The 72,089-nt window shown below is 32.3% G+C and overlaps 2 protein-coding genes across 2 annotated transcripts; one reads left to right on the plus strand and one right to left on the minus strand.

Annotated features, from left to right (window-relative positions):
* Positions 1 to 41,267: 41,267 nt before the first annotated feature.
* On the minus strand, positions 41,268 to 43,816 carry LOC134249502 (uncharacterized). Its single transcript, XM_062731848.1, has 4 exons — positions 43,747 to 43,816; positions 42,778 to 42,839; positions 42,032 to 42,163; positions 41,268 to 41,854 (listed from the first exon to the last, which is right to left on the minus strand). The coding sequence occupies exons 1-4, from the start codon at positions 43,758 to 43,760 to the stop codon at positions 41,268 to 41,270; spliced, it is 795 nt and encodes a 264-aa protein (XP_062587832.1). The 5' UTR covers positions 43,761 to 43,816.
* Positions 43,817 to 45,100: 1,284 nt separating this feature from the next.
* Positions 45,101 to 54,536, plus strand: LOC134249504 (uncharacterized). Its single transcript, XM_062731849.1, has 8 exons — positions 45,101 to 45,139; positions 46,482 to 46,541; positions 46,830 to 46,861; positions 47,125 to 47,332; positions 47,458 to 47,586; positions 47,857 to 47,953; positions 49,884 to 49,990; positions 53,399 to 54,536. The coding sequence occupies exons 2-8, from the start codon at positions 46,529 to 46,531 to the stop codon at positions 53,488 to 53,490; spliced, it is 678 nt and encodes a 225-aa protein (XP_062587833.1). The 5' UTR covers positions 45,101 to 45,139; positions 46,482 to 46,528; the 3' UTR covers positions 53,491 to 54,536.
* The last annotated feature ends 17,553 nt before the right edge of the window (positions 54,537 to 72,089 follow it).

Below are 72,089 nucleotides of genomic sequence, written 5' to 3' on the forward strand. Positions count from 1 at the left end.
GCCTTAAACTCTACATTTAGACATATTGACGACGTATTGTCAATTAACAATGCTTATTTCCATTCTTTTGTCGATACGATATATCCTGCTGAGCTTGAGATAAAAGATACCACAGAGTCTGACACATGTTTCATATTTGGATATTTTACTTGAAAAAGACGTCAACGGTAATCTAACAACCAAGCTATATGATAAACGTGTTGACTTTGACTTTACAATCGTCAACTTCCCTTACTTATGCAGGAATATACCTTCATCACCTGCATACTGAGTTTATATATCTCAGTTGATTCGACAAGCAAGAACATGCTCTACGTATGAACAATTTCTAAAATGAGTAAATTATTCACAAAAAAGTTGATGAAAGAAAAATATCAGCAGTCTCGTTAAAAGTCATCACTTCGTAAGTTCTATGGTCGATTCAATGACCTTGTCAGCAGACACAATTTATCATCGAGTCAAATGCTGACTGACTTTTCCATACCAATTGTTAGTCCATTATTTATACACTGAATTGACGACGGATTATTTCCGTTATTTCCCGATCATGACAAAGAGCACACGGCGGGTGTGACCGTTCGACAGCGGATGCTCACTCCGCCATTGCACCTGATCTCACCTCTAATGTTTTGGAGGTCCGTGTTTGCTCTGCTCCTATTTTGTATTGTTTTATGGACTTTTGATTTTGACTACTGTTCGTTATTTTCAATGTTTCATTGATTGATTGTATATTATTTAACGTCCTTCTCGAGAACTTTTCATATAGAGACGCCACCACTTGCTTATGGAAAGTTGCAAATTTTGCCTTTTTTTCGCCACTTTGAGCAAGAAGGGATCTTTTTCTTGCCATCAACTACTGCTACACGGGGCCTCGGTTTATACGGTCTCATCCGAAGGGCCCACAGAGGGATTTAAACCTGTGACGCAAGGAGCAACTCCTTACTTTGTGACTCTAGAGCAGACGCTCTAACCCTTGCGCCAAGCAGGCGATTTGAACTATATTGAATGTATCCTTAGTGAACTCTTTCCCCCTTTCCCAAATGCATCACTTTCTAAATAAATCAGATAAATTATCAACAGTTCAAAACTAACGTCTCTGTATAATTATACTATAGTACTAAAAGGTTTTGCTTACCTGTATCTATCTTGAAAAAGACTTCAATGTAAAATCTCTATATGATATATATATTTTTCAACACAATAACTTGTTAACTAAGTTGTTATAACAAAAATACTTTAATATAGCTTTCATATTTTTGATATAATATATAGCACAAAATTTAAACAGAGGAAGTCATTGTTTAGGCAATATAAGAATTTTCAAGATTTTCCTTCTGTGTAATTGCACATTATAATTCCAGGTCAGAATACTGTAACTATTACGATGTATTCAATAGGTTACTGTCCGGAGTACAACGTAGGAGGTCAGTTAATTCAAAATGACCATGATTCACCATATAGATATCCATGTGATGACAAAAGTCCATGTTGGGTGTATATAAATTCCACGGACGTGTATAAGTGTAAGTTGTTTTTCTTACAAAGTGCATTGTAGCAACCTCTATATTAATGATAAAACGCCGCCTAATGATACAAATATCATAAGCGTTGCAATTGCAACACTTAGTGCCATAAATTATTGTATTAATAGCTGACATTATCAACCGCTTATGCTAAATCGCAGCTTAATGACAGAATTATTAAGCGTCACAAATGCAGAGCAACACTGACGCTTAATGAAACAAGCAAATATCGACATAGCCAACGACTAATGATACAGACTAGTGTATCATTAACCGTTGCAGTTGCAACCTTTAATGATATTAAATTTTAAAATGGCTTGTAATATCTAAGAGAAATACACATCCACCTTTTCTGAACAGAGAGATATTACTTCAAAACATTTATATATGCCCTTGTGCTATATAAATGGCAATTATTGAAGTTTTACAGTGTTTCCTAGCTAGTCAAGGGAACTTCCCGGTTGTTTACGAGACAGACAGTCAAACAGCTGGAAGAAAGAGATACAAAAAAATAGTTAAAAAATTGATATTCATCCTTTGAAAAGAACCATTTTTTAAACTGAAAATAGAGAAGCAAACAAGCAAATCCTTTTAATTTGATGCAATGATTTGGATAGTCAACATAAAATACATAGAATATATTTAAATATTCCAAACTTTGTATTTTAGATTTGTTACAGCTTAACACATGTCACTGTTAACGTTTTAGATGTACGTATCGAGAAATAAATTTATAATTTTCACTATTGTATTTTTAATCTGCTTCGTTTCTCTAAATTGCGAAAAAGAGAGTAATACAATGCAATACATTGAATAATATATTATTTTGAGAAGAAGATTCATTTATCTTATATTTTTTATCAGTGTTACTTAAATGCATTACTGTTGCATTAATATTTTCGAATAGATTTTGAAAACAAGTATATAGTTATCAAATTATAAAAGAAAATGTCGACTGAAGTTGATGAAGCTGATTTTTTTAAAAATTCTAACTGACGAAATGACGCATACTTCATTTTGTAGTATATCTGCCTGTCTGTCTGTCCGTCTGTCTGTCTGTAAACAATTTTTCAAAATGCTAGTCCTCCTGCAGTTTTGGACTGATTTCAATATAACTTAGCAGATAGACTACACAACGATTCTTAATTTGTATATCGGTTTTTGATTTCTGTGAACGGTGTTGCCTTAGTAACTAAGAATAGAAATTTCTGTTAAATACTTTTAAAATGCTACTTATCCTACAGTTTTGGTCTGATTTCAAAATAACTTAACTAACAAGTAGACTACACTAAGATATCAGTCTTTGATTTCGATGAACGGTGTTGCCGTTTTTACTAAAATAGAAATTCTGTGAAATACATTATAAATGCTACTCCTCCGACGGTTTTTGTGTGATTCCAATATTACTTGGCACACAGGTAGACTACACTACGATACATAATTTTTTGTATCGGTTTTTGATTTCAATGAACGGTGTTGCCGTGGTTACTAAAATAGAAATTTATGTGAAATACTTTTAAAAGGCTACTCCTCCTACAGCTTTAGTCTGATTTGAATATAACTTGGCACACAAGTAGACTATACTAAGTTACATAATTCTTTGTATCGGTTTTTGTTTGATTTCAATGGATGATGTTGCCGAAGTTACTATAAATAGAAAACTCTGTGAAATACTTTCATGCTAATTCTCCTACAGTTTTAGTCTGATTGTAATATAATTTGGCATGCAAGTAGACTATACTGGGATACACTAGTACATGTATCAGTTTCGTGTTTTTGATTTTGCTGATTGATGTTGCCATGGTAACTTAAATTGAAAAATGTGTAAAAATTTTATTGAAAGCTACTCCTGTAGTTGTAGTTTTATTGCAATCTTGCCACAAAAATACTCGTATTAATTTTTTGTACATTATTCTTTAGAGAAATGGTCCTGTTCTTAAAAAAAATTTAGGAACCTTTTTCTGAATCTTAACCTTGAAATATAATGAAATATAAAGAATAGGAATCAAAACATAATTACATCAAAGTTTCAAAGTCTTTACTATTGTTAATCAAAGTTCCAAAGTTTTCACTGTAGTAAATCAAAGTTCCAAATTTTCACTATTAATAGGAAATCAAAGTTCTAAAAAATTCACTAAAGTACATTGTAAATCATCGTTTCAACCACGGTCCGGAGTCCTAATATAGCTCTCTCATACCAGTGGCTGCTTGATCATAAAAAAGTGTTGTAATCTTTAATATTAACGACTTTCTATTGTGACGTCATATTCAGTCAATGACAAATTTTGTTTCTATCGCAATTGAAATCTTGAAAAATTTAATAACTGTTTGTTTATTGAATAGTATTAATTTAAAGGTTATCTTTGTATTATGAATTATTTATTTAGATCTATTTAAATTTTAATCTTAGTCAGATGTAAACTTAGTCTTAAATATCGAAAGAAAAAAATATACTACAAAATGAAATATGCGTCATTTAGAATTTAAAAAAAAATCAACTTCTTCAACCTTAGTCAACATATATATTGTAATTTGATATATACTAGAATTTAAAATTGATAAAGTATTCATGCAACATACATTTAAGTAACACTGCTCACAAATAAAACATAAATGAACCTTTCTCTCAACACAATATATGTTACTCTATGTATTACTCGTATTCTTTGTTATATAACCTTAAACATAAGTTTTCAGTATTGATGTCTCTCTTTTTGGGAATTTGGAGAAACGAAGCAATTTATTAAAAATACAATAGTGAAAATCTCGATACGTATATCTGAAACGTTAACAGTGATATGTGTTAAGCTGTATCAAATCTAAAATACAAAGTTTCGATATAGATATTCAAATATAATATATATATTTTAGGTTGACTATTAAAATCATTATATCACCAATTTTCTATTCAAACCTTGTGAAAAAGATTGAAGATCTTTATTCCTCACAGTATATAATAATGGGCAGGGATTTTAACTTGATACTGAATAAAGAGTTGGACTCTATGAATTATAAAAACTTAAATAACCCAAATGCAAGAGAAGAATTGTTAAATTTAAAAGATACTTTGAATCTGGTAGATGTTTTTCGAGATAATAACCCCATTCTTAGACAATTCACATGGAGAAGGAAAAATCCAATTAAACAGGCGCGACTTCATTTCTTCCTTATGTCTGAATCTTTATTGCCCATGATACCAAACATAAAACATGAAAATAGTTATCGCTCTGACCATTCTCCAGTTGTCGCATATTGCAAACTAAATGAGTTCAAAAAAGAAAAAGGTTTCTGGAAATTAAACAATTCTCTCTTAACGGATAAAAACTATGTGGATTTAATTAAGCAAAAGATAACATAGGTTAAAAGCCAGTATGCATGTCCGGTTTATAATATGGAAAACTTAGGTACTGTGAATGATAGAAATTTACAATTTACAATATGTGATAAATTATTTTTGGATACTCTTCTAATGGAAATTAGGGGAAAAACAATATCATACTCTTCTTTTAAGAACAAGAAAATAAAAGAGCGTGAAGCTCAGTTAGAAAAAGAGATATTAGACCTGGAGCAGAACATAACAGAAAATACTGTAAATGATCTATCAAATAAACAAAAAAAAATTGAAAAAAATAGAATAAATTTATAAAATGAAAAGCCAGTGCATTAGATCTCGAGTTAAATGGATTGAGGAAGGCGAAAAACCGACAAAGTATTTTGCAAGTTTAGAGTCTAGAAATTATATCAGTAAACAAATTCCTAAAATTATTAAAGAAGATGGGTGTACGATATCCAATCAAGAAGACATTTTAAATGAAACAAAGATATTTTATGAAAATTTATACAAAAAAAAGAGAAAATGTAAAAACAAACGATAGTATTTACAATAAACTAAAGGATAATGATATACCAAGACTAAGTGAGAGGGAATCAGAAAGTTTAGAGGGGCCAATTACTAAAGATGAAGTTTTATATTTTTTCAAAAACATGAAAAATGATAAAAGTCCAGGACCAGATGGGTTTACTTGTGAGTTTTTTAAGTTCTTTTTGAAAGATATTGGTATATTTGTGACAAGGGCAATAAATAATGCGAATGAATCAATGCAATTTTCAGATGTAAATAGATTAGGAATCATTACTTGTATACCAAAAGCAGGGAAACCAAAAGAATTTTAAAAAAATTGGCGCCCCATTAGCCTTTTAAATGTTATTTATAAATTAGCATCTGGGTGTATAGCTGAACGAATAAAAAAGTTTTAAATAAACTAATACATACAGATCAAACTGGATTTTTAAAAGGAAGATATATTGGAGAAAATATTAGGATGATTTATGACATAATGGATTATACTGATTGCAATCAAATTCCAGGACTTTTAATGCTTATAGACTGAAAAGGCTTTTGATACTATCTCATGGAATTTTATTTATGAAACACTTGATTTTTTCAATTTTGGAACCTCAATTAAAAGCTGGATAAAGACTTTTTACAGCAATATTAAAACCTGTGTAATACAAAATGGGTTTATGTCTAATTATATATATCCAGAAAGGGGATGTAGACAGGGGGATCCTATATCCTATATCCCCATATCTCTTCCTATTGTGTGCTGAAATTTTGGGCATTGTAGTTCGCAAAAATAAAGATATAAAAGGTATAACAATAGATGGAAAAGAGTATAAGATTTCACAATATGCAGACGACACATCACTCATCTCTGATGGATCGCCTGAATCTATGGATGGAATTCTCAGAGAATTAGACTACTTTGCAAACTTATCAGGGCTCAAAATAAATATTCAAAAAACGAAAATGATATGCATTGGTAGTAAAAAATTTTCAAAAGATGTATATCATCATTCTAGGTGGAAGTTAGACTGGAAAAGCACAACGTTTGATCTTTTAGGGATTCAGTTTTCTGTAGATTTAAAAGACATGATTAATCTTAATTATACATCAAAGTTAAGTGAAATTAAAAAGGTATTGAATTAGTGGAAACTAAGAAAATTAACCCCTATTGGTAGATTAACTGTAATTAAGACATTGGTTATCCCTAAATTAAATCACTTGGTACTTACTTTACCTAATCCACCATTAGAAATTATAAAAGCATTTGAGGATGAAATTTATTGTTTTCTTTGGGGAAGTAAAGTCCATAAAATAAAAAGAAATACTTTAATTCAAGACTACATGGATGGTGGCCTTAGAATGGTTTGACTATTCAGAGTTTATAATAGCATTAAAATCAAGTTGGATAAGAAGATTAATCCACTCTGATTCTAAGTGGGTAACATTATTTCAATCACAAAAACATACAGATATTAAAAATCTTTGGTTAATGGGTGCAGACTTTACTGCTAAATTATGTAAGAAAATAGCAAACACATTTTGGGTAGAAGTCCTTAAAAGTTGGTTGAAAATATGCTATGCAGAACAACAGAAAAATAAAAATATATTCCAAGAACACAATATACCCAGTTCTGTGAAGATGTTTTATATTAATGTGAAAGGCTGTAAAGACATGTATGATATTCTTATTAACAGAAAGAAAGAAATAAGTACTTCAATTTTAAAATGGAATGAAAATGGATATTTATTCACCATGCCCGAAGGGAGTAAAATTTTTGAACTTCCATTTAAAATCACACAAGAATCTAAACTGCAGTGGCTACAATTTCAAATTTTACATAGAATAGTTCCAACAAATTTGTATCTTTTTAAACTTAAGATAAAGGAGTCTCCAGTTTGCAGTTTCTGCAAGACTGACATTGAGTCAATTGAACATCTTTTTGTTGAATGTAATTTGGTAAAAGAGCTTTGGAGTGATATTGAAGAGTGGTTTTTGTGTAAGTTTAATATATCTGTAATTTTTGACAGAACAACAATATTATTTGGCAAACATAAGAATAAGGATTTCCATAAAGTGCAAAACTTGATGACACTGATAACTAAGAATTATATATTTTCGACTAAATATAAAAATCCTTCCGTTTTAAGTATAATGACTTTAAAAACAATTATTGTGGAAAGATTCTTGATGGAGAAATTTTTACTTTTGAAACAATGTAAATATACAGAATATGAGAATAACTGGCAGAGCATCTGTGATATGTTATAATGCATTTATACATGTCTACATATTTATTTATATATATATGATCTTTTTTCAAGAAACAAATATTATTACCCCCCCCCCTTCTGTAAAGAAAATAAACAACACTTTGCCCCTATGTATTTTTTTCTCCGTTTTTGTTTTTCCCCTCTCTCTTTCTTTTTCTCCTCCCTTTTCTTTCCTATATTAAAACAACTTTCACATGTGTTTAACTAAATGTGAATATGTGTATGTGAATGTCTTTATGTAAATTTGAAACCTGCATATACTATCTATAATAAGTACTTGAACGAAGATATATATGTAAATATACTTTTGTATATACTTGTTTGATATAAATGTGAAAGTTAAAAAAAATCATTATATCAAATTAAAAGGAATTTGCTTCTTTGCTTCCGTATTTTCAGTAAAAATGATTCTTTTAAAGGATTTGAATATCATTTTATTTATCCCTTTGTCTGCATCTTTTCAGTAAAGAGACTTACTGTCTGTCTCGTAATCATCCGGGGCTTAAAGAAGTTCCCTTGACTAGATAGAAAACACAGTAAAACTTCAAAAATTCCCATTTATATAGCACAAAGACATATATAAATATTTTGGCAAGTGATATCTCAATGTTCAGGAAAGGTGGATGTTTTTTTTCTCTTAGACATTACAAGCGATTTCTAAATTTTATATCATTAAAGGTTGGAACTGCAACGCTTAAACGCTTATGCCTAGGTCACATTTCCCGGCCGGTAGCCGTAGACCGGTGGTAATCGTTGGTAATTCGTGGTGTTAACGATGCCCTAACATCGGTTCACATCGGCTTAGTGGTCCTTACAGAATCAGTCACAATATCCAGCGATGGGTATTCGATGGGCAACCAATGCCTTTTATGAGAAAAATGGCGTGGTTGCCGGCCGGACTTACAAAGGTTTAGCGAAGCATTGCTAATCATAAAACGATGTTCCAGGATAATCGCCCGATGTATATTACATCGCTCATACATTGATGAACATCGTTCGTACATCGGTCGACTACGGGCCAATGTTTGGTCGAACATCGACCGATGATCGGTCGTTATCTGTTGAGCACCACTCAACCCCCCGATGACCTCAGATTCAACGGATATTGGACGATGCTCGGCCATACATCGGCTGATCCGTGAAAGATGGGTTCAAGATGGGTTGCCGATGAGGAGCGATGTGAGGCATCGTTGGAGACATCGCTGAATTTTATCTACGAATTATTTCCTACCGATGACCCCACCGATTCGCAAAAAAGACTCAGTCACCGTCCGATCACTAGTGGTGCCCGGCCGGCAACCACGCCATTTTCATCAAAAAACGCATCGGTTTCTCATCGTATACCCCATCGTTGGATAATGTGACTGATACTTTAATGATACACTAGTGTGTATCATTAGTCGTCGGCTTTATCGATATTTGCTTGTTTCAGTAAGCGTCAGTGTTGCTCTGCATTTGTGACGCTTAATGACATGATTCTGTCATTAAGCTGCGATTTAGCATTAGCGGTTGATGATGTCAGCTATTAATGCAATAATTTATGGCATAAGGCGTTGCAATTGCAACGCTAAATGATATTTGTATCATTTAGCGGCGTTTTATCATTAGAGGTTGCTACAGTGCATTGCAAAGTTTTGATGTGTATATGATGCTATTAATAACAAAGCTACGATAACTAGTATAATTGTTTTTTCAACATCGTATATACATTTTCATTTCTCAATTTATGATTTAATTCATTTTTATGAGGTTCTCTTGTTTTTATTCACAATAACTGATTTGTTGGTTCTTCTAAAGACGGTTCAGTTCATAATTATGGAAGATTTCTTTATTTGTGTATGTCCTTTTTAAATTTCAATGTCTGTCTTAATTTACTGCTCTTTTATTGAACTTCTAGGGACCTCCATGCGTGCAACAAAATTCAAAAATAGATTTATCCAACGAGCTGAAAGTTTAGCAAAGAAAAAATACTATTAACAAATAAGATGGTTATACAATGCTATCAATGTTTTGGTTTAAGATTCAACATTTGGCGAATTTTATTCTTATGATTTGATAATGGTTGTAACGTGTCATTTGATTGGATAAAAATTTAATCTTAATTGTATTATCTGGTTTGCCTACGCCACAATGACTTACATCAAAAACGTATCAATCCGCTTGAAGTTACGTTAAAAATATGAACAATTTGAAGGTGCTTAAAGGGAGAAATTGTCTCGTTTTATATACTTAATGATTGAAAATTAAAGTAGAAGAAATGAATCAAATCTAACTTCAACCCAAATTATACTGCTATAACCTGGGTTTGAGCAGTTTACGCTTTTTTAAAAAACTGCTTGGCGGCAACTTCCGTTTATGAGAGAAAAACTGCATACATGTAATTACAGTATTATACTATCCCATAAATATTTTTTCTAGATAAAGTATTTAAAATGATTTTTGGATATATTATTTAGGCTGCAAATGACTAGAGAAACGTTAAATAATAGCTTTGTATCAAAGTATTGAAAACCGGGCATTAATTGCTCGAGTATATTGTCTGATACGAAATTAGCACATTTTTTCTTTTGGTCATTGATTTTTAACAGGTAGAGATTGTATAATTAAGATTTAAAACAATACCTTATAAAAAGTAATTAAAATTAACATTCCAGATCCGAAAATTTGTTTATGATTTTAAAATTTAATAAATAATATTTCCAAGAAATTCGCGCATATCTTCTAATCTAAGCAAACTTTTTCATAATTCAGAAATTCAGTCTTGGAATAGTTAAAATAAATTAATGCACGTGTTTATTTTGTAGCCATTCTTGTAGTTTAAAAAAACAGTACTTAATTGCCAACTACACATAGAAACACTGATACCCGTAACCACTAACATAACATCGACGAAAACGATATGAAACATGAAACTCTTTAACAATTTCAATATTTCGAAAAGCCCGTGCTATTGAAAATACTTCGCTTACAATATGCATTCAGCAGCGTATGTGAACAATTTTTTTTAATTATATACCTAATGTGTATCACTCAATTTTACGGTTGATTTTACGCAATCACGTAACGTCGTGATCCGACTTTCCAAATCACCACACTGTGGTTTTTCCGAATCCATATCACCACTCTTTGAAACTGATGAGGTAGTACGCAGAACGTGACGTTATTTTTCTTGCGCGTGAAAAAGTCCCTTGTTATTACGCTTTATTATTTTATGGATAAATATTATACAATTTATCTCTAAAGTTTAACTTTGCTAAATTTAGCTAGTTAAAAATGGGTATATAATAAATTTTATCATTATAACAGTTATTTGATCCGAAGAGCCGTCTTCTTTGACGCTGTTTGATTTTTTGTTTACTGTGCTATTTATAGTAAGACAGTCAATCATGATGTCTGTAGCTAGGACTTTGCTTTCAGCAAAGCCAGGCTAAAATTTACTTCCGGACGCGTGTTTTTCCGTCCTCATATTGGAAAGTTATCAAAGCGAGATCTCGGAAACGATAAGCGATCAAAGCACCAAAATTCATATAAATAATAGATCTTTATGAGTCAGCGAAATATTTAGTGTTAAACGCGTCGCTCGTCACTTCCGGTTGTCACTGGAAGTGGCCATATAAACCGAAAATTCCAACTTTTCCTTTTCGAATCTTTTTTCCATCTCACTCTGTCGCATTTTATTTGCAGTTTTGAAATATGTCAGTCTCACCGGAAACGAAAAAGGCAACTTCCGGTTAAAAGAGAAAACTATATAATTTGAGTAATTTGTGTATTTTACTTTCCAAAATATATCTTTTATAGGTAAAGTAAAAACTGCAAATATATAGAGCTATGTCAACTATCTTTGTAAAATTCACTTGCGGTCGTGTATTGTATTGTCCTCAAAATGAGCAAGACCTCAAATACGGTAAGAGTTCATGGCACCAAACTTACATGAGTAATAGATCCTAAGGAGTATGGGAAAGACATAAGGTTAAACTAGTCAGTCGTCCTTTCCAGTCGTCACAAAAAGAAATCATGTTAGAAATCGAAAATTCAACTTTCCTTTCTTGATTTTTTTCTTGCATCATTATATTTGCAAATATTTACATGTATTAGTAGTTTCGAAATATGTCCAATCGAAAACAAAAACATCAACTTTCGGTTATGAGAAAAAAATTACATAATTTGAGCATTTAACTTTCCCATAAATGTCGCTTACAGATAAGGTATTTGAAATGAATTTTCCAGATCTTAATAAGACAGCAAATGTCTAAAGTAACGTCGAGAAGCTTGGTAAAATACAATCCGGTCGTTTGTTTTCTTGTCCTTTGAATGAGAATTCAGTTGTTCTTTTTTTATTTATTTATTTCTCAGTAACTATAATTAGAAAATAGTATATGTATGTCCATATACCATAGAGAAAAAGCTAATTTTTAAACATTAATAGAGAAGAACGGAAGACCTTTTTTTGTTGCCGTACATTATTATTTTTTCTTGTGACGCATACTTTACATGAAATGTCATGCAGAATTGCATACAACGGTTTGCAATTTATTGATACAACAAAAGAGTGTAGAATATCATTTTAAAATGTTCATGAAAGATTATTTCTAACGTTTAGATCCTGACTGTTTGAAAATAAATAGTCATCCAGATACTCATATTCCCTCAAAGCCAGGCGCTCCAATTCATTCGAAAGAAGAACCACTTCCACGTTCACCTCCGAGAGAAGACCAACCCCCACCTCCAAGAGAAGACCAACCCCCACCTCCGAGAGAAGACCAACCCCCACCTCCAAGAGAAGACCAACCCCCACCTCCAGGAGAAGACCAACCCCCACCTCCGAGAGAATATCCACCTTCACCTCCAACTGGGTAAGTTGAAGAAATGCCATATCTATACTACAATGTTAAAATTCAAGACTCATATTGTTGGCTTTTAATTTCACTTCTAGTGCCAAGCGCTTGGCGGAGGAACAGTACGTCTTAAGTTTTACGCAGCAACTGGAACGAGAATCGAATTCGTTACCAAAAGATTACGATGGAAATGCCCTTCTACTGGCTTTAGGCTACCGCGACCAGTTTCTTCTGATTGTTAATCAACAAAATTACTTTGTATAAAAGCTCTCTGCTTCCCTCAAAAGTACTCTGAAGCAATAAAAAGGATATCTTGAGTTCCATATAAACACTTTTCACGTAGTCTGCGGCGACCAGGTCTTCTAACTAATTTTTTGAATTTAGATGGGGCTATTTATGCTATTTTGTTTGTCGCCTTTTCAAATATATATTTATTTCTACGAAAAAGAAGCAAACTTTTCTTTAAAACATCTACAAACAGATGAAAATACATGCTGATGCCTTTAACTCAACATTTAGATATATCTATGACGTTGTTAGTTACAAATTTTAGTTACTTCCATGTATAAGTCAATTCATTATATCCAAGTGAACATACAATAAAAGACACGACGGAAATGTTTCATATTTGGATGTTATACTTTCTATAAACAATAAGAACCAACTCACAACGAAAATGTATGACAAAAAAATTGAATTTATCATCAACTTTCCTTGTGTCTGTTTTATTTTTAAACGTTGCAAAATATTAACATATTGAGTTGAAATTATTGTTCCTTTTCTTCATAAATTGTAGTGATGGAAGCAGTAGATTACCCATCATCCTAATACTTGTCATTATTGGGACAGCCCTCTTTTCCATTATTCCAGCTTTTGTTTGCTACGAAAAATACACCAATCAAACTTCATTGATAGAAGGTAAGCATTTTATTTATTGCATGAATCTTAACAAAAAATTTTTCATTGTTAAATAATGTTTATTACACATAGTTAGCTACAATTGCAAGTGAATCGGTTTTAAATATGTTCTCTTAGTTATTTCATAAATTGATGTCAGTTATTTTCACACTTTGTATATCTTTATCCTTATCCCTAACAGCTTGTCAAATGTGTATCTTAATTACCCTTCATGTTTGTGTTATATTAACTGCGTGCTGATTGCCATATTAATTTATGTAATTGATATATTGACTCCTAATCCTAGGATCCAAAATATGAGCTCCTTATTGTTAGGAGCGGATCTATAGTATAAATACCGCGCTGAAATTGCGGTATTCAATTCATTAAGCGTCATCATTCAGTACGATCCATTCTTGGATTTGATAACTTCGCTTATGTTAGTATATTCTTAGGCATTATTTGGATTTTATAACTTGGATTTATTTTGTGTTTGATATTTGTGATTGTATATTGTGAGATGTGTGAATAAACTGTAGATGAACGTGAGTCTCATTTCAAGATATGAGGAGGGTTTAACGCTACCGAAATAGAGAAATTTAATACTGAGGACAAAATGTGAATACGGCCGCTCGGTCGGCGCTACACAAGCTTTACTTGATTACTTTGGTGCTTTACAGGAAAACTAAATTGTGTTTTTGATTAATATAAGATTTCCGATCAATATCTCCTATTATTTGTTGGTATATTAATCCATCTATATAGTGAGTTCAGAGTTTTAAAAGAGATTTTTTCAAATATTGTTCGAGTGATGCCCGTACTGTGGCATCACTGGTGGCAGCGCTGGGATTCATTCCATTCTATAATATGTGATTTCAAACTTCTTAAATTGTGATTTGTGTGTCCGATATGGAAAATCGTGGAAATATGAGTTCACCACTGAAACTGGCTAACATTTATGATTACGACGAATGTGAGAATTTAGTCTTAGTGCGTGTGGAAAAGTTGTATTTGCGCCAGGAATGTCTAAATTGTTACATGTTCCTCAAAAGTGAAAATTGCCACAAACTATTAAAAGATGGGAGAATTGTGACCCATTTCTATAATTGTCCAGCGTGTTGATGTAGGATTAAAACGCAAACTGCGGGAAAATAACTATTCCTAAAATCTGGATTATTTTGTGTTATACGTATTATTTGTGCACTGTGCTCTTTTAATTTAAAATGTTCCTAGAACGGACTGATTATTCCCCGGTAGATATGGAAATAACGCCAGGAATACCTAACCCTATCAGACCGGAATCTCCAAGAACGGGCTTATAGAAAAATCAAATAGTCCATGGTCATCTCCGTTAGTTCTGGTACAGAAGAAGGATAAAAGTTAAATTGAGATTATGTGTAGATTACAGGAAATTAAATGCCCGTACTGTGAAGGACGTATATACCCGATTCCGAGAGTATCGGATGACTTAGATTCTTTAGCCGGATCTAAGTGGTTTACACCATTAGACCTGACTATGGCGTACCACCAAATTCCAATGAATGAAAATGATAAGGAGAAAACAGCATTTGCAACACTCGAGGAGGACTTTATCACTATAGAGTGATGCCTTTTGGACTTTAATTTGCAACGCACTTGCAACTTTCCAGAGAGTAATAGAAAAGCTTTAGCTGGTTTGCAGTGGCACGTGACAGTGTTATATCTGGCTGATATTATACGAAATTGTGACGAACATATGGAAAATCTGAAATTAGTGATTAGTCGTTTGAGTGAGGCAAATTTCAAACTCAAAGCAAAGAAATGTAACTTTTTCTGTAAAGAGGTTTCTTTTCTTGGACACATTGTATCAGTATTTGGGATAAAAACAGACCCAGCAAAAACCAAAGCAGTGGATGACTGGAAGCGGCCTGAAAATAAATCAAAATTTTTCTGGGATTAGTGTCATATTACAGGAAATTCATAAAAGACTTTGCCAAGATTGCAAAATATCTACATGCGTTGACTAGTAAACATAGGATTGGACTTCAGAGTGTGATCTAGCATTTCAATGACTAAAGGAAAGGTTGGTGACAGCCCCATTATTAGGATACTTGTATCCTGATGTTAATGATGGCTCGTTTATTTTAGACACGGATGCGAGCAATGATTTCATTGGAGCTGTATTGTCACAGATATAGAATGGAAAAGAAACAGTTATCGCTTATGCTAGCAGAACCCTGAGTAGTGCTGAAAGGAATTACTGTGTAACCCGTAAAGAGATTTTAGCTCTTGTGTATTTTGTGAAACATTTTAAGCGGTATTTACTGGGAAGCAAATTTCTACTTAGAAAAGATCATGGATCATTGGTCTGGTTACATAAATGCAAAGAACCTGACGGTCAAATAGCAAGCTGGATTCAACAGCTTGGGCCCTACAATATCCGGATAGAACATAGACCCGGGAAACACAACGGAAATGCAGATGCTCTCTCGAAAAAATAACAGTGAGCCTGTACTGTACAGCAGGAAATTAACTCGCGGAGTTAATATTCGCTATATTCACGGAAAAAGAAATTCCGCGAAATCAACATACAGTGAATAATTCTTGAAAAGATTTATAAGGACAAACTGAAATTTTATTATCATCTGTGATTAAATGTAGACTGTCTTTATGGTTATGCGAGTGTATGGATCAATTACAAACACGTAGTTGTTGGAGTTTTAATGTTTATTAATAGTTAAATTAATTTCTATAGCTAACGATTACGGTAATTTTGCCATCTAGTAGACGTGCAATGTAATTATTTAATAAAACAAGCTTGTATAATTTCACCCGTGCGTATCACTAATGTGTGAATTATATTATATATCATCAGTGAACATGTTTTAATGTTATCATAAAGATCACAATCTCACATAATAAATCGTTCGTGGATGAGCAAATTGAAGAAATAGATGGAATGAAAAAAATTAAGAAAACTGAAAGTTAAAGATATACCAAATGTAAATTCTGTGTGAAAAGTATACACATCTACTTAATTAACTTTCCGACCAATAATCTTGTATTCAAAGTGTACAAACAGTACATTTCAGATAGATGTAGAACTTGTGAAATAAACTAAAAAATGGTACTTGCACTGTTGTTTAATATCAAATATCTCAGGGTTTTTTTTTTATGAATATGTATTGAGATCTTACGAGATAGTTCAAACTTAGCACTGCATATCAACACAAAATACAGAATAAGAGCAATAGCATGTACTTTCTACATGTAAAATGATAACATGCAAGAGGACTGAAATTTTCATAGGGAGAATCCATCATCATGTTATATTCTGTCAATCGGACTGGTGTGTTCTCTTGAATGAGCATAACTTTTTTATTTCTCAATGAAATTTTGCCAGTTTGGTATTATTTTGCTTGCAATAGCATGTACTTTCTAAATGTAAAATGATAAATTGTAAGAGAACTGAAATTTTCATAGGGAGAATCTATCATCATATCATATTACTCTGTCAATTGGACTGGTGTGTTCTCTTGAATGAGCATAACTTTTTTATTTCTCAATGAAATTCTGCCTCTTTGGTATTATTTTGCTTGCAATAGCATGTACTTTCTAACTGTAAAATGATGAATTGTAAGAGGACTGAAATTTTCATAGGGAGAATCCATCATCATGTTATACTCTGTCAATCGGACTGGTGTGTTCTCTTGAATGAGCATAACTTTTTTATTTCTCAATGAAATTTTGCCAATTTGGTATTATTTTGCTTGCAATAGCATGTACTTTCTAAATGTAAAATGATAAATTGTAAGAGGACTGAATATTTGATAGGGAGAATCCATCATCATGCCAAATTTCTCTGATAATCGTACTGCTGTGTTCACTTGAATGGCCATAACTTTTTTATTTCTCAATGAAATTTTGCCAGTTTGGTATTATTTTGCTTGCAATAGCATGTACTTTCTAAATGTAAAATGATAAATTGTAAGAGGACTGAAATTTTCATAGGGAGAATCTATCATCATGTCATATTACTCCGATAATTGTACTTAAGTCTGGTATGTTCTCTTGAATGAGCATAACTTTTTTATTTCTCAATGAAATTTTGCCAGTTTGGTATTATTTTGCTTGCAATAGCATGTACTTTCTAAATGTAAAATGATAAATTCTAAGAGGACTGAATTTTTGATAAGGAGAATCCATCATCATGCCAAATTTCTCTGATAATCGTACTGCTGTGTTCTCTTGAATGGCCATAACTTTTTTATTTCTCAATGAAATTTTGCCAGTTTGGTATTATTTTGCTCGCAATAGCATGTACTTTCTAAATGTAAAATGATAAATTGTAAGAGGACTGAAATTTTCATTGGGAGAATCTATCATCATGTCATATTACTCCGATAATTGTACTTAAGTCTGGTGTGTTCTCTTGAATGAGCATAAATTTTTTATTTCTCAATGAAATTTTGCCAATTTGGTATTATTTTGCTTGCAATAGCATGTATTTTCTAAATGTAAAATGATAAATTGTAAAAGGACTGAAATTTTCATAGGGAGAATCCATCATCATGTTATACTCTGTCAATCGAACTGGTGTGTTCTCTTGAATGAGCATAACTTTTTTATTTCTCAATGAAATTTTGCCAGTTTGGTATTATTTTGCTTGCAGTAGCATGTACTTTCTAACTGTAAAATGATGAATTGTAAGAGGACTGAAATTTTCTTACGGAGAATCCATCATCATATTATACTCTGTCAATCGGACTGGTGTGTTCTCTTGAATGAGCATAACTTTTTTATTTCTCAATGAAATTTTGCCAATTTGGTATTATTTTGCTTGCAATAGCATGTACTTTCTAAATGTAAAATGATAAATTGTAAGAGGACTGAATTTTTGATAGGGAGAATCCATCATCATGCCAAATTTCTCTAAAAATCGTACTGCTGTGTTCTCTTGAATGGCCATAACTTTTTTTTTTCTCAATGAAATTTTGCCAATTTGGTATTATTTTGCTTGCAATAGCATGTACTTTCTAAATGTAAAATGATAAATGGAAAGAGTTAGGACTGAAATTTTCAAAGGGAAAAATTAAAGAGATAAAAACAATTTCCATTCTCCTGTAGGATAATATATTCTATAAATCCTTATGATAGAGAACTTTTAATCCTATTTGTGACAATTATGGAACTTCTTGTCCCATTTCACAAATTATGGGATAAAAAATCCCATGTAAGGTTAAAAATGGGAATTTTGATTCTATAGGAGAAAAAATCCCACAGAACTCATTTTTCTCCCACAGAATAATGGTGGGATATTGGTTAGGAGAGAAAATCCCACCATAATCCCATGGGATTTCTTGATTGCAGGTGTAATATCTTTTAAACTGGAAGATTTTCAGGTGAAAAGGTTAGTCCATGTTGTGCGATTAAAAAAATCCAACCGGAATATGGTTTCCATGTATCTTTGGAAAAGTGGTTGGCGAAAGTCCGGACAAATGTCGTGTCCGGAGTTAAATGTCGCACTGTTAATTAATAAATTCAATTTTATGATAAAAAAAATTCATTATTTTGACTTCAAATCGGGATCAGTCTGGTGTTTCGTTATTATTCAATCGGGCTCAAAATTGACACAATAAATTGACTTGCTTTTCCTGTCTGATATGCGCAATATACATGAACAGACTTTCTTAAGATAGAGACTAGAAATAACAGTTCACACAATATATACCTAAAGAAAAATGCTCGCAAGAACTGTTTAAAAAAATGTATGTTTTTTTTTTTCCTTTCCGCGAATTCAAACGACCGCGATTTGCTGAAAATTGAACAAATGGCGATCTTTTCCGACCGCGATTTTAACCTGCTATACAGTATATTGCAAGCAGTGTAAGTTAGACGTAATCAATGATGATGAATTTAAATGAGAAATGTTTCAAAGCAATGAAGAGTTACGAAAATTGTGTGTTACTTCATGTGATTCCAAGGAAAATATTGGTTGTGATATTGTGAAACTTATCTATCCCGATAGTGAGAATACAGTGTGTTGTATATCGACAGACGAAAGTGGTAATCAGCAAAAAGATAAGCAAAAGAGAAGCGCTATAAGACCCCCACGAGCTTAACAGAGAAAGCAGCTGCAAATTGAGATGACACGTGAAACTATAAGAAAACATCAAATGAATGACGAGGGGATGTCAGAAATACTAAGACTTAAAGAGAATGATTTGAACAAACCGAACATTAACTCAGTTTCACACAAAAGCTTTGAGTTTAAATTTTGGTTCTCACGATGGGAATTACTACAAATGAAAAATGGAGTTCTGTGCTACCGATGGATGGAAAATAATTGAGAAAAACTTAAAATACGAGGGTTGATCAAAAGTAATGTCACAACTTTGATAAAATTGCTATAAATCGAGGTAAAGCAACAAAATTATACGTGATGGAAGCTTCATTTATTTCAAATCAGACCTGAAAAATTCAAAGGAATATATTTAATCATAAATCACTTCATTACTTTTGAGCCTAAAATTACTACTCATCATATACTTTTCAAAATATCGGATTTTCAATAATGCGCGTTTATGGTTGTCGCTGCACCTAAATATAACGTCATACATGTAGGAAGGATACACACTTTTAAGCGCTTCCCCTTCGTTTCATTTAAAATATTTATGATTTGCGAACACTTTCATCAATTCCACTTTCTTTAAGAATTCTTGGTACCATTATACACTTACTCTTTTCATAATTAAGCCCTCTGTCAAAATTTTTTGAACAGTATCATAAGACAAACTTAAAAATTCACATGTTAATCTATACGTCTGTCTTTTTTGACAACTCAGACACCATTGAACGTTTCCGTGTTATCTCCTATCTTTCGGTCTTCTTGTCCTCTGCTAATCATTCAGTGACAAATCACCCGCTCAAAATTGCTGAAATCATCTATTAAGATGTCTCTTATTTATGTTCTTTATTCTGATTGATTAACGAGAAATTCGCTAGTGATGATTCCCATATAAATGCAATACAACTCGTCGAGCCTTTTTTCCTCATTTCCACAATAATAATAATAATAAAATATATTCTATAGCGCCCAATATAATAAAAAAAATCATCCTAAGGCGCTTAACATAGATTGTACATAAAACATTGCATATATTATTATCACTTTAAAAAATAAAATTATTCTTATATTTAGAATGTCTTGTTTTGGTAAAAATGATTAAAAAAAAAATAAAATTGCAATACTAGTAAATTAAAAATCTAATGGTTAAGAAAAACAAATAAAAGTCGCTAAATAGATAGATCTAAAAAATTAATCAAAAGCTAATTTATAAAAATGGGTTTTCAGTTGTTTTTTAAAACACTCGATTGATTTGGCTTATCGATTGTGCACCGGGAGACTGTTCCATAAATGGGCTGCAGAATAGTTAAATTGTTTTTCACCATATGTCCCGGTGTGCACCCTCGGTAAATTGAGTTGCAAACTTCCGTCCGATCGTAGAGTACGGTTAGTATTACGGATAGTAATCAATTCCTGTAGATACTCGGGAGCAAATCTATACAGTGCAAGATAGGTATATACAAGGATTTTGTACTTCGGGTGGAACTCCACTGGAAGCCAGTGCAAGTCAGCGAGGATCGGAGTAATATGATCTCTTTTTCTTTTCTTTGTGATAAGTCTAGTTTCATTGTTCTGGATTTTTTGTAGCCTTTCCACGGAGCTCTTGTTTATGCCAAATAGTATACTATTTCCATAGTCCAGTCGAGATGTAACCAGGGAGTTCACGAGAGTCTTGCATGCATCAGTTGAGATGAAACTCCTAATTCTTCCAATGTTGCGGAGATGATAATTGCACGTTTTAATGATGGACGCTACTTGCTTTTCCATGGTAAGAAAGCTGTCAAAGTGGATGCCGAGATTACGTACAGACGTTACACTGTTGATGACACATTCTCCAACTTTAAATTGTAAGACTGGCACATTTTTGGATTGGAATTTCGTTGTAAAAATTATCAGTTTGGTTTTTTCCTGGTTTAATTTAAGAAGATTAGTCGACATCCAGGTCCCTATGTCCTGCAAGGAATTTTCAAGTCGTTTAAAATATTCGTTCCAGATTTTACGAGATTTTATCATCATGTACACCTGGGTGTCATCGGCATAGCAATGATATTTAAAACCGTGCTGACGACATATTTTTCTTCAATTGGTTTAGAAAAAAGACAATAAAGTTTTAGTCCCAGAGCGGATCCCTGTGGGACACCAAACTGAAGATGGCAGGGGTATGACGTTTCCGTTCCAATGATGACACGTTTCCGTTCCAATGATAACACGTAGTTGCCTGTCAGTAAGGTATGATTTTATCCACGCTAATGATTTTCCACCAATGCCATAAGATGTCTCTAAACGTTGGAAAAGTATTGTGTGGTCTATGACATTAAAGGCAGCTGAGAGATCAAGGAGTACCATTACAGCAGACGATTGATTATCAAGGGCCTCCATTATGTCATGATTAACTCGAAGAAGTGCTGTCTCCGTAGAATGTTGTGGCCTGTAAGCTGATTGCAAAGGGTCCCTTAAAAGATTTTTGTCAAGATGTTTAAGGGATCATTACGTGATGTAGTGTTGTGGCATATTCATCATTTGGAAAAATCCGGACAATTGGGAATAAGAAGAACTTAACGCAAAACTAACGGCAAATCGCTATTACTGGCCACACATGCGACGATATGTACTGGATTATGTTAGTTCATGTGAAATATGCGAAAAAAGGAAAAATCCTAGCCGAAAGAAAAGAGCCTTCATGAAAAGATATCTTACTGGAGAAAAGGTTGAGCGAACAGCAATTGATATAACTGGGCCATTTCCTAAATCAGAAAATGGAACATTCTGGTTGTTGCTAATTACTTTACAAAATTCATGGAGATATACCCATTACAAAACATAAAAGCTGAAACAATTGCAGAAGTGATATTCAAAGGATAGATCAAAAGATACGGTTGTCCAAGAGAATTTCACACCAACAAGTGGAACCAATTTGAAAGTCGTTTACTCCGCGAAATGTGCAAGGTGATGCAGATAAATAAAACCAGAACAACAGCTTACCACCCGCAATCTGACGGAATGGTGGAATGCCTGAACAGAACTATCAAAGACATGTTGTCTAAATACTTAACGATACATCAAACTGATTGGGACAGATACGTGGATGGCTTTGTACTTACTTACAATACCACCACCACCCCCTGAAAAAACTGGAATCACACCTTACAGGATTGTATTCGGAAATGAGGCTTCTATACCTTTGGATATAATGACTGAAATGAATGATAAAGCAGATGAATTACAAAGTACGAATGAATCAGCCTATGTGTGAAAACTAGAAGAATTAGCCATTACTGGTAAAATAGCGCGGGAAGTTACTGGTCACTTTTCTTAACGTCAGAAACGATTCTATGACAGAAAGGTGCGAGAAATTACGTATGACATCGGTGACTTTGTCCGCCGTAACCAACCAAAAATAGTTACCGGAACTAAAGTCCTTGGACCATCGTGAAGGGACTTAGTGATGTCTTATATCAAATAAGAAATACAAAATCATCAAAATTAGTTGTTGTTCAAGCAGACAATTTGAAGCCCTACAAAACAAACACCAAATTTCGGATTCTACAGATGTTAATTTACAACGACACCACGGGCGGTCGAAAGGAATTCAGCTGCGATGGCGAGACAAGATCAACGGCAGACGAAACAACTGAACTGGTTCAGGATCAAACAGCTTCCGATGACCAATCAAAAAGTAAAGTTAGCAGGAAACTTAGAATTGACAGCACTCCAGAACCCGATACCAAGACTACGATGGCCGATAGCGGCCGTCAATTTACACTAATGTTGTGTGTGTAATGCGTACAGCATTTTCAACGAAACTCGTTGACAAGTTACACTTGAAACAAAAAGTGTACAAAGTGTACACTGTCATTGCAAAATTCCATGTACACTCTACGACAACTTTTGTGTAAAGTGTCAAGAAAAGTTTCAGGTACACTCTACTACGATGGCCGATAGCGGCCGTCAATTTACACTAATTCTATATGTGTAGCGTGTACAGCATTTTCATCGAAACCCAATGACAAGTTACACTTGAAACAAAAAGTGTACAAAGTGTACAGCGTCATTGCAAAATTTCATGTACACTCTACACCAACATTTGTGTAAAGTGTCAAGAAGAGTTTCATGTACACTCTACATCTAAAGGTGGTATCAAGTAACAAATTCCCCTTTTTTCTTCCCCCACATTGGTACCTCTTCAAGAGTACGAGACTTGAACGTTAAAAAACTGCCGCCAAGATATTTTGGTAAGTTGAATCGAATAAGCACAAATAATTAGTTATAACTGCATTTTTGATATCAAGACATGCTTCTACTACATATAGAGACTGAATATCTTTTTCAGTAAATGAAATTCTAACCGAATATTCCAAACGAATGTATGCCTACCACGAAATAAGCAGTCTACTAAAAATATGATCTAGAATCAAGGTATGGAATTTAATATAATGCATGCATGTACAAGACAAAATTACACTTTTATGAAAAGTTAAGTTAATAAAATTTGTTATATTGAATATGGTTAAATAGATCAAGCTTTTAGCATTATATCAAATTTATATATACGAAGCCGAAGTTTTACAAAAATGAATATTTTCTTCAGTGAAAATGCTATTAGTAATAGGCTTAAAAGAAGGGTGGAGTCCAGAAGGAGAGGAATAACTGTCCATTGTAAAAGGAAATAAAATAATTGTTTCATCATCATCCCCCGAATTACCAACTGTAATGCACAGCTACCTACAAACAACGAAAAGATAATTTTTTTCTTTCCGTTCAATTCTGCATAAATTTGGAAATTATATTGATTTAATTTTATCATAACATTTAGAAATTATTAACTTACATGTTGCCCTTTCGAATTTTTCTCCAGAATCTTCAAGTTTGTCGCATAAGCTTAGTTCGAATCCAAGAAACACGTGCGTGTCTTGAAACAGAGACAATTGTACGAACCAATTAAAATAGAAGATGGGTACTAATGTGGGGGAAGAAAAAAAGGGAAAGAAAATAGAACTTTTTCCCTTTATTTTGTTACTTGATACCACCATTAGATGTAGAGTGTACATGAAACTTTTCTTGACACTTTACACAAAAGTTGAAGTAGAGTGTACATGGAATTTTGCAATGACGCTGTACACTTCGTACACTTTTCGTTTCAAGTGTAACTTGTCAATGGGTTTCGTTGAAAATGCTGTACACGCTACACACATAACATTAGTGTAAATTGACGGCCGCTATCGGCCATCGTACAAGACAACGCGGATGGGACGTCTTATAAGAAGACCTAAAAAATACTTGGATTTCATTCATAATTTACCAAACGACAAATTGAAGATGTAACTCGATGGACTATTTATGTGAATATTGTTGTATTAAAATCTTACGGAAAAGTAATCTTAAAAAAGACATTCGGGAAATACATTGTGAAAGCGCTAAATTTATTACCTGTTCCTTTTGCCAACATCTTTGCTAGCCAAGGGTTTCTGGTACGCTACTCTCCTCATGATCCCTTGGAATACGGTGTTGATAAAAATTGTTTTTTTTTTCTCGAGTTCTGATTGGGATTCGGTTCTCCCGGTCGGCCAATCAGCAATTATTTTTTTTTTTTTTTTTTTTGTTTTTGTTTTTGTTTGTTTGTTTTTTTTTTTTTTTTTTTTTTTTTTGTAAATGACGATATTTGCGTTCGGGATATTTCTTGACTCGTTAATCTCGGTAATGAAAAATGCAAATAAACAATGATCCGTAAGATAACATGCAATTCGATAAAAAGCTATGGTGTCATCCAATATCTTCTAAATATGTGATATAGAATATATATTGGAGCTTCCGATTTGTACTATAAATAATAAATAAACATAACTCAATTATTGCTTCTTTATTATTCTTGAAAAAAACCATTGATTTATTTTTTTCAAACACGGGACTTTATTTCTGGTGATGACGCAATCTGTGCGTACCTGATAGATTCGAGATCACGTGACGAAAACGATCCCGTCTTTTTATTTCACCGTATGCCAAGGGTTCATGAGAAGAGTAGAGTATCAAAACCCTTGACTATCGAAGATGTTTTGCCAAAGACTTTTTATAAAGAAGCAGAACCTACGATGACACCTTATTCGAGTGCATAAACTTTCTCTAGAAAGTTCTAAAAGTGAAATACTGAATTGTATAGTAAAGACCATGCCCAGAAGAGAAAAGGAAGAATCGAAACCTGTATTTGTTAACTTGGATTACTACTACGAAAACATTTCGTCAGACGAAGAAGATTCCTACAGTGCTCGGAATAACAACAAATACTCTTTTGAAGTGGAAAATATCAGTGACGATCAGATAACAGCCCTGTGTTTTATTTTGTTGAAAACATTGTAGACGAAACAACCGACAATCACCCGGAATAACCCGGAACTGATACAAAACAAAGTCATGGATGCCTACAGTTTAATTAGTCGCGAAGATAATATTTCAGAGTAAGGAGCAAACGGAGAAAAATCAGGCGATTTTACCGACATGACCAGCACCCTGACTCCGTTTAACAAGAAACAAGAATTGTTTGTTTATGCTTAACCACCAAAGTAAAAAACCTATCCAAGCGGTAGAAGAGAAGAGTCGAGGAACACGTCAATTAATCATTCGGAAAATGTGAACATCGATAAAATTAATCTTACTGAAATTGCTATTGAACGAAATACATCGACATTTTGCAGCTCCAGCAATCCACATAATCAAGGAAGATTAATAGTTTCGAGAAATAAATGAACTGTACAAATGTAGAAATGAGGACTTCACTTGTTAAATATTTTAAATAATGTGTGTAAATTCAATTCTTTACATGTACAATGGCTACTAAAAGCCTTTGTAAATTCTATAACTTTTCTCTTGTGTGTGAATTGTTTTTCTTTCTATTAACTATATTGACTATGCTGCTGTAGAATTTATTCAATTGTACGAGGGCCGTTCAAAAATTACGCGGACTTGTTGCACAGAAGAAATATTTGACGACATAATCGGGCAAAATTTCACAAATGATATAAAAGAATCTTTACTTATATGGTATTCAAAATTTCATATCAAAATGTTGTAAATTGGTATCAATTTTGAGTGATTTTTCAGGACATACCATTAAGTCACGGCGCAGCAAAATCTTCGACGTCACAAGCATTATAAAAAAAATGTGATTGAGCTTTCATTTTCTCAACATTTTCCCTTGAGTACCTGTATAGTTTGAGTTTACTTACATTATCTACTCAACATCAAATCACCATTTCTTGTCAAGCTTAAAATCTATCAAACAAGTAAAGAATATTCTTTTTTGTTGTAAACCAAAAACTACAGATATTTATGAGATATAGTGTAATATTGGTGACTCTCAATCACGTTCTGTACAGTTCGGATAAAGTTAACTTTTCGTCTATAATCTTCTTCCCGTCCTCCCGTATAGCCTTTTTACAGAGGTCTAACGGTCTAAAATTTCAATTTGCTATTTGTGGACGAATTTCACGAGTAGCCTAGTTTACTACATGTTTTATTATGCATGTTTTGGATCTATGTTGCCGATATCTCGAGCATTACACATATTTTAACAAAAGTGTGGTGCGCCGTCAATTCAGGAGACGTCATTTTCACAGTCGTTTTCACGGGAATCGCATTGTACGTATATATAAATTTTTATGCGTTTGCGTATTTTTTATCGATCATTTTCATACAATTTAATATGTTTAATATAGATTGGGTATTTTTGTTAAATAACTAAATCTTAAGTCGGGGGAAGTTTTAAATATGTTATCTTAATTATTTCAAAAATTGTTGTCATTACTTTCACACTTTGTATATCTTTATCTTTATCCCTAACAGCTTAATGTGTATCTTAATTACCTTACATGTTTGTGTTATGTACTGCGTGTTGATTGCCATATTAATTTATGCAATTGATACACACTGACTCCTAATCATAGGATAAAAAAATGAGCTCCTTATTCTTCTATACAGCTGGTTATAAACAGATCACTGATCTCGATGAACTTGTCAATCATGACGTCATTTTGGTAAAAATGACGTATTTCATGTGCTGTGAGAGGCAGATTGAGGAATTTTTTAACAATGAAAAATGCGTTTTATTATAAAACAGAATGTTATTTACAAGTTTTAAATTGTACTTTTCAAAGAAGACCCCCCCACCCTCCCCCGCCAATGTACAAAAACTTTTATTAGCTTTCACTGATATACATGTATAGTTAAGTAAAAAAAATGATACAGTGTGTGAACCGGTTTATTTAATTTAGTTTTAAAGCATCTGAAATCATTGTCATACTAGCTGCAGATCTGTAGCTCTCCGAAAATTATATATTGATAGACCGGAGAGCTACAGAGCCACCCATTGAAAAAACTGTATATTTATTGCGCACAAAAAAATGCGCTCGGTTCTCGATTTTTTTCTCCATGTTTTTAAAATTGTAACCTCAAAATATTACTAACCGTGTGTTCCTAACATATTCTTTGACTCTTTCCACAAGAAAACATTCCTCATAATTGTTGTTAATAGTCCTCCTAGCCCTGATATTGCAATCATCGAACATTTCGCTTGTTTATACTGCCATTTTGGTTTCAAAGATAATTCGGTCCAATATGCTTCGTTCAGACGTCAACTACGAGAGAACTTGATAAAGGAGAGAGGAATTTTTTGAAATCTTCCATTTTTGCAATTGAGGTAAGAATTTGGAAGAATTAATAAAAAATCGAGCGCACTTTTTTGTGCGCAATAAATATACAGTTTTTTCAATGGGTGGCACTGTAGCTCTCCGGTCTCTCAATAATTTTTTTTTCGGAGAGTTACAGATCTGCAGCTATTGTCATACAGGCAAGTACTATCTTGAAAGGGGGGTGGGTGGGTAAAACACGTTTATTCTATTCTGAATTGGGAGATTTTCCGCATTTCAATATGATTTTCAATTGAAATAAAAAAGATTGAAATCCTTTTTAAAAGAAGTGTGAAATAATTAATAGGCAAATAATTACAATGCTTGAAAGTTGCACCCTAACCACTCCCTAAATTTAGTTCAGGGAAGTACCATAAAAAATACATGTGGGCACTGCCTAAGGGTTAGCTATTGTGGAGGTGGGTTTGCTGATTATACCGAAAGGGAAATAAGATTAACTTTGACAGGGATCAATCCTTAAGACCTTACTACATGAACAGTGATGTCAGATATTCTTTTACACCCCTATGCGAGCAATCGTAATTACTCGGTCAATCCCGTGAACAATAAATAATTTATCTTGGAAAATTGCCGTGTTTTTACGAATGCCTTGCAAGATTATTTCAAAGTAGGAACTTTTTCGACTTTTATGGTCAGCAGTATGTCCCTTGTCAAGGATCCATTCGAATACAAATTCCCAGTGATGAAAGCATGGTTATGGTGATGATGTAGGAAAAAAAATGAGATGATGTCGTTGAATATAGTCATTTGGCCAGTTCCGAATTTTGTATTCCTTGAGAATTTACTCCTTACTTTATTATTTTAATATACATGTACATTTCGATGATTTCTTATTTCAACAACCTTTAAATTATCATATTTTTTTTTTACAAAGTACACGTATACGACCATATAAATGCTAAGATTTGGAAAAATAGATATTGAAGAAACCTAAAAATACATCTAGAAAAAATTATTACTAACTAATACAAAAGGGTGATAAGTAATGACGTTTCAATTATCAGTGACGTTATGGAACGTTTTATAGCGTTATCTTGTTAGCATTGCATTGATTTCATATTGAATTTTAAATAGAATTCAAAGGGTAAACAAATAAAAATTTGATATCAAAATATTCAGAAAAACTAGCTCTTTCAGAATCAGTGAAAAACCGATTTTCGAAAATTTTGTCACGAAGGTCCCTTTTCGCTTGACGCAACTCATATTCTTTGTTCAGTGTGATTATTCATTAACTATCGAGAGAATGTATTTGAATAATTTTGTCATGTTTTAATGTTCAGATAAGATATATTTTTACATCAAAGTATCTCATTAAATCGTTCTTTCTCAAGGGCATGCTCTAAATAAATTTTAACCATTTTTTGAATATAAATAAAGGATATGTTCCTTAACTTGAAAAAGTGCTGCTGCTTTCTTTAAATCTAAAAATATTTGGGGAAAGTCAAACATATTTTGACATGGGCCTATTTACTTGAAATTTTAACTATTAAAACGCGAATTCTATTCAAAGCAGCAGCACTTTCCAGTAAGTACAAAGTATACAAAAACAATTAATGGCTTGAAATTTAATTTAAGATAGGGTATTCCCTTGCGATATTGAAATTTGTTTATGACCTACATTCAGTACACGTACTATGCATTCATCACGTGACTGTCCATCGAAGGGACCAAACTTCATACAATAGAGAGTAGGTTATACTTTGCCATTTCCATAAGTATTTAAGTTATGTGATAATAAAACAGCTGAATAAAAATAGATTCAGTTTTAAAACCAATACCCGTTTTTGCACTTCTATTTTCCGTTGATTTCTCATAGTTAGCCTTAACAGTGCTGCGTATTCGAAAAAAAAAATTATAAACAAATCATGTTTTTTGTATTGTTTGTAGATTCAAAACTATAATAGCTGATGACGAAGACAAACCTTAAAAATCAGCTTTAGTATTATAACTTTTCACCTTCCATGTTCTACTTAGCAGGATCAAGATATAGATAACTAATTATTGGTGGTTTTACATTTACTTAATAGATGTATTTCAAAACATTTCAGCTTTGAGGAGAGTGAGATGTTGTTTAACGAGTTTTTTCCTCTGCAAAAGCAACGACAATGGGAGTGATCATTGTGATGTAAACGTAGCTTTGACTGCAGACACATAAAAGAGCATCATATAGAATCAAGTCAGACCCACTTTCAAAAGCATTGAATAGTTGTTTACATGATATAATGAAGTCTTAGACTGTGGTGTAGGAATATAGGCTGGACTGAGGATATCTGCTTGGAAAGCTAAGTGGGTAGAGCACCTGCCTAGTAACGGGTTTGATGTTTTTAATATAGCGAGTTCTAACGACAACGCTTGGCATATGGCCTTGAGAGAGTTTCGGTTGGCCTCTTAGGAATGAGCACGAGGCTAGGACTTTTCCAATTGAAAACGACCATTTGAGCTTGGTGAAAGTGGCGAAGTGTAGGCTCAAAGCCATTTCATATATGTTTATAATTATATTAGTGTGAATAATTTTGACTTAAAACCAAATATATTGTTAATGAATACAAAAAAAACCTGACAATGCCAATCAACTAGGTGGTGGTCAAGGTCGCGGATCTACGTAATTCACAATGCAATGAAAGTACCGTGTCGAGGGAACACTCTATTTGTAAATGTGGATGGCAATGCGGGAGTAAAGCGAGATGAAACTATAAAATTGGTCATGAACACAGTGGAATAGTGTCTTTGTATTCTTGATTAATTGAACCTATTTTAAGTGGAAATTTAGATGAATCAGGGGAGAAAATTGAAAACCAGGGGAAATTCCAGCCTTACGTCAGGGACGTTTCAAGGGAAGAGGAACCGAGTGCTCAGAGGGAGTCCATTAGGAGACAGCTCCTCAAGCGGATGAAATTTATGTTCAGGGAACAGTTCAAGGGATAAAAGTAGAGTTCACAGCAGACACAGGAGATGCAAGAATTATATTATACGATAAAATATTTTGGAGACTCCCGTAGAACAAAGGAATGTTCAAGCCTTGTAGCTGTCAATGGAGATCCACTTTAAGTCGTAGGAAAATCTGAATTTGCAGTACAGTTAGGAAATCTAGCATTTCAAAGGGAAATAATTGTTGCGGGAATAGAAGATGAATGCCTCTTAGGTATGAACATCTTGTTGGACAGTCAATTAGGGCCTGCAGTTTTCAATTTAAATGAGTTTCATTTCTATGAATGACTGTAATATACCTTTCACAGAGGCGAGTCGAATTCAAGATGGTGCTGGAAGATTTGTGTACAAGACCTATGACAATGGCTAGCAGAAAAACGCACGTTGAAAGCTACAGAGAAGAAAATTAGTAAGAATGTGGTGTAAGTATATATGATAAATTTGCAATTTTTTAGGTAAATGCATTTTGTTATTTTGTTTTTATTGTTGTATATTAAAAGAAAAATTTCTAACAATTGAAGGATGTTGGGATTGGAAAAAAGAGGAGATAGTTACTTTGTATAATGATGTCATTTTTTTAATGTTAATTTATTATTGATGGAGAAATGTATTAAAAATGTATATAGACAAATCTTTTTGTTTTTATCTTAAGATTTTGGTGAGGACACCAAATTTTTTAAGGAGTGAAAATGTCACGATTGTGACAATGATACAGATTGATGTACACAGCATTTGTGTTAAACTATTGAAAAGGTATTTATAAATCATAAAGCGATATTATTTCTAGAGAAATGATGTCATTTGATGTCTATATGTGACAAAGAAGCTTAGTCTTTGACTCTTTGTTGCATTCATGTTTTACTTGGTGCAACTCTTGGTTAGTTTTCACATGGATATTGTGTGTACATGTACATTTGATTTGTTTTGATACAGTAACTTTCCCTCATGATTTGTAGATCGCATAAATGGTTAAATATCTTATTGTGACTCACTGTACATGTACATATCAAGAAGAGCATGATCTTATGATTATAATTTCATGATCCTGAATCCTGGATTAATATCGGTGTTGTAATACGCTAGATTTGTTATAAAAGTCGTTCCTAAATCTGTAACTTTATTTATGAATACCGCAATCATGATGATTATTTTGTCGAATATCAAGCTCGATTCTACATGTAATTGTAATTTCTCTGTACTTTGCATTTTAATCAAAATCTGATATTTATAGGAAATTCTTATTATCATATTGTATAAATTTCTCTTATATTATAATTGTCATATTTTTTTAATGTTGATGATTTATTGTTATTGTTAAATATATGTTGACTATGTTAATTAAAGTCTTAAACTTTTTTGCCAAGTATATTTTAAGTTTCTACTTATATAACTTAATAAAAATTCAAATCAAAAAATGGGGGTCAATATGCTTCTTTTGGCGCTACAATACATTTAATATGACCTTCTTGCACTGAAATTTGTGTCTAAATTAAAAATTAAATCTTCGACGTTTTCCCTGCAATATTTTTATCCAATTAGAGCAAGAAACAAAATGAACCCCAAGTCTGTTTAAAAAAAGACACTTTAAAATTGTAAATAAGAAAAAGTTTCAAATTACTTCGCATAATCAATTATTTGACCTTTTTGCACTAATGAAATGTGATTTTTCTGGCATTGATAATTTAATAAGCAAGAAAATTATTTTAAAGTCTTAAACTTTTTCTGAATTTAAGCAAATAGGTCAAAGTTATCTTGAATATTTAGAAAAGAACATCAAAAGTGGGGGTATATGGTGTTAATTTTTAGATATTATTTGAAAAGTGTCAAATTTACGTTAAATTTGGCTCAATTTTTTCCCGGCTTTTCAGAATATATTTGCTATATTTGTCACTCTTTGTTGATAGAATTCATAAGAAATAGTTTAATAGATATTTCAGAACCAGTTTGACACATTTTACTACAAAAAACAGCTTTGTGTGCAACCAGAATGGAAAAATAGGAATCCAAAATAAAGAGTACTGTTATAGTTCAAAAGGGGAAAAAACTGATGATTTTCGTCAAAAAAACCTTACGCCACAAAATATAGTCCCTAGTTTAATTCAACTTGAATGGAATTTAATCGCGGTTTCTTCATTGAATGTAGTTCAATTTGCATTGTAAAATTCAGATTTAATGTTAGAATTTAAAAATGATGCAGAATTTTATAAATGAAGGACATGACCAAAATCCACTCAAAAACTCAGGATCGAACGTCCTTAAGGTTAGAGGGTGTTTATTTTGATTCTTAGACTTTTTCAGTAGAAAGAAGAAGGTATGGTTTCCTTACAAATTTTGCCCTGTGATTTATTAAAAAATGAAACTGGTATAAAAGTTGAAAACTCATGCTTTTTAAATAATTGAAATTCAATGCAGAAAAATCATACAAGTCATTTTTCTCACATGTGTTTTAAATGCTAATTATGACGTCATAAACATGTTAATTTTCCAGTTTTTTCTTAAAAAGTTGAAGAAGACACCAATTTTCAATGGAATTTTCTCTCAGATAACATTGTCCACAGGCATCGCCAACAAAGACCTTGAGATATGTGATTTGTTATTGAATTTTGCACAAAATATCAAAAAATTGACGTGGGCGACGGCTGTGGACACTGTTTTCTAAAGGAAAATCAACCTTGAAATGTGCCATTTTGAGGCTTTTTCTGTTGAAAATAGAGAAATGCTTCACATTAATGACGTCATATTTGCAGAATGGTAAACCTTCATGCCATATTCTTTCCTGATTTATCAGAGTCAATTATTTAACTAATATTCAAGACAGTTTCAAATCTTTTTGATGTCATTACATTTTAAGGGCGCAATAAAGCTAAAACCATACCATCTTCTTTAGTAATTTTTTTTAAGTAATTCATCAATTTTTCTTGATTTCTTGATTCGTGATTACAGGTTAATCTTGTATCACTATTAATTGCTAGTATTTATCCTAGGGCGTTTATATAGGGTTAATCTCGATATTAAACGATTAAATAATTTTGTTGCCGTTTGACTGAAAGTGAGTTTTGAAGTCTTTCCGTGTAAATAATTGATCATTTTTTATAGATCCCAGGAATTCAATCAATTTAAAGGCAGAGATTTTAAGCACCGCCTTCAAAAATACCTGGTCATGATAACCCTGTCAATCTAGTACATGAAGGTCCATTAAATGCTGGAACTTGATTGATATTCACTTACTGGTCTCTGTGTATTCTCAGTACACCTTGTTTGGCAATCTTTGGGACCTTCAAATAAACTTTCGATCCTTTGATGTTTATCAAACAGGGTATAGAGATCTTGTATTACAAAGAAAATGTTTAGCTTGATAATATGAATTAGATATACCTTTAGTATTTGAAAGGATTATGATATAATATAAATCTTTAAAAAAAAAATGAACTTTTGCACATTATTTTTTTTTCTGATGAAATTTCTATATTGATTTTAATTAGTATTCTAAACAGTAACCTAAAGTGAAAATGTCATTGATTAAGTTTAGAACAACACTGTGTGAAGTCATTAAATCAAAAAAAAATATTTAGGAATATTTTTAAGGGTTACAATTTTTTATGTGTTATTCAGATAAGAATTTACAAACAATATTTTTAGTATGTTTCATCGTGACAAAGAATAGGTTAAACCTATTTAACCTAGATATTTTTAATGAATTGTAGTTAACACGACTCTCTTTTTATTTAACCCTTTAACTACCAGAGATTTTGCGTTTTTGCAGCAAAATTTACTAAAATCTTTTGATTAAAAATTTCGACATTTTCTAGTCACTTTTACATGAAGCAACCTATATATTTTCTTAAAGGTACAATTCTTAACTATTAAATTACGTAGAGTAAAATGACGTCACCGTTGCCATGGCAACGAATAAGACCCATAATTGCCAAAATTTTCGTTTTTCTCATTTTATACTTCCCAAAAGTACAAACGAATTTACAAATAACACTTCTATAACAGAGGATTGAGTGATACTATTAAAACAAAGCATATCGTCAATTAGTTTAAAGTTATGCTGGTGAATTTCATTTGAAAGAGAGGGTTTGACAATTAGATAATGTCCGCTATACGTAAGCATGGTAAGGCTTTGTCCCATTACAGTTGCATGATTGTCGTTAGCAATTTTCAAATCGTTACCCTCTTACAGTTTTTCATTGATTTCAATAAAAATTGGTACACAAAATTGGTAGAAAACACTTACACAATTCTTTATTTTAGTACTTCTATGTCAATAAAAATTGTTGCCATGGTAGCAAAAATTGGAATTTTGAGAAGAGGACATCTTAAGAATTGTAACGATTTCAACAAAACATGAAATTTATATTCAATACCATGCTGCTCACTGAATTGCAAATGACGTTACAAAATTTACATTTATAAAACATTGGTCGAAGGGAGATGAGGAAGAATATTACTCTAAAGAGTATTTCATTTTTGTCAGTGAAATGATAATAATAATGATTTGATGTCATCAGAATCATACCAGAAAATATCTGGCCTCAAATATCCGGTTTTTTCTCCTTGGGAAAAAGGCCACATGTATTGAATTGATTTGTTGAAAAATTTTAATGTTTCACTCATAAATAGATGTCACCATATACCGACAAATTGAAGGGCATCAAATTTTGACCTTTGGTCTTTACATGGCACTAACGGCCAATGTGCAGTAAGGGATCTTGATCACGCCAACGCTTGGCGTGACACGGGACCTCGGTTTTGAGGTCTCATCCGAAGGACCCGCAACTTTCACTTCAAGTGCCGAGCACGTGCCAAATGAACAGTTGCTACCGAATTTATATTGACTTCGGTAAGTCGCTGCTGAGATTCGAACTCACGACCTCCCTATCACTGAGCGATCGCTCTACCGTGAACGGTGCCACGTGTTTAGATGTACATGTTCATGTTTAATGCCCGGTCGTTTTTGACATCAAATATCCCCTCTATTTACTATAGTTTTACTAAAGATAGATTGCCTGCAGATTTCAGCAGTCTGAACCTGAGAATTCCCAAAAACCTGTTATGTACTCGAACATACAATATCATCAGCTTCTCAACAAGTTTCAAAAGAACGTCATAGGACCATGGCAAAGAACTACGCACACTAACTTTCGATTCCATCCAACATTTAACACCACCTGAGTTCAATAAAAATGAGAATTTTACTGCAAACATGCGTTCACTATATATACATGTAGTGATTAAATTATTGTATTAAAACGGTGTCAAATTTTTAATTGTTCTTAATTACAACTCTTTTTATAAGGGGGCTAGAAGAAATATATATATTGAAATCAAGCTTTTAAACTCCACCAGACTTTATACTCAGATTTAAAAACACTTATGGATATGGATAGATGATCCTTCATTTTTTCCTTCGTAGGTTTAACTCATATAATGTCAAACATATATTTCTCTGCAAAGATAACCACCCCTCCCCCGCCTTGTGAATCGACAAAAGCTTGGGAATGTATTTGTTGAATAACAATTCACTATAGTTGAAAGGGATATTTTTAAAAAGAAATATTTTCCGTTGATTTCTGCTGTGAAAAACACAAGTTTTACCAAAATTGTAGAGCTTTATTAGGTATTATTTCCCGATACATTTGATTTAACTTTCATTAACTTATTTCTGCAGTTAAAAAAAAAAAAAAAAAACGACTTTGATTTCCAATGGCACATTTTGCTATTTTGGCGCGATCATCTGGTTAATGTTCTACATACTCGCTCGGTTTTATTTATTTTTTGTAACAGTATAATCAACTCTCCCAGCTACTTGTAATCCCGGCTTATCTCTAAAAGACTATTCAATGAGGGAGTTTTTTTTATTTATTCCAAATTTTCTAATTTATCAAGTTTGATACACTTGTTTTAACTCTGTGAAAACTGACAAAATTTATATAGATAAATGCATGTAATTGTTCATCAAAATATGTAATAGATGTTATGTTATTTAGACGATGAACTTTACCCCCCCCCCCCCACACCCCCACACACCCCCTGGGAAAAAAGACAATCGCATATTGTGAAATTAAAAAAAATGTGGCACTTGGTAGCAAATATAGGCGTACGTATAGCAAAGAGTAAAAATTTTGCATCGTAATTTAATTATAACGACTTAGTTACACCACATGTATTAATACGAGTGTTCATGACTTTGGAACTTTTTACTGTTCTGCAAATGAAATGTAAAGGTGAAAAAGGTGAAGACTACGACCAGTCATTGACCTAAAAAAAATGCATAATTTCTGCACCAGGGTATACATGTATGTATCTGTTAAATTGCTATTATATTTCATTTAGGAGGATTATGCAAAGCAATCTCACCGAATTTTATTTAGGGACGCCCCATGTTTATGCTTTTCTACAGTAAAATAAATACAGCTGAAAAATGTTGCTCAGGTGACACACAATACTGGAACAATTCTAGAACAATACTATCTAAACACGGCCTAAATGTAAGAATAAGATCAGCTTCTATTCTAGAGGCAAAAAGTGGACTAGGAACCATGGCTTGAGATATGATTTTAAATCACAGTACTGACTTACTTTCACACAACTACAGTTCTTATGATATAAAACAAATTTGCATGCAAGTACATGTATTAATATATTTATAATAGATACAGAAACATTGATTCTAAATACGCTTTACAGTTCTGTAAAAAAATAAATAAAATGTGAAATTTTAGCTCGAATATACCGGTAATGGGAATACATTAATTTTAATTATTAGAGGGGAAGCCCTGACAAACAGACAGACGAGTTTCGTAAAAAAAAAAAAAGCCAGGAGAACGTCAGATTTTTCGGACTACGTGCAACTCAGTGACGAAATTTCTCTCTCTCTCTCTCTCTCTCTCTCTCTCTCTCTCTCTCTCTGAAAAGACATTTTCCTCTATTTGTTTTATTCAAAGTCGCAGTGGAAATGAATCTCTGACGCTTAAAGATCTTACATGGACGTTCAAGCTTTGTTTCCCTCTGTGTACGTAAAAACTATGGTAACAGAAAGGGAAATAATTCAAACGAAAATTGGGATTTACCTTTTTTTGTTGGTTTAGCCCCCCCCCCCCCCCCCCCCCCTCCACACACACACTTTCAATATGCTTCCGACGCCCATGAATATGCTTGTATTTTTAAAAATAATTTTAAATGATATGTAAGATGGTAACGATAATATGTAATTATTTGATTAATTGTTCTTAAGTACATGTAAAAATGACACAAATTCGACAGGGATTTCTGAAACAGGTGTGCGCAATCGGGGCGCTGAGCAAGCGACAATTACTACATGTGCATAATATCTCTCCCAAAGCTATGGAAAAATCATTTATTATGTCAATGACTCAGATCATGTCGAACATTAACTCTTCTTTATAAATAAGTCATTTTCAAAAAAATAATCTGTTCCAAGTATCAAAAGAATCAGTTCGTTTTACACTGCATCCATACACAATTTCATTGTACATATTAAAACGTCAAATGACGTCACAGTGCATTTTTTGTGTTTTACTCTAAAAAGATTCAATTTTCAACAACAAATATCTCTGTAACGAATGCATGTACCCTAAAAAGTTTGTTATAAAAATGTAGGGAAAGTTCCAAACTTTTGGGTTATGGCATTTTTAAAAATTTAATTTTGTGCTGAAATTTAGTTAAAGGCCACAGAAGATAGCACAAAATCAGTAATTTATGCGTAATTTTATCAACTTCTTAGTAGGATATGCAATATTGACTTCAAGTTTACGATAATTTCTTAGCATCATATAGAAAAACTTTGTGTAGCTAAAGTGTTCAGTTTCTTCTTTAGTTTACGAAAATATCAAATGTTTTGTTGTATTCCAATTATTTACGAAACGCCAGCAGTTAAATGTCCGAGTTGCTGAAAAGGCGTCAAAAGGCGTCTCTGGGCGTTAAAGGGTTAATGAATTGGATCCTGGGAATAAATGAAATAAACCTAATTTGGTTGTATTAACTGGAGATTTTTTTAATTAACACATACATTAACATCTAAAATAATCTTTGTTGTAATATTTGACTTTATTGTATGATATCATAACTGTTTTAAATGGGTAGGGGTGTTTTCAAACATTTAAAAATAAATCAATATAGATTATTTAAAAATGTTTTACTTCTAATTTAAAATTGTCTCAAAATCCCACAGTTTGACACCTGGGGTATTTCACTGTGTATTAAATCACTTCCTGTGTATAGGTGTTAGGAGACAGATGACCACAAGTTTTGTAGACTGCTAGCCCCCAAGGCATTCACATCTGTACAAAAAAGCTCCTCCCCCACCCGGTAAAAAATCTCTCCTTTAAAGGCCGAGGTTTTCAACCGGTCGGATTTCCTCAGGTAAGTTTGGTATGGGGTGGAGCTTAATCGAAGCGGCTGAAACTTGATTTAACCATTCTTACATTGCTAGCCTGAAAACAATTTTTATGCTGAATACGTAATAATTGGGACTTGTTTTAAAAAAATATATAATATTGATGCGCAGAATTAATTTGCGCATGACGTCACACACAAATACACAAACTATCACGTGAAAATATCATGTATGGTGTTATTGCTGTTTTTTTATAACCTCATATAAGCATAGAAGTTTTTTTTGACAGTTACTTTCTTTATCAATAAATATATTAAACATCATAATGTTGTTTTATGTATTTTTTCACAACACTTTCGAACGGTCCACATGTGGTTTGAGCACTTTCAAACCGATTGGAATTTTGTGTATTTGTGTGCTGACGTCATGCACAAAGAAGTCGAATGGCGAGTAGGCGACCTAATTCAAGTGATGCTACATTTGTCGGTGATTATAACACCGTTTATATGGCGGTAGCATCCTTTTACTGACGATTAAATTGTAGAAGAATCATCACTTTACTGATTTCTCACGTCTCGGGAGTTAGCTCCGCGAAATAAAGTTCTAAAAGGTAGGCAGAGTTGCGACACCAGATAGTGTCGCTGAATTCCAACTTTTGAATATTGCCTCCGCTCTTACTCTCCCCTGCACAAGTCACAATGTAAAAACAGGGGTTAGAGTCAGAGGAATCTCGGATCACTCAAGGAAAAAGGGTGGCAGAAGAGTTTACACTTCTAGGGAATAAATAAGAAATGAACTAAAAAAGAATAATTTAAAATGAGGAGTGTCTCAGCAGAAATTTCATTATTCTTCATTGATGGCTGAGATTTCTTTTAACTAAAGATTTAACAATAATGCTGTACCTTACACAATTTACATTTGCAAACCCTGCGTGAAAAATGTTCACCAGAAAAAAAAACGATCAGTTGTAGGTCTTGTTAGGGATAGACATTTTTTCTTCGTTCTGGTTAAAACGATTTTGACATAGATCAGAAGTGTAGTGGACAAAGACGTTCAAATGAGGTACATTGGATACGTAAAATGAAGATACGGAAACAACATAGTTTTTCGAATAAAATAATTTGTCTTTTCTGATAAATCAAAAACATAATCACTTCAATCTATATTATATGAAAATGAAATCCTTCTATCTTAGTTTGACAAACAATTTACTGTTGTGAATGAAATTTTTGTTTTAAAGCTCCTTTTTATTTTCCAGAGAGAGAGAGAGAGAGAGAGAGAGAGAGAGAGATTCAGTATTATTGTGTTATTATTCCATCAATTACCCTGTAAGAAATCTGATAAAATTACTGTTTTAAAATTAAGCTTTACATGAAAGTCCATGTTGACAACAATGCAAGGAAATATTTGCACAATTTTTAATACGACGTGTTAAATATACAGAACTTTTATATATCTAAAATACTAATTAATTTAACCACTTATGTTTTTATTTTTCATGAGATTGGCATGTTTCCTATATCCGGAAATATTTTCTAGAAAATCCATTCTGAAATTTTGATCAAAGAACATCCGGATGTTTGAATGTTGCATTAAATGCAATAGCAATTCAATGCTGTTTTTTTTTTTAATTTTGACTTTCCTGACATTTCTTCAAACATGATTTTTATATTATTTTAATCTAGTAGGCTTTACAAAGTTACATGGCTGGAAAAACATTTGAAACGAAAGTGCACAAAACACCAATGGCAAAAATTATATCCATTTTCAAATGCATTTTTTCCTCGCTATGTGTGATAACTCTAGCTAGAAATGACAGTCAAATAAAGTTCATTTATATCTCTTCTTTCTCTGTTACCTCCATTGTTCCTTTCCAAATTTGTTTCCTGCTTGGTATAGACTTTTGAAGCACACTTTCGTGGATCATCTTCCCTTAAAATCTCAATAGTCTGGTTATAAACTGACGAGGATTCCTCCTCTGAGCTTGATTTTTCGATTTCATTATAGATTTGATTATAATGTGAAACCAAGTTACTTTCTTCTGTGGCCACGTAGCTGCTCTCTCGGTTTGAAATAGCAGAGCTTATATGTACTGTGCTAACCAGGTCTGCATTTTTTGACTGAATTGTTTTCGATGTACATGTCTTTCTTAATCGATAAAATATATAAGTGGCCACCAAAAGCAATATTGTACCATTGCATATAAAAAGTCCCCAGAAAATAGGGCTATTTGTAATATTTTGGTTTGACTCTCCCAGGCGTTGGTTTACAGTGGTAGAAGAGGTACTATATTGCAATATTAAACTTGTTGTTCTGTGCGTATCTTCTGTACCAATTTTACTCGTTGTCTTTTCGAATAAACGAGTTGTCCAAAAGGTTGAATATTGATCTAGAAATAAAGCATTTTCTACGTTGTATACCAGGTTAAGAAACATTTTGTGAAACAATTAAGATTATTCGTACGCTATAGAATAAAGAAGACAATGTAAATATTTACATTGTCGTATTCATTATTACAATGATCTCTAGAAAAGTTTTTTTTTTAATTGCAAAGATAAATGCTTACTTGTGCTAGGACACCCAATCGAGACATTGCAGTCTTCTGGAGGACAAAAACATGTTTTTATACATTTGGCTCCAAACAGAGGAAATGGACAAGCGATACTGCATCCAATGCCAACGAACCCTGGTGTGCACTCTTTAAAGAAATGACAAGTTATACTAAGTACTATACTTAGTAATATAATAAGAGGTTTAAACAGACATCAAAATCGCGCTAAGATTTTTAAAAAGACATTTATTCAGGTTTTCCTTTGTTTTTGTTGTTAATTTGGATTAAAAATATTAAATTTTTTTTGCAATTAAGTGGGTAAACTTTTCTTCGAAGGTTTTGAATGGTATTTATTATTGGTCCATTGATAAGACTTTTGAACGAAGTCAAAAGTGTGAGGACATATTACACCAAAAGTTTGTATCAGGAATAGTTTTCATATATGGCATATTTGTCTAAATAAATATCCAAAGAATTTAACAAACACTTAGTCTAGTTCTTCATGCAATAATTGCAAATTTCAAAATTGGGCACCTCTCACGAATTAAGAAATGGCAATATAAAAAGTTTTTTTTCTCGGTAACAGCCTAGTACATTTTCTGATACATTTAGGCATTATATTCATGAATCGCTATACAAAAAATTGAATCTGTAGGCAAACTTTTACCCTGTTGCATTGTCCTGCGAAGAAAGTTCTCTGCAGAAAAGATTCAAGATACTATAAATTTCTGTATTTTCAAAAAATTATTTTTTACACTAACCTGTGCAGGCTTGAAGACTTTCATCCCAAAAATATCCGTCACAGCAAACAAAACCATCAGTCCTAAGAAGTGTAATATGATAAGTGAATTCAAACTAAAACTTACGTTTGTTCATGATTAGGTAGGTAGACAGAGTACAAAAAATATACTTGTGGGATCGAAACACTTTTCACAAACTTCAATGATTTCAGAAGTATTTTTTTTTAAATAATTCAAACTTGATTACGCCCTTGCGTAAATTTATAAGTGACCTAGGTATTGTAAGTATGACTTCTAAATTCACGCGGCTGTCACATTACGTGACGAGTTTAAATAGAAAAAAAACTAATCCTCCTAAATATCTAGTTAATAATCAAAGCTACTTTGTCATATTTAGGAAAATAATTTTTAAAATACCATTGCAATTAAGATTGTTTTTAATCACAAATAAGTGCAAATGGTTGAATCTGGTATATTAACTATACTGCGTACTCAAAAAATATTTTGTTAGATGGACTTTTGAGCTTGAATACTGGTATGTCTATACATTTCATATGACCTACTTAAATTATTCATGCTTGATTTATTCACGTAAATATCTAAAGTTTATAAAACTCTGACTGAGGTTAAAGAAAAAAATTATCCATGAAAATTGTGTTTTCTATTCCACTAATGTGTCTCGAGAAAATTTTAGTTTATGCAGACATATGCAGTGAAACATTGTAGAAATCAAAGTGGAGTGATTTTCATTTTAAATTGATATTATCAAAAACTAATTCAATCCTCTATTGCATTTAAATGGCAATATTAAGTTACCACAGTTATGAAATATCATAGAAATGTATAATTTAAAAATTTAAAATATTATTAGAGTGTTTTAATACGCCAATTATACTAAAGGCGTTTCAATTTATCATTTTACAATAAACTACAGACAGAAATGATTGTAGAGAACTTTTTTCTACAAAAAATAAATGTAATGTAACGTACCCAGAACAATCCATCCGTACATATTCAAGAGAGATTAAGATTTTCAAAATTCGAAAAAGTAAAAACTGTGTCATTATCTTCCTTATAGATAACAATTAGTGAAGTACATTGATAACAATAATTGAAACGCATGTTGGTACTTTATATGTATATTAATGCTATATATTATTTCCTCAAAGTCTTCACTGAACTTCAACGAGAATAACAGATATTTGCATTTGAACGGTGAGTAATTCAAAATATCAATTAAAAATAATTATTTGAATACTTGAATATGCAACATCCAGATTCTGGTGGGTATTATTTTTATAGAGACATATGAAAAATGAACGAAAATAACAATTGTTAATTGCTAGAGTCATGGATATATCTAAATGTTGATTCGTGGGTTATCAAAAAAAAATTTGGTCGTTTTAAAGTTTTTTTTAAATTCTGCTTCAAACAAAATATAACAATCGGTAGTCTAATTAAAAAGCACAAAAATAATACGTTTGTGTTGTTATGTGGCTTTATTTGCTCCATGCATGTGACTTTCAAATCAAGCTTTAATTCCAGAACAAAACATGCATCACACCACGGATTTTTATTATTTACACAATTTTAACATTACAACCTGTCAATCAATATGTATATAGGTTTAAAACAAAGAAATTAACAACATTAAAATGAAAAATAAAACATAATAAATGTAAACTTAATAAGAAAAAAAAACTAAATAAAACAACAAATTTTTATAACTAAGAAACCAAAGCAGCATAAAACTATAATTCCAGTGCATTTTGTAAAGATACGTGAATAATTCTTGCATGTAAACTTAAATTGCTGATTTAATTTTGTAGATCTGTCTTTTTATTTATATCAGACAACCTTAAAGTACTTACGATTTCTTTAAAACAATATTTTATTCACAAACGTTCAGGTGAATAGGATCGGACAGTACATACTGTATAATTGTTTTGGCACTTTCTGAGTGCAGAGCTTCGTTATTATAGATACAACTTTATATAGTACAATAACCCCGGTTTCCCCCTTTTAAACAAACTTAAATTTACATTTTAAGACTTAAAAAAAATAAATTTATTATGCTTTGAAAGTAGTTTTATCACTGTTGTTATTATATCATTTATCATTTATTCGTACTAATTACAAAAACCAAAAAAATATGTGAAGTACTTTTTCGTCGCACGCTTACCTATGTCCATAGTTTTCATTTCATTCAGTATTGTTAAAATGATAAGTAACTCTTTCTAAAGCAATTGTCTTTTGAAAATGCTTTATAATCAATTTAAATATTTATTTTTCGTTTTGTAAAATGAAAGACAGGTGTTATTTAAAATCTAAAAATAAAAACAGACAATAACATCCGGGTAAAGAAAAAAAGGACACGTCACAGGTAAGATCACTTCTAGAGTAATTTTAAGGAAAATAAGTAAAAATTATTGAATTACAATTCCTCACCTCATTTTATGTTTATATTAAACAACTAATATATTGCAAGACAAAATTGTAAGCATATATTAACTTTCTTTATCTCAAAGTTATGCAGAAAGCTGGGACAATAGACGATAATAAAAAAAAATGGCCGAATGGTGCATTCTGCGCAGTTTAAATAAATTTTCCATTTGAATGACAATGCAATTTTTGCAAAATATTAAGCTTTTCTTTGCCTTCTTTTCTACTAAATATTAAATTATTTAGATAATTATTTGTTGAAAACGATATTAACAAACACCAAAGTATTATTAATACATTAATAAATCATCAATTGAGATTATATAGAACTCCTCTGGGTAATGATATTTTTCAAATATATGCCCTCGCACGATTGGAAAAAAAATCAAACAAATTGGATATAAATTCCATTGATAAGTTTCTCTGTTGTAAAGATATTTAAAGTATTGCACAAAAACATATCGTGTGCATTTTAAAATGCAATGAAAAAGTCCCTTTTGTCGAGCTGTAGAACTGTTGCTCTTTGAAAAAAAACAACATGTTGACGGCCCGGAGAGGTACAGTGCCACCCAATGAAAAAGGTGTATATATTGCGCACAAAAAATGTGCTGTTTGTCGATATATTTCTCCATGTTTTTAAAAATTTTAGATCAATTGTATACTAACCGTGTATTTCGCACATAATTTTCACTGTTTCCACAACAAAATTCTTTATAACTGTCGTTAATAGCCCTCCTGTCCTGTATTTATCGTCCCAGATTAACTGCAGACGTTGCACAAAATATTTTAGCAAGCAAAGTAGTACATGAGATATGGAGAAAGTAGTACACATTTTGCACAGCAACAAGTTATTATTTACAACGTAATTGAAAGTCAAAATTGTATAAGATAATTTAAATCATCCTGTAATAGAGTACATCGGAAATCGACTACCTTATTTTATGCTTTTATTGACTTAACACTAATTAATTTATATCATCTATATAATTATATGATTTCAAATTAAAATGAAGAATCGGTACAGTCTTTGGTATATTTAAAAGTAAAAATCCAAATATATCACAAAACATTTACTGCAAGCGTTTTCGTCATGTTCGGCTCTTAGCGCTTGCAGTAAATGTTTTGTGATATTTTTGGATTTTTACTTTTAAATATAATTATATGTTTATGTATTTCACGAAATGTATATAATTGTAAAAATTTCTGCATCGTACATCACGTAAGTCTTTCTCTTTCTGTATTTTTGATCTTATTTTTAATTAAACATATTTACTTTTTTGTAGAAGATCATGAAGACAGCAGCAGCCTGGTTTCTCTTGAGGCAAATACAATGAACAAAAATGGTATCTAATATGTTTTAATTCAGAATCGAAGCACACAAGATGTAGCTAAAAATGAAAAAAAAGTAAAAACAACAAACAGTGATTGATTTCATTAAAAATTCAAACAACAAAAAGTAATTTAAAGCCTAAATACAGCTTTAAAGGGATTATGGAAAGAGTTTAATGCGCTTTTTTATATGATAATAAAAGAATTTTTTTTAAAAATCTGCGACGACTCAGTGTACATTTTTTTGAAATTCCATACTAGGATAAAAAATAAGACTTTCAATGATTTTGTTACTGTTTCAGTAATAACAGTTTTTACAGCTGTGCTATGCATGGTAAGTATCTATTTGAACATTTTTTACTCATTTTTTACACATTTTCATTAAAAAAAAAACATGCGTCGGATTATATACTCAGTGCTATTTTGTGGGTATCAATGCACAATCTATGTTCTCGAAAAAAAAATTAATAATCATGTTATAGTTAGAATTCATTTTCTTTTTTCCGTTTAAAATAGTGACATTAAATTAATATTTATTTTGATTTTAAAAATATAGCAAATTATAATCATTTATAAATATGAATTATATATTCCCAGCTGTACAGGGAAGTGAAGCTTGAATGCTCCCCGAGTATTGATTTGCCTCAAGAGATTCAAGGCTGCCCAACATCAGAGAAAGAACTTCAAGAAGCAGCAAAAAGATTGAAATGTAAAGACAAATGTGGTGAAATGGAATACCACTGTCTTCCGGATACGAACATGGAAGATTTCGTAGAATTCTGTGCCGAGAGAGTGAATATTATCGGTATGACACGGATTTTTAGCTTAATCATTATGTTTCTAACGAAATAAAAAATTACCATAGTTTCTCAAAAAGCATTTGTTTTAGACTCATTTTATAGGGAAATAATTCTTTTAAATCCATAATAGGGAAACGATGTGCCGAGTATAACAAGGAGGGAATGGTAATACAGGCTAACCGGTACAATCCATTGGCAGACTGTGATACGTACACCAATCCGTGTCCACATGTTTACTTCTCGTCTGATATGTACAAGTGTAATTTCATTTATTTATCAAATTATTTAAAGTTCGTGTATCTAGTCATATGTTTGTTATTTGTTTAAGGAATGGATAATTAAATTTCATTTTAATGTGTTTATTATCTTGATTCTAACTTTTCTCCAAAAAACTTTCTGACAAAATTCCACATATCATATTGATCAGTAAAATAGTAGTGAATCACTTTAGCAAAGGATGGGATTTTTTAACTATTCTCATGATATTTAAAGTATAGTTTGATAATTATGTACATTTTTCTTATTGCAGATCCGCAATGTTACAACAGGTCCTCGAAATTTAACTCTGTTGAAGAAGTAGACAAATATGGAATGAATACAACCTTAACAAATTCCACTATGAACAGGTAATAATACGTGTGACAATTGGCACTTGAAGTGTGGATACTCCAATCTTCATTCATGATAAAAAAAATCCAATCGTGTTTGTGAAACATTGATACCCTTGTGTAGCAGCATCTGAGGAGGGTAGAGATTTTCAAGTGCAAGACCAAATCAAAGGTCAAGTTAAACAGATCGAACATGTTTTTACCCAAACAAAGGACTTCTGTCAATGCATATGTATTTGAAAAATGAAAACCCAAGTACTAATCTTTTAAAAGCTATAATATACGATTTACGTTTTTTTTTCAAAGTCGGTCAACCTCCAAGGTCAATGTCAAAAGTTTAACATTTAAGGTACCTAGGAGAAGATCTCGCGATCGTTTCACTTGTAGGTCGTAGCTCGTAAATGTATACGTGAACGAAGTACATAAGTGCATTTTAGTAAGAATTACGATTTACGAGTTACATTTAAAATTGATAGTAAGTATATGAGCAGTCAGGGGCACCCATAAGATTCTAACCTGCAAGCAATATCAATAAAAAAAATCACCATAAAGCAAAAATATACGCAAGGAAACATCAAAGTATTGGCACTGTACAAAACTTTGTCTGCTCTCAGTTATTATACTGGTAATTTATCCGCAACATTAAAAAAAAAATTAAAAAAATTTAGCAAGAAAATACACATGCTCCATAGCCCTTTTTCGAAATCAAGACTAGCCCAGAACCTAGGAAAAATAGTAAAGAGACTCCCCTTTCCTACAATTTCTTTCTTTTTTTCTTATTACCAAAAATCAGTTGGTAGAGTGCTCGATCCGTGATCGGGAGGTCGTGAGTTCGAATCTCAGCCGCGACTGACCTAAGTCGATAAAAAAAAATGGGTAGCAACTGTTCCTTCGCCATGCGCTTGGTACTTTGAAGTGAAATTTGCAGGTCCTTCGGGTGAGACCTTTTAAAAAAAACCGAGGCCCCATATCAAGACAAGCAGGAAAAAGAACCATCGTTGCTCAATATATGGCCCTGAGTGCCGGGCACTATCGATTACATTAACTTCAGAATAGAAAATTTTGACAGTTTTTAATTATTTAAATATATGGAGATAACAAACACTATTCAAGTTCAAAAGTCCATAAAACAATACAAATAGGAAAAGACAAACACGGACCTTCAAAACATCAGAGGTGCAATCAGGTGAGCATCTCCTGCCAACATTCAAACCCGCCTTGTGCTCCAAGTAAGGGAAGTTGACGATAGAAAAGTTAAAGTCGTCAAGTTTATCATAGAGCTTGGTTGTTATATTACCATTAACGTTTTTTTTCAATTAAAATATTTAAATATAAAACAGATGTATCAGACTCTGTGGTATCATCAAGCTCAAAGGGATATATTAGATCTGGTCTTCAAAAACCACATAGATATTGTCATTCAGAATATCAAGCATCTTTTTGATCAAAACCTCAGAGTACCTGTGTGCACAATTAGAATGTTTTTAACGAAATAATTTTGCAAATGACAATGACAGGGTAAGACATTTTAAGAGTTCTATTTTTCTTGAAAAAGCAGCTGTCAATGATATCAAAATGCCTGGACTTTAATTTATTGTTGGTAATGTTTGTGTATAAAGTTGAAAAGTCGTAAGTTGTTAAGCTGTTTATTTTGATAAAATCTTGTGATTTCAAATTTTCAAATAGTTCCTTTAATTTTTCAGTATACTCATCTGATTTACACAACTTCTCTTATATATTGTTGCACAGTACTCTTGAAGTTTCTCCTTCACTACTGTTAATATCATAGTGAGAGTAAAGAAAGGGGCTTGGTTGAACATTTACAGAAACCCGCTGTGTATCTTTGTTTATCTACAATAAAGACAATTACTTAGTTTTAAATGTATATCAAATTTGACAGATTATAATTTTTTACGATTTTTTAAAGATTTTTAAAAATCTTTTGTAGGCAACAATCATTCATGGTCAAGGATATTTTGATTTTCATTTTATCGGCCGGTATGGTATGGTGTATTTGTGCCATAATCCTCCTTGCGGGTGTTTTGCTGATGGACTGTGAGTTTGACATCACTACAATTTTATGCTATCTTACAGTTTTAAGTACTGTATACAGTGTTATTTTCGCCCTTTTGCACTTTCGAATAATTTTGCCCCGTTTTAAATTCGCCCAATTATAGATTTGTTTAAGAAATTATGCTGTGTAATTTCAATTCGCACCGTTTTAAATTCGCCCAATCAGGAAGAGGGCGAAAGGGGCGAAAATTTCCCTGTATACAGTATTATTATGGTTTTCTTATATTTCACATAGTTCGTTTACGATATTCTTCAAATTAAATGGACAGTGTACCTCAGAGCGGAAATCGCACAACTCTTCTTATAATTACAAACCAGAAAATGGTATCAATCCCGATATAAATTACTTTCAATACACAATAACTCACTTAATTGAAAGTGCTGTAAATAAGGTTATCAACATTCTCGATTGAAGTCATTGTTTTGCAAGTTTCAGTGGCATTGTCAGCAAAACCTGTCATTGGGTCAAATGCTGACTGGCGTTTTTCATGCGAATTGTAAGGTCATTATTTACAAACTGAATTATATATGTTTTCCGTTTTTCCATTATGTCAAGGAGCACTTGGCAGATATGAATAGTCGGCAGGGGATGCTCACTCCTCCATGGCACATGATGCCATTTCTGTTGTTTTGGATATCCTTGTTTATTTTGCTTCTGAATTGTATTGTTAAAATTGACTTTTTACCTTAGAAACTGTTCGTTTTTCACAATTAATTTCATATGCATCAAGGTCAAGATCTAGTAAATGAAAGATGCCTACAGATTCATCGAATTTTAGTAATAAATTCCTTGAATGATGCTTTATAACTTCAGCTTGGTCAAAAATGGTGTTTCGGGTATAATTTGTACGTAAACAAGATGAAAAATCATATGCAAACTCTCATTTCCAATGAAAAATTAAGAAGTCCAGACGTGGATAAAGGAGTTTTTTCCTTATCAGGCAACGAAAATGTATCCAGATTGCCTAGTCTTTCGGAAAACGGTAATTTATATGTTCATGGCCTCTTCTTTAAAATAATGTAAAATTTAATATAGGTATCGGGACTGCTTTTCATGTAATTTTAAATTGAATTCCATGAAAACACTTTACTTTCTACATAATTCTATTAGAGCCGTAAAGTACGGGGAAAATAAAGTAAAAAGTAATTTTGACCTCATGCCAATACCAAGAAGTTAGTAGTTGTAGAAATACATATACTAGATCTTGACCTTAATGATGAATAAATCTTTATCGATATTGATTGTTCAAATGTTGGAGAATGAAAGTTTTCTGATCATCTATGAAATAAACTAAGGATTTTATAAATGTTATGCTCAAAACATATTGCAGGCAAAACTTAACAAGAGGCCCAGGGGCCATAGCGCTCACCTGAGCACATCAGGCTTGAATTTACTCCACCCCCCCCCCTCCCCCATCCAGGCGTTCATCATTTGAACAAACTAGAATCTACACTACCTGAGGATGATTCCATATAAATATCACTAATCATAGCTTTGAAGTACTTGAAAAGAAGATTTTAAAAGGTTTCCCTATATATCCCTATGTAAAACTTGGGTCGGCCCTTTTGGCCTCACCCTAGCCCCGGGGGTCATGATTTGAACAAACTTGAATCTACACTACCTGAGGATGATTCCACATGAGTTTCATCTTTCCTGGCCCAGTGGTTCTTGAGAAGAAGATTTTTAAAGATTTTACCTATATATTCCTATGTAAAACTTGGGTCGGCCATTTTGGCCCCACCCTAGCCCCGGGGGTCATGATTTGAACAAACTTGAATCTGCACTACCTGAGGATGATTCCACATGAGTTTCATCTTTCCTGTCCTAGTGGTTCTTGAGAAGAAGATTTTTAAAGATGTTTCCTATATATTCCTATGTAAAACTTGGGTCAGCCATTTTGGCCCCACCTTTGCCCCGGGGGTCATGATTTGAGCAAACTTAAATCTGCTCTACCTGAGGATGATTCCACATGAGTTTCATCTTTCCTGGCCCAGTGGTTCTGGAGAAGGAGATTTTTAAAGATTTTTGAATCCCCTTCACCCAAGGATACATTGTGCCAAGTTTGGTTGAAATTGGCCCAGTGGTTCTTGAGAAGAAGATGAAAATGTGAAAAGTTTACGACAACGACGACAGCGACAACGACAACGACAGACAACGGACAAATTTTGATTAGAAAAGCTCACTTGAGCCTTCGGCTCAGGTGAGCTAAAAACTAGAAGTATTGTAAGAAACCGATATTGATTGCTCAAATGTTGGAGAATGAAAGATTTATGATCATCAATGAAATAAACTAAGGATTTTATAAATGTAATGCTCAAAACATACATCAGGCACAACTTAAAAACTAGAAGTATTGTAAGCAATGAGCTCACTAAATGAAACTCCCACCGCCCATATGATAATAAAGACAAAGCCTAGGTTTTGCTCTGGAAGAAGTGTAACATCAAAAAGTAAATTAGGAGCTGAACAATAGCATCATGTAATAAAGAATCTGTGAAAGTATCACTAAATTTTATTTAGTTGCATAGGAGGAGTTCCGAGTACGGGATTTGTACTCTTTGATATTATAGAAAGAATGGCAACTTCCATATTTTTTGATATAAGAAACCAAAATATATGTGACGGATAAAAAGGTTAAATAGGACATGCACAACGCAGCACTATGTATGACAAAGATTCTGTGAAAGTCTCGTTAAAAAAATATAAAGAAGATATTCTGGTGCTGGTATCGTAGATAATAATATCGAAAATTGCGTATGCCTATTTACAAGTCGTATTCAGCTTTCAGATTTATTCTATTGTATGAGAGGAGTTGCGGATAAGAGTAGGGTACCCAAAAGCAAAAGAGACGGGCGGATAAGTTGACGGACAGACGGAAGGACGGACAAACATACAGATGGACGACCATCCCCTCACATTTTTTTTACCTTTTCACATTTCAAGAGGGAGGGGGATAATAATATTATATGTCTCATAGCGAATACAAGTTAATTACCAGTCTTTCTCCAATTTGAGTTCCAAAATCTTTTTTTTTTTTTAGTTTTTTTTTAAAGTTCCAATATTTTAGTAAATGTCCATAAACTTGAAAATTCTGTTTTTAAATCTAAAACAAATCAGAAAGAAATACGATGTCAAGAGAAACAAATAGCTAACAAAGTAACGAACACACATAATTGATTTTTATCTCTTTTATTGAACTTTAATTTAACATGGAGAATGTTATTGCATAATGTCATCATGACATCCAATGTCATCATGCCTAATATGTTGAAAGGAAAATTACTATGACATAGCGATAATTAGAGTCATACGAATACGTAATTTCCATGTCTTATAAAATTCATAATAACATTTGTTATTATCTTTTTTGTACAATTGTATTTCTAAAGATATTTCGAGGAAACGAATTCTACGAAAAGAAAAGAATGAAGCAGAAACGACACCTTTGAAACAGGAAAAACATCAAGAAACAACGGTTTAGTTTCAACTGCTACAGGATTATTTTGTTAAGGAAATGAAGATATTACTATAATAACAGTTGTTGGTTTTATAACATCTCATAAAAGAAAGATTGTTTTGCTTTATTCACTATATTTTATTAGCATTCGATATAATAATTTTCTTTTGCCATTATCAATATATCTTGTTTTTGTGCTTGCTTTTCAAAAGAATTAACAATGTATAACATACTATTAGGGAAAGACGACACATTTCTCAAATATATGTTTTGTATTTCTTCAATATAATTAAAGTCGGATCAAAGGATCTGATTTTTATCAGATTGTGTATTTCTTGGTATTATATCATAACTTATTCATTTTTTTCATTCCCTTCTATTTTCTACATTGTTTGCAAAATGTTTTTGAATGTAAGTACCTTAAAAAATTGCGATATACATCATTCAGAAGATTACTTAGAAGGGTTATCTAAGAATATGACCCTGTGGTATCTTGTCCAAATGCCTTGCAATATACTCTAATTTTTTGCGAGCAAACTTGTTTTAGTACTTATACTTCAATGACAAATTCTTAGAAAAAATTATATGTTTTTGAGAAACGTGTCGTCTGACCTTAAAAACAGAAATTGAAGGCTCTGTCAAAACTAGACTTGCTTAAAATTACTTTAAAGTTCCGATAATGTATATAAAATTGTTCTGCATGTAAAGCACATTGTCCTTTTTTGGATTAACTTATTGTATTCCCTATTGGTAATGTTGTCAAATAAGGTTCAAAAGTAGAGGTAACGAGCATTTTTTAAAACTAAGACAAAAGTGTCAAATGGAATTGCCAAAAGCATAGATAAAAGGTATTAATAACAGCGATTAAGTGTTATTTCTACTTTAAATCACGAAAATACTTCATCTTTATATTAATGAATTGAATCTGAACAATGTTTACATCTAGTAATTTGAAATATTAGGGAAAAGAAAAAAACAGACAAAAGTAAAGTACTTGCAATATGAAATATTTCTGATTTCCTGATTGAAATAATTTGCAATTGTGGCCCCCGAAGCTTAATTTGGCTTCCGACGTTTTGCGGATGGCACATCCATACCCTGGCCGTCTGTCTGTTTGGAAGTCTTTTTCCTAGGCATGACTCCTACAAAATGACTTCACTGTTTTAATAAACTATGATATGTCTAAGCTAACCTAAGATGTGCCTTATATATAATAAGGCAAACAGATATTATTTCTTCTCAGGACTTAACACATCATTCTCAGTGTGTGTCAAGTCCGATATATCATTGATAACTAATCAAACTTGATATTTTTATCTTAAAATAAATTTTGGAACCATTTGACTGCATCTGTTATTAATTACTCAACTCAGATTTATGCACCCAGATGTTTGAGATCAAAATTTACGTAAACTTTACTGCAAATAACAAAATATTATATGCACTATGCATATAACATATAGGCAATATCAATTGTGACAACAACCAAAGCATATTGTTTTAATTGTATGACTACCAAGTACAATAATAAGATAAATTTTCACAGTATTCTACATAAGTACATGCCATTAATCTCTTAACATACTACTCAGAGAGAGACTAATACATTTGTATGAATAAAACTAATGCACACTACTCTGCGTGTGACTCAACTGATGCACACTACTCTGCGTGTGACTCAACTAATGCACACTACTCTGCGTGTGACTCGACTAATGCACACTACTCTGCGTGTGACTCGACTAATGCACACTACTCTGCGTGTGACTCAACTAATGCACACTACTCTGCGTGTAACTGGACTAATGTACACTACTCTGCGTGTGACATAACTAATGCGCACTACTCTGCGTGTGACTAAAATAATGCACAATACTCTGCATACGCTTAAACTGAATCAGACTACTCTGCATGAGATTAAATTAATGTACACTACTCTGCGTGTGACCATACTGAATTTTGACATGTAATAGAGTTACAGATCTATAGTTAATACAATTAAAAAACACTGGCTTATCTGGAATGGTGAAGAACTGCAATACGAATGCTGTGGAGGTATTTTTTCATGTGTTTGGATGTTCCCTCTATGTGTACACCATCATGACCAAGATAAGACAGGTCCGTCCAAAATCCACGATGTTGCCAATAATAAATGTTTTCTAGGGTAGCAGTTCCTTCCTTCAATTTATTGTTAACGTATATGACGTCTTCGTTATACCCTGGTCTGGTCGCCCATGGCTGTCAACGTAACAATTGACCCACTACAACGTTTTTGATTCCCACGCCGTCACGCAAATACTGGGCATATGAGAGTAAATCTGTCACCACTTTGTGGGGTTGTACCCGGCATAAATCGTTGCCGCCCATTTGCAGAAAGCACACCTCGGGGGGAGGTTTGGGGAAATTAGTGAATTCCGCGCACTGTGCTAGACGTTGAAAGGTTAGCCCCCCTCTAGCTTGAAAGTCCACAAAATATCGTGTATTATCTAATGTGTAAATTAGCATAGTTTTCATTAGCTGCGATAAATTCGCCTAACCGGCGAATGTATGAATGTCCCATGATTCGAACATGAATCTTCGCACCTTCCGCCATCGGTGTCCAGTCACTTCGTACACAAACCGAGTCGTACACAAACCAACTCGTATACAAAAAGTCAACTCGTACACAAAAACCAGAAGGCAACTCGTACACAAGATTTATAATACAATCGTTATGATTTAATTTTATACAAATAATGTTTGATAACGCGAAGTGTTACTTTTCTTTAAGTTTTCCCCCTAAATATTTAAATAATACAACTTCCCTGATAGGAACATCAAAGACATCAAAGAAGTATTGTTAAACCAACACAGGCACGGTGGTTTCTTGAATCTGCGACAAACGCTAATTACGAGATGCCCATAATTCGGTATCCTTTAATTATGAGATACTATATGTATCGAAAACGTCTCCAAGTTTCTTCATTCCTTATACTTCACCATGTTTAGAGAGATTTGTCTTTCCTGCAGCAAGACGGTAAGTTTCTAAAACTTTTTTTATTTAAATAAGTTTAGATAAGTGTAGGAAAAATGTGTTATACAGTATACCATTAAATTCTTACCATGTATTTAGATTGCATTTAGATCGCATTTACTATCTACACTATATATCTATTTAGCATAATAAATTAGGATGCTATAGATATTTTATTCTACATTAACATGCATTACTTGCATAACAGAAAACTTTTTAAAAATATAAAATCTACGTATAACAATTTTGTTGACAATTAAAAATCCATTTGAATTAAGTTTTTCAACTACATATTTAACAAACAAAATATTTAAATTGACAATATAAGAATTATTTAAGATGATTACATTTATTTACGAATTAATTTAAGAATTAAGAATGAATTCGACAATCTTAATTTAGTTAACTCAAAACACATTTGTGTACGAGTTGACTTCTCAATTATTTGGAAACTGTGGCAAATATTACCTTAAACCACATAGGAAAACCTATGTATGAGTTGTGTACGAGTTGACTTCTGGTTTGTGTACGAGTTGACTTTTTTTTGTGTACGAGTTGACTTTTTGTATACGAGTTGGTTTGTGTACGACTTGGTTTGTGTACGAAGTGACTGTAAACCCCGTATCGTGTTGTGGGCTTTTTGGACGGAGCTGTCGAATCCTGGTTGGTTAAAAAGTCACCAATAAGAACTTACTTCACTGTCTAGGTCTACCAGAATCCAGATAAAGCTATTTACTGATGGTCTACTATAGGAATCTTTCAATTTCCACAGGAAAACATGGTGATTTCTTGATTTCTTAAGTAGAAAAATTTAACGTGTTTTTGTTTTCCCTCTAAAACAGTGAAGTGGCGCTATTCTGAGACACCTGAAAATACACGCTTCTGATTGGTTAATATACACAGGTTTGGCTAATTCCCCGATAGACGCCAAATACACATTACATATGATATGTTTTGATTTTAAGAAAACAAAAACTCTGGTACCATAAAACACATGATTACATAAATGCTATTATTTGACAATAATGCTGTACAAATACCTTTGGTATAATGGAAAATGTTGAAATATAAATACGTGTTCGTTATATTTGAAAAAAAATTAAATGAATCTTACAAGATGAATAATTCTGATATTAAATTCGATATATTTAAGGAAAAAGGCTATTTACATCGATTTTTGCACTGCATTATTTTATTGGTGTACAAAATTTTATGAATCATTTAACAGACACTGTGGCGAGTATAAGAAATCAAGAATAACATAACTCATTCTAAATATGTAGAAATAAGAAAAAGAGAAGAATATTTAATATATTATATAATATATAAATGTTCTCTCTCTTACGCTTGAAATAGTGTTTTGGGTTTGCTGATCTCTCAATCTCTATCTCCACAAATCTCTATCTTTCTTCAAACACCCATCCACCCTCCCACAGACATCCTCTCATATATCCTCTCTCTCTCATACACAAACCCGATCGCTTACATACACAAACCTTACCTTTCACACACAAACCCTCAGACACAAATATTCACATACAAAGAGAAAAAACTTAGAGTTTGACACCGAGAATGATTTTTGCATCAATATCTTTATGTTTAAGATGAAAGATGATCGACAGTTTTGTACACCATGAACAAGAGTATGACAGTGAGATCTCACATCGAAGTATTTTAAATTTTGAGAAGTACCAGTGTTGTACGAGGGCTGTTCGAAAATTATTGAGACATTGTGTATATTTTGCTTTCTAATGAACGTCATTTGGTGAAATTTTGCATAAACGTTTGACATACATTAAGAATTAATATAAGTAAAAAATATTTTACAAATATTAAATATTTTCTGTACAATGGTATATAAATGCGTCATCAGTAGGGGTACCCGGAGCAGTCTCGAAATCGGATATTGAAAATATGTAACACCAACGTTCTAACTCTTCGTGGACCGATAATAATAGCGAAAATAATTGTCTTTATGTGTATAATTTTTCAGCTGTAATTCAAATTCATGTTTTGCAAATTCTTAAGAATTTTGATCAGGAATATGGAGATCATAAAAAAATTAAGAGCGGTAGAGAAATCTGCTAAGAACAAAAAATGGATTTTGACGTCAAGGTCGGAGCAGCGAACATAACTAAAATTTTGTGTAGCGCAATGTAGAACTCTTTTGCAGACTCAACGACCTGCTAAAACAATAACAACGAGAAAAAATAATGAGTTAGGGTTTGTTATTTCATTGGTATACATTTTTTTTACAATTAATCCAACCAGAGAGTAAAATCAAAAGCTCCGGACGACCATCAGTTATTACGTACGGTATGAATGTCGTTACGGTATTAATATCGTTGACCTGCGTTGCATAAATCGGCACTGCATGATTTTAAGTCACCTTTTTCCACAAATGAAAATTTTACACTCTGGTAGCAACAGCATACATTTTTAAGGAAGTTTAAGAAAAAAGACTGTTTGATTTTCGTACTGTTATATGTAATTACAAAGAAGGAAAAGTATACATGCTTCCCGATCGTTTTGCATGCGAAACTATCTCCGGTTGACTTGACGTTAAATGACGTATCGATGCTGCTCCGGGTCGATAGGCATATGCATGTTTATCATTTCACCGAAACTTTTCTTATTATCATAGGAATTAGAAATTTTGCATACGATTTTTATTCGTTCTCTATAAAATGTTGATGAATTTTCATGACAGTATCTCCATCCTTTATGGAGTAAATGTAATTGTCTCAATAATTTCCAAACAGCCCTCGTAGAAGTAGGTTAATATAACTGTTGACTAAGCATGACGAAATGATTATGATATTCCCTTCCTATTTATCACAGTTACTTTATTTTTTTTTTTTTTTTAAATTCATCCTTAAAGACATTTGAGGATAAATATAGTATAAAAATGATCCAATATTATGATTCTTTTTTTAAGTTAAAAAATTATTATTTCCAGAGAAGATGGTCAAATAAGTGTATTTAAACATGCAGTCAAATTTTAATTCTTATTTATCATGATCTTTAAAAATGTCAATTCTGATAGTTACAGTGACTTCACAACACCAGTAATTGAAAATCAAGTTAGAAAAAAATTTGCTTACTAACAAATCACAAGAAAAAATGTGATTGTTTAAAAGATTATATTTCATCAATGAAACTCATGAAGAATAATAGCAACATCTACATTTATTTGTATAGACCAGGTATAGTTCGATGTGAACAGATCCGCTCGTACTCTTACGTTCAGAATTCTTATTTACCAATACCCTTCAATTAAAAGAAGGTGATTAGAATACAAAGTGTATCTGTGTAATATGTGCTTTTTTGCTTGTTTTTGCTTACTATTATATCTATCAAAGTAATTCTGCTTTAATAAAACATAAAAAGAACTTGTTGTTTTTATTCAACATAACAACAGTCTCTGGCAATGAGTGTTTAGAACCACTGGACAATGGTAGCTACATGCAAGTATTATACAGTTCGCCCTTTACATAAGATCACAGATGTTCTTTTTTTCTGTTTACATGTAGATGTAATGAGAATTACCCCGCTTTGACCGACATATAAGGCTTCATTCCGAGGGCAAACAGGCACCAATTTAATTGTAGAATTATGCAATTATTCATATAAAGTTTGTGTATGAATCCATTTTGTTGATAAGTCAATCATCTGAAGTATCAAGATCTAATATCCCATTTAAATATCATTGAATATTTGCAATTGATACGCAACAATTTCTTTCTATGTTTAAAGGAGGAGTTCACTAATGGTTTGATAGTAGAAAATTATTACAATTATTAATGCTACTATTGAATGAAACTGAAAATGTTAATAATTTTTTGAAAGTTTGTCTTCTATTATACAGTCAAAATGAACTGCAAAGATTTCAACCAGAGCAAAACTATTTCAATGTTAGTTTAGTGCATTTTAGTGACTATTTTAGTGCCTGTACCTGAATTCTAAGGATCAGCCTAATCAATAACGAATATAAAAGATGTCATTCCAAATTAATTAGGTAATAATATGGTTAGTAGTGCCTCTCCGTGCATCAGGCTCTGCGATTAATGGCATTTAAGTTCTCACCAAAATGTCAGCTAGGAAACAAATAGAATCGCAATCATTGATATTGGATTATTTATTAAGTCCGGCTCCAGAAATCAACATACCGGTTGAATTGATTAATCAGATGCCTTAGCGGGGAAATTCTAATTGAGAATGTGTCGAAAGGTGACAAATCCATTTATTCGTCTTTAGGGTATTTGAGTAGTTGGGAGCTCCTAGTAGAATGCAAAGAGTCTTAGACGCCGTCTTTTTGCAATTAAATCGACAAACAAATAAAACTGTATGCGTGACCACGCATTCAAGTTTCGAACCCTAGTCTTTGACTAATAGGGAATAAATGGCTGAAGTCTTATTGGATTATGAGTCCATTTCTGAGGCACATAGTCAAGCGAATCATGAAAAACGTAATGAAAACGATTCTTGTTTCTTGAAATTCGTTTTTTAATCAAACGTTTTCTATGTGAAGAATAATGTACGTTACAATTTTGATGCAAAGTCATTTTAATGCCAAAAGTTAAGAAAATTAAATGTGATCTTTCCCTTTCTTGTTCGATAAAGCAATTTAAGAGAATGGTTTTTTTCTTAAACCGAAAATCTCCTACTCACCTCTGCTTACTTTGTTTTTTGTTTGTTTTTTTAAGAGGGTATATGTCTCTATCAATGATGTCTGTATCAATGATGATAACATTGTGTAAAACATAATCATATTTTTACGTCAACATTAACTTTTAAAGAATTATTCTGAGTATTATAGTAATAACTGAAAAAATCCAAAAAGAATATAATGAAACTCCACTCATGCACGATCAGGGTTCAAGTCTTTTCAATATAATTATCCGGCCGTATGAATTTGTGATGAATTCACATTAATGGCCATTTGACACTTTGAAGTCCCTGGAGTAGAAAGAAGCACGGTCTTCTAAGATTTTCATTGCCATGAGTCAAGAGAATAAAGAAATCAGAGTCTAAAATCCTGAAAGAGGGATGTTATTCCATAGCACATTACGGTCCTAGTCAATACTGGCAGTCCTGTTCACACAGTTAAAGTACAACCATGTTAAGCGTTTCAGATTCATACAAATATTAGTTCTTATCAAGCTTTTTACAAAAATTGTTACTGTGTATTTCTGTGTTTATAAGCCCAATAAAATATTTGTATTCAGAGGAACATAATCAAACTGAATAACTTTACTTAGAAAATTTGCGACTTTTGTTAAGCAAATGGCAAATATACTGTTTTAATACATTTTGTTATCTTAAAAAGAGTAAGAAAAGGTTTTGATTAGATTATTTAATGAGTTATTCAGTAAAGTACAGAATGTTTATTATCTGTGTGATATTTGTCGGAGAAGTAAAGTTTTTCCTTCTTAAATACAAAGTTATTGAATGTTAATAACGACCATATGAATCCATTCAAATACATACCTCACTCGGCACGCGGCGGATATGTGCGGAAGACAGGGGATGCTTACTCCCCCATGGCTTCTGATACCTCCCTTGATATTTTCAGAGGTTAATTTTGCTTTTCTCCCGATTTGTATTATTTTAATTGACTTTTGAGCTCGATTACTGTTCGTCAACTTCCTACATTTCTAATAATCTTTTGAAGATCTGTCAACTCCTAGGACAACTGTATCAAGGCGTGTAAGTTATCTTTTCTTCTTTTGATAGATATTGTACATTACAGAATGAGCCAATGTATCCAACTTTGAAAGTATTTTTTAATTATCCTCAAGTGATGAAAAATCAAGAACACAGTTTTCCAGCTATTTATATCAAAAAGCTGCTTTCATTTTAGATATATATATATCAAATTTTGTTCAGTGAAATCAAGACCTGACTTTCACGACACATTCAAGAGGCGGATCATAGCTTTGTCCTGAAGAAAATTGCTAGAAAATGAGAAATGCGCTTTCCTCATGATCCCAGATCTCAAGAGGATGAATATCTCTTTAACACCAGGAGGGTTCGAGAGAATTGCAAATACGGCGAGTACTAAACAGGGGCAAAGAACCGGTCAATCATATCCGATTTCTTTTAATATCCCCAGAAAATTCTTCTGGGCATTAAAGTCATCTATACACTTTGTTTTATTTGGCATAACTCTATGAATGCGAAATTCACAAATTTCGTTGTACACAATTTACACATATTATCGTTCTATGAAACACTGCAGGAGTAACAATAATGTATCACGTTTTAACTAAGATACATCACTCTTTTTTAAAATTCATTATTTAAATTTTTCTTAAACTTCAAGTATGAAAGTTAACTTAGATTATCTTATTTTGTTAATTATAGCACAACCATGTATGGTCAATGTATTGAATAATTGATGAACAGCAAAGCAGTTTTTATGAGATTTTTATAATTTTCTTGATTTTTTTTTCAGAACTCTAAAATCATTATATTTAAGAATAATTCTTTTAAAAAGGTTAACCTGTTAGATTTTACACGTGCACGTTGTTAGCATTTTCTTTAAAATCTTTAACATTATTATAAGTGACACTATAAATTGATTAATATTTTATTCTTGTATACCGTTGTCTCAGTAATAGCCAGACTTTAAATTACGTTACAAGGATGAAATATGGAGATAACGAACAGTATTCTGGCTCAAAAGTTCATTAAACAATGCAAATTAGGGGCAGAGCAAACACGGACCTCTGAAACATCAGATGTCATGGAGGAGTGAGCATTCCCTGCTGATCGGTCACACCCGCTTATGCTCCTTCTTAGATCGGAAAATAACGGGAAAGTCCGTCATCAATTCAGTGTGTAAGTCATGGCCTAAGAATTAGTATGAAATACGTAAGTCAGCATTTAACACAATGATAAATTTTACTTACTGACAAGGTCATAGTATCGACCATAGAACTTACGAAATGATGACTGATGACTTTAAACGAGACGGCTGGTATTCTTGCTTCATCAGCTTGTTTGTCAATGATTAACCTCGTTTTAAAAAATTTACATACGTAGAGTGCATGCTCCTTGGTATCGAATCAACCGAGATATAAAAACCCCGTATGCAGGTGATGAAGATATTCAGTATATTGATACACAAGTAAGGGAAGTTGACGATTGAAAAGTTGAAGTCATCACGTTCATCATCGAGCTTGGTTGTTAGATTACCTTTAATGCCTTTTTCAAGTGAAATATCCAAATATGAAACAGATGTATCAGACTCTCGTATCTTTTATTTCAAGCTCGGGATATACAGTATCATATCGACATAAGTTAAGGAAAAAACCATTGTTATTGTTACTTTCTCTCTGATTAGGGTATATTTTAGCGGCTACTGCTTCGCTCTTGTGGCTCAGCGGTAATAGCATTTGTCTTAGAGTTGTGGAGTTAGGAGTTGATTCTTACATCACAGGTTTGATTCCACTGCGGGACGTGGAGACCAGTTTATTGAATGAGAACGTACATAAACTGAGGTCTCTAGAAGGTGCTGGCTCGGAAATGATATTTCACTGTTCAATGGTCTCGAGTGACGACTATTTGCAGCACTCCTATGCAAGTGGTGGAGTCGCCATCATATTGAAAAAAATCAAGAACATTAAACAAACAACATTACGATTTCTTAATGTTCTTTTTGTAAATATAAAATTGATCAAAATGATGAAACAATGTAAGCTTTTAAATACGTATTTTGTTTTTTCACTTAATGCAGGAATATTTCTTTTTCAAAATATTTTGATTACACTGTAAAAAAGCGCTTAGAAAATAAACACTTCCATTACGTGTTTTGACCTAAACATGTATAAGATTGTGTTTAACGGCTAAACACTTAGGTCTAAACGTGTGTTAGATTGTGTTTAACGGCTAAACACTTATGTCTAAACGTGTGTTATATCTAAATGATGTTAAGATTTAACACATGTTTAGATATAAGTGTTTAGAAATTGAACACTTTTCTGTGAAGTGCAGAGTTATCTTCCCGGAAATGACGCATATATATTCGAATGATAAATAGAGCGGTTATCGAAACAAAGGAAATCCCGATGTAAGCTAAAGAAGATGGATTAAAGGAAGTGAATGCTAATTAAAGTGATAACCATGAAGAGATTGTGAAATGCATTTAAACTGCAAAATTACTGCGATAAAAGGTATGTTAACTATTATTTTCATTTTACATAAATTGACCACGTACGATGGGCTACGGTAAATAAACATGCGTTTGCACATGTAGTTGTAGATAAGACTACCTTCGGTTATATTTAGCATTCATGAAATCTAGAAAGGAGTACATTATATAGAATATCAATAATATCTATAACAGTATCAATACTAAATAGTGGTTATATAGACGAGGTTCAATAAAAGTAGCACAATAATAGCTATCAAACATGTAAAAAAAAAAGTTCATACAAATCCAGCCAGTGAGGAGCATATTTTGATAAAATTTGAATTTCTTTCTTACAGGATATGGTCCACATCGAACTTGATAGCAAAAATACACGTATCAGAGAAACTGTTGCCATCTCCAAGTCCACAATGACATATGCCATCGTTCTTACATTATTCAACACTTCTTACTTTCTAGGAGAAACTGAGTTTTGTGAAGTCTGCTGTTCGTTATAGCTTTGAACAACCTAAACATATTCTCAAATAATGACAGTGGATTACCTACTGACGGTCACAGATGAAAACAAATTATGCGTGTGTTGCTCAGTGAAAAATTGCTGGAAGTTAAACTTGATACAGACATGAGGAATAACTGCTTGCTAATCTGGTTAGAATTAAAACCAGCGTGTAAAAATATAATGTATATTTAATTTAAAATTCTTTATAAAAAATGTTCATTGAATAAAATTTAAAATGTAAACAATTGTTATTTTTTCAGTTTTCTTGCAGGAAGACAACGAAAACATCCAAGTGTTTAATTTGTAAACATGTATCATAACATGTTTTGTAAAGTGTTTAAAATCTAAACATGTAAGTGTTTAGGCTCTAAACACTTTCCGTTACACGTAATGAAATTCAATGTGTTTAGAATTTGAACGCATCAAAAAAAGTGTGACAAGAAAGTGCTTAGGAAAGTGTCTATCATCTAAACACATTTTTTACAGTGTATGCAAATAAAACATCAGGTCTTTGACTTTTGTAAGCAGTCACGATCAGTTTTTGCAGTGCTGCAAACAGTGAAGATAGGACACTGAACATCTTAAAAGTGCTTTTTTTAAACTTAAAGGCAAATTGTCATGGTAAAAAAAACACATTACAATAAATCTTAGTCTAAATTTATATCAAATATGTTTTCCATCTCAAGTTTAAAAAAAAATCTTTGACAATGCATATAACAACTCGTGTATAAAAATTAATAACAGAAAATGGTTCTGGTAAATTTTCTACTCATTTTGAGGAGATTCACAAGTGAAACGTAACCTAAGTTTTTCTTTAAAGAAGAAACATTTCAAATCCAATGGTTGTTGTATTGCCAGAATCTATTTTATTAATAAGGAAAAACACAAAAAATATAGATCTTTGAATATGAATAAAAATTGAATGTGATTTAAAGAATTTTCATTTACATACATTTAATTTAACAGCAAGCTACGTATATGAAAATATAATTTGTGGCGAGTTTGAAGTTTCCGTTTATCCACACACATAAACTTTTTTGAAACTGAATTTCTGTGTTCTCGGTTGAATATAGATATGATTCCAATATCAAGTAAAGAAAGATGGTGCTTAATTCAGTCAGTCAGAAAAACGCAACCATACGTTATCCATTTAACATTCTCTTATTTTGCATTCAAGCCCAGGTTTTGCCGAAATCCTTAAATGATTTACTTATGTTTCCAAATCATTCATAGGTGAGTAAGGAATTACTGGTCCCAAACTACTAGTTACCCCTCAGTTCAATGGACAGTAATTCGATTTTTGGGAGAATTTACGTAGGGGTCGGTGGTTTTTATCAGTCGATCAACGACCTATTCGTTACCATTATAATCAATATTACGAAAAGAGCGTTAGCGAATAATGTTTACATGCAGGAAAAAGGATAAAAATTGATAGTTCTCCAAGATATTTGTTCTTGATAAATATTTGATGAAAAAAACCCAGATGATCTGATGGAATGACTGATTCCAGAAGTTGATTCAGAGCAATGGAAATCGACGTCATATATTTGACGGACTAATATCATTATGTAATCCGGTTGGTTTTATTCAAAACGATATTCCATGTCTATAGACTTATTTTCCCGATACAGAGTAAAAATACATTTGACAATCCATAATATAAAAGCGATAACACTTTTTTGTTTTGCTGTGTTGATGTTTTTCTGTTACTAGATGGTGTGATAGAATGGAACAAGAAAAGATCCGTCTTTATCTTTGTTAAAGTTTTGTCCCTGTTGTACCAAAGGAAACCCTATATCTTAAAAATACATTGTGAAGATAGATTTCTTCTTATAACACTATCGAAATCTATATTTACTGTAATATATGTACATCCTACCCAATCAAAATGTGTAGACTTTACTTTTGTGATTTCTGTAAAGAAATGATTTTGTTTAAAAAAAAATACATATCGCATGAAATATCTGGCATCGTCCATACAGCAATTTATATTAATTAGCGGTATTTTGTCTTTTCTCAGAGGCAAATAAACCAGCAGAGCAATCATGTGGCTAACCTATAGATTTTAACTTTTAATTCCGACAAAATGTCTACAGCATAAATGCTCCTCATCAACAGCATTAGTTAAATAGTTCCTTCTGTTTTTAATCCTTTCTTCGAATTCCCGAAACCTAAGTAAAATAATAAATAAATAAATATGATAACAAACACCTGCCTTTTTCAAAGAAGAGTACGATTTTCTTGCCAGATTCGCAGAGAAAGGCAAGTATTCGACCAATGTCCTTTAGTGCCACACTCAGCCAATTATTTTCGTAAGTGTATCAATCAATGCAGAGTCTGATTTTGACACTTTCTAATTTGCTGCCTGACGCCATTGATTCTGGTAAAAAAAAGGGTCAGAGACAATGCACTTCTGCACTAATTGACCACAGAAGTACGTTTCTAAGAAAGTTTTCATCTCTCTGTATCTAAGACAATCGGTCGCTGCAGATAAAATTTATCATCTGATAAAACAAAATTTCTAAACATCTAATTGGTGAGTGATATGTATCAATGAATGTAAGAAAAAAAACTGTACGGATTTTGGAACATAAACTTCCTTAGATTAAAATGTTTCTAAGGATCCAAAGTGATTCTAAAGACATATGTTGTAAAAAATAAAATGTTTTCCATAGTAAGAACTAAGATGACTCTTATAATACTCAAAATATCTTTTAAAAACTTGACATTTGACGATGCAGTGTTAATCAACTGCATATGAAAAAGAATAACATAACAGTGATTAATATCATAAAAATTATTCAAAGAATACAATTCTGTTAGAAGGACACTGCCACAAACTTCCAGAAATTCTAGAGATGGAATCGGGTACCCAAGGAGAAAAGCATCCCTTGTTCACGGTTCACACCCGCCCTGAATCCCATGTTTTGATCAGGTGGACGGAACTTTAATACAAAGCAAGGTAGTATATTACGTAGCGTTACAATCCATGTCCAAATTCGTGCCTAGGATGGTAATGCATGTTACCATTGATGTTACCATATGGCACCATTGAATTAGAAATTCTGTACAGTTTCTTCTATCTGATCAGTAAAAGCTTATTAAATCAAGACTAGCCTGCTGATATGCTCTGTACAATAAAATTTTAAAAAGAGGCAAGCTTTAACCAATAGGTTGATGAAACAAGGAAATAAACAATAATCATTTCGCAATCTATTTGGTCGATGAAATATATTTAGACAGCTCAAAGGTCCATTAAATATTACAATAATGGAGCAGAGCAAACACGGAGGTCTCCAAAACATCAGAGGAGGGAACAGTTGCCATGGAGTAGTGATCATACCCTACCGACCAGTCACACTTGCCGCGCGCTCCTTGTCATGTTTGGGGAAAAGGGTTAAATCTCGTCAACTCATTGTGTAAAATAATGACCTAACAATCAGTATGAAAAAAGTCAGTCAGCATTTGATTCAATGACAAATTGTACTTACTGAAAAAGACATTGTATCGACCATATAACTTATGAAATCACGACTCTAAACGAGACGGCTGATATTCTTGCTTCATCAACTTTACCTCGTTTTTGACACTATAAGTAGAACATGTTCTTTCGTATCGAATCAACTGAGAGATATAGTCTCCATATGCAGGTGACAAAGGTATATAACTGAATAAGCAAGGGAAGCAATTGAAAAGATAAATGTATTACGTTTATCATAGACGTTTTATCTATTATTAGGTCAAAAACATATTGTTAGGTCATTATATTTATGCTTAACTAACTATTTATTCTTCCAAGACAGTGTTTGACTGATCGTTTTTAGTCAATGTGCGTAGCTTAAGTGTGCATATAGCTCTCTTCCGAGGTTCTTTGATTAGATCGAGTGTGTTTTGTTAAACAATACATATTCACATCTGCGCAACCTGACGTCACTCTTAGCTGATGGAAATATAGTTTTCACTGCAATTGAATTAACAATTGAAATCAACAGTAAACAAAATATGTTCTGTAAACTGCGATGGGGTATTGGAAGATCGCACCAAAGTTTATAATCCAACCACCATTTACTCGCATTGGTTTTTTTAATGAGCTAAAAAGAATTTTCTTCTTATTCAAACCCGGTAAGAAAGGAAGGGATCGTACATTTTGACCGTGGTTTGCGAATGTGTGATTAATTGACAGCGGATGCAAACTCCTTGATGCCACCTGATTCCATCTCTCTTTCAGGGGTTACTACGTGAACCATGTTACTACATGGTTTTTATTTTTAGATAGACCTTTTAGCTATCCTCTGTTCATTTCTTTCAAACTCCTACTTTTAGTTTACTTCTTATATAAAATAGAAATTTGATTTTCGATGAAAGAATGATACAATATCTTCTATAGATAATGAAAAGGTTGAAGATAATGAGCGTACTGATCTACAACGAAAAAAAAAACAAACCTTACAAAACTGTCTAAATTCTTTATTCAAATAACTTTTCAATAAAATAGAAGTTTCACCTTACTTTACATTGAAGGGAAATCTCCACTTATAAAGGATACTTTGCTTTAATGAATTCAACGTGATTGAAGGATCGTTATTTTTAGGAGTTGGCTAGAATAAAGTTTCATTTTTTCTTATTCTGTAACCAACTATCTTATTCATTATATATATATGTCTAATCAACGTTAATTGTAATTAGAAATTGGATATAAAGGGTTTTTTTCAAAGTAAACTAGCTAATTGTATGTTCCCTTCATTTTTTTAATGTTGTTTTAATTCAGAAAAATAAATAAAATATGAATATGTTCATTCATTTTGCATTTAACTACTTTTTATCATCTTATCAGTAAACTATTTCAGAAAATTACACTTTATATAACCGCTTAGGAAAAATGCCCTCTTTTTCTAACGAGTTTTGAGATATTTCATGGAAATGATAACACACTGCCCTTTTTTATTTTCAATTTCTATGCTGATGTAATAGAATTAACTTAACTAAGATGTATTTTCAGTTGCAATACTTGACGAGAGAGAGAGAGAGCTTAGTAAAGTACCTTTAAGTTACTAAGAGAGAAAATCACTACAACGTACATTCATTATTTAATATCGACATAAAATTTCTGGAGAAGTATTTAATAAATTAGGGAAACTTTCAGTTTTTTAAAGCGATGTATGTTCTCTAAAAATGAAATGTTTTTTAATTAATGGTGTTGCCTTTCTTTCATTTTACAGACAAGCCATTGCAATAAATTATGCCTGTAAAAAAATGCTGCTTATTTTCTATTTGTGCTGAGGATTGGTATCAAAACATTTCTTTTTTGATGGCACAACGAGGGTCTCTCTTTTATTTAATCTTCTTCTCATAACAATATGTTAATGATAAGTGTCAAAATCTGCATGGGTTCTTCATAACTTCTCGGGGTTATTTTCTCTTCACTTATGAAATAAACAAGAGGCCCTAATTATGTAAATATGAACTTAGTGCAAAATATTTGAAAATAATTTTTTTAGAGGAATTTTAATGTCAAACATTGCTCTTATCATATCTCTCATTACAACGCAAATCATCAAGTAAGACCAAGTTAATTGTTTAGTAATTAAAGATAGGTTTTGGAAAATAAGAGTAAATTCCAAAAAATTAAATCATTTTTTAAAGTTATAACAAATCATAATAGAATAAATGAAGACGATTAAAAAGGAACGAAAACAGAACCAATAGACAGGAAATAATGTTTTGTTTTAAATGCATTTCTTTTACTTAGCAAAACAACATGAAACCACTTTTAGAAAGCAGTGTGTATACTGACATCTCCTAAAAAATCAGAGAAACAGGTAAAAAATATATTTCTGTGTCACGAATATTTACGTAAGTTGCTGAATAGATGGTATTGTTTAAGCAGCTGGCGAGCGACTGAGCAATTAAGCCATTAGGTAATCTGTTAATGAGAGATAATAGGAAGGCCAGGCGCGTTGAGTAGGCTTCCTATACACTCAAGGATAGATCTGTAAGCCTGGAATCTCTGTTCTTAAGAGATGATGCGCCCCTTTGTTTTGAAGTACTATAGGCAAATGTTCCCTTTTTTATCAGTGTAAATCTTTTCAGGTACTCGGCGACCCTTTTATCGATAAGTTGTTATTTTTCATTTTCATAATTGTGTTATCTTTCATGTTCTAGAAGAAAGATCTTGTGAAAACGCAAAAGTGAATTGTTCAATGGTTTTGATTGTACAGAAGCTACATGTTGCAGTAATTATTTCATCGATTATAAAAAAAAAATACTCAGTAACCCAATCTCTACTCACAAACAAGTGTTCTGACTAACCTGTATGTTAATTAAATGTATTTGCATATTATGCATGTTTTTCTATTTCAAAAGTAAAATTTACGCTTTTGAAATTAAAAGATGTCAGCAAAGTTACTATTGTGTATTTGAACTTTACTGTTGAACCTTTGTGAAAACGTGCATTGAATGAAATATACGGATAAACGAACAGTGTGTAAGCTCAAAAGTCCATAAAACAATACAAAATAGGAGAAGAGCAAACATGGACCTCGTAAGCATCAGATGTGGGATCATGTGCCATGGTGGAATGTAATGAATATCCATGTACATTTTCCTTTCAACCACTTGAGTAATATCAATTGTTTTAAAATTAACCACAGATATAAGATATATAGATAGAATCATATAACAAAAAATAATAAAATTTTTTACACGAACTTATTTACGTTGGAAAATATTCTTGAATTGATAAATACCTCATAATTAGTGTATGTGTTTAGCTTTAATGTTCTTATATATAAGCATTCACATTAAATCTCATAAATGACGTTGATATTTACAGCATTAAGAATATTAAGTTAATTTACTAAATAATATAAAAAATGCAGCTGATATATAAGAATTTCGTATAATTTCTGAAGGTAGAGTTATGTAGAAACAGCTAGAATTCTCTAAACAGCTTTCCT

The sequence above is a fragment of the Saccostrea cucullata genome, unplaced genomic scaffold, assembly GCF_032062105.1.
Source record: "Saccostrea cucullata isolate Sc308-1 unplaced genomic scaffold, CSIRO_AGI_Scuc_v1 ctg1014, whole genome shotgun sequence".
Lineage (NCBI taxonomy): Eukaryota > Metazoa > Mollusca > Bivalvia > Ostreida > Ostreidae > Saccostrea > Saccostrea cuccullata.

Excerpts from the sequence above, each read along its gene's own strand:
- LOC134249502 (XM_062731848.1), bottom strand. Across the intron at positions 42,164-42,777 it reads AAGTCTTCAAGCCTGCACAG|AGTGCACACCAGGGTTCGTT; the intron begins GTTAGTGTAAAA and ends ATTTCTTTAAAG. Across the intron at positions 41,855-42,031 it reads GATTGGGTGTCCTAGCACAA|ATCAATATTCAACCTTTTGG; the intron begins GTAAGCATTTAT and ends CTTTATTTCTAG.
- LOC134249504 (XM_062731849.1), top strand. Across the intron at positions 47,333-47,457 it reads CGAGAGAGTGAATATTATCG|GGAAACGATGTGCCGAGTAT; the intron begins GTATGACACGGA and ends AATCCATAATAG. Across the intron at positions 47,954-49,883 it reads ACAAATTCCACTATGAACAG|GCAACAATCATTCATGGTCA; the intron begins GTAATAATACGT and ends AATCTTTTGTAG.